The following is a 72089-nucleotide window of genomic DNA, read 5'->3' as shown; positions in this document are numbered from 1 at the left end:
ACAAAATAAAATTTACAACAACTAAATTTACCTATAATTAACAAAATAGAATTTACAACATAAAAATTTAACTAAACTAAATTAAACAAAATAAAATTTACAACAACTAAATTTACTTATAATTAACAAAATAAAATTTACAACATATAATTTACAACATAAAAATTAACAAAACTAAATTAAACAAAATAAAATTTACAACAACTAAATTTAACTATAATTAACAAAATAAAATTTACAACATAAAAATTAACAAAAGTAAAAATTATAATCAAATTAATAAAATAAAAATAACAATAATTAACAATAATAAAAATTATAACAAAATTAAATTTACTTAAAAAATATAATTAAATTCTGAAATAGCCACACGGGCGTGAGGCTAGGCGTGAGACCATCATTCCCCCAAAATCCAAATCTGATTCAAAAATCAACCAAAAATCAACAAAATCAAACATAACTTCGTACCATTAGTGCTTTTCCTTTTCCGCCCATCCCTCGATCCATGTTTTCGTTGATAAATTAGTCTGGATTTGATCCAAGAGAGGTTAGGGTGTTTGAGAGGTTTTGAAAATTTTCAAATTTGTCCAAAGGGTATTTCGGTCTATTCTCGAGGCTAAGTGTGGGAATCAAAGGCTAGGTATAGTAATTCACAACCTAATTTCACTATTATACAGTTGGAACCTCTTATTACTACTAATTTACAGTTGAATACTCTAATTAAGTACTGATTTTTTTGTTAAAACAAGTCCATTAATTATGTTTAGCGTTTAAAAACCCTTATATAACTTCATTAGATTGAGGATATAATTTTTTTTAATTATATAACAATTTAATTTTATTATCTCTTTTCTATAGATAAGGCTATTCACATCCCGTCCTAAAAGTTAGAATTAGATGACTAAAATTATTGAAACCTTTGGTACTCCTACAGATCCATAAGCCATGCTAAGAAGATATAAAGCTCTAGGTGTAGATGACAAACCTTGGTATCATGTTACCATAAACATATATCTGAAGTGCGATTTTTCCACTAGATTCTGAGCTCAAGGATCAGAGCATTACAAAGAGGTCCGCTTCACAATTTATATTATACGATGACTTGATTTATAAGAGGCAATTCGATGGTTTTCAATTGAGGTGCATCGATGAAGAAGAAGCTAGAGAAGCGACAAAGTTAGTTCATCGGACATTTGTGGGGCCCATAGGGGCGCAACATCGTTAGTGCGAAAATTTTGCGGCAGTGGATATATTGGCTCAATATGAATAGAAACTATAACAAATTAATACATGAGGATTTTAGCCATTTACCTCCATGAGAACTCCACGTGCTAACATCGATATGACCCTTCACAGCTTGAGGCTTGGATATCATTGCCATGGCCATAGACTACTTTACTAACTAGGTTGAGACTGAATCATTCAACGGATTAGGAGCAATGAAAACGAGGAAGTTTGTTGAAGAATCCATCATTTTTTGATTTATGGTACCCCATCATATCGTCGCTGATAATTAGACTCAATTTTAGGGATAAGTGAGGAGTCTGTTTCAAGAGTATAGTACCGAGTACTGACGATCATCTTTGTATCGACCACAAGCTAATGGAGCGGCCGAAGCAGCAAATAAAAACCTCAAGGTAATTCTTAGCAAAATGACTAATTCTAATGGAGGATGGCATGAACAATTACATGTTCTCTTATGGGCCTACCTCATCACTATTAGAACTTAAACTAGTGCCACACCTTTCTCATTAGTCTATAGGGCGGAGGCCATACTACCAATAGAATTGGAGAAAACATTCACGAGGATTGCTATAGAAGCTGAGTGAGTATAAACAAAGTGGATCAGGAACATATATGATCAGATGGATTTAATTGATGAAAAGAGGATGACACCACTTTACAATATATAATTATGCCAAAGAAGAATTGTCTTAGCTTTTAATAAGAAAGTGAAGGTCATCCCAATCAAAGAAGGAGATTTGGTTCTAAAATCGATTCAGATAACACACACAAACCAATGGGGGAAGTTCAGCCTAGTTGGGAAGACCTTTCGTCGTAAAAAAGATACTAAGAAAAAGGACCGTAAGATTAACCACTACTGATGGAAATGAATTTCTAGAACCAACAAATCTAGATCAGATCAAAAAATACTTCTCATAATTCAAAAAAAGAAAAAGAAAAGAGGGCCCACTAGATTGAAAACCCGCAAAGGCAGTCTAGACTTTGAGAAAATATAACATGCATAGGCGCAGTAGAAAATTAAAGGTTTTCTATTTCCAAATCTCATATGATCCATTAATCGTTATTTCATATCATAAATAGGTTAAACGTAAATATCTTATTGAAAAACTATTTACTGTTGCAAATGAAGTGTCGTCCAAGATCTTCTAACCTTTTCAACAAACTAGATGGACTTTGTTTAGCGATCACAAATAGAATGCCTCTAATGGTATCCATACGAATTAAGAAATGAATAGACGAACGAGAGAAATAATTTTGTGTCAAAAATTAGAGAGAGACTAGCCAAAAACCATTATAGCCGAAATACTCTATAGGATATTTATTCTTTTAATTGCACTCCCAATCCTATTAGGTTTAATTAATTAATGAGTTTATTTCAAATAAATATTATGTGTTGTAGTTTTTTTTTTTTTTGTTACAACCTGAACCTTGTGGTCTACAAAATTTTTATTTTTTATTAATTTTTCCGAATTGGCCTATAACGGCGTCAAAATAAAAAAATTCAAGAATTAAATGATATTTCAAGCAAGTTTAATTCTTCAACTTTTTAGGTTTGAGGCATTTAAGTATTTTTTATAAGAGAGAAAATTAATGTTTGGAGAGAAAAAAACTCTAAAAATGATGATTTTGAAAAATAAAAAATGTAGTTTCATAGTAAATATGATGATACTAAACAATTTAATTCTTATAAGAGTTTATTTTTGAGATTGTTATCGACCAAATTTGACAAAAGTCAGTAAGAATGAAAATTTTGCATTAAACTGAGAATATGTTTGGAAATAATTTGAAATAATTTCAATTTTTTGAATTGTATTTCTCCTTCCTTATGCATTTGTGCTTCCCTTTTAAGCCCAAGAAAAGTGTTCCTTTCAACTCCTTTCCAAGGTCTTGTGGGCCAATCCTGTGAATATTAAAAGGCCCGGCCCTGAAATAGATTTTATTTTATTAATTAAGCCAAAATTCTCTTTTTCTTTTAGTTATTTTTATTTTCAAGTAGACTATTTATAGGTTAGGCTATACTTAGCCATGTTTTTTTGACTGAAATTAAATTAAATTAAATTAACTTAACTTAATTTAACTTAACTTAACTGAATGCTACTGAACTGAACTGAATGATGTTGAACTGAACTTAACTGAACTGAACTTACTTATGCTGAAATTAAGTCAAAAAGAACAGGGCCTTACTTTGTTTTTGACAAAGTAAACTTTACTTTATAAAAAACAAAGTAAGTATAGAAGAGACACACTATTTATATCAGTTTTTATTTTTTAACATATAAATAGATATCAAGTGTAATAAATTACCGTAACCTAACTGCTTTAAAAGTGATTTGAAAACGCTTCAATCTCAGTTAAATACTTCTAAAGATTTAGTTCATCTTGTAACCATTTTTTCTATATACCCACACCATGTATGAGTTAAATATATTATTGTATTTAATATTTTATTTTTAAGGTGAAAAAACATTATATATATACTTTTTTTTTTCTTTGGTTATGGAACAAAATCTTGTTGCGATAGTGATCAAAATGAATCTTTTTATGTAATTAAAATGTTTGTATACTACTGGTCAGACATTTTTTAAGTCCCAATTAAAGCTTTTTTTTTTTTTTTTGTATACTAGAATTCGAATTTGAGATCTAATTTAAATGAATTGAAACCTTTAACCACTCAAATCAATCTTAATTATTTCAATTTTAACATGCAATACTAATATTGCAAAAAGTGATTGAAAAAGAAACATGGAATGCAATACTATCATATATTTTTTTAGAAAAAGTAAAAACAAAAAAGAATTAATCTATGAAGATGGCCAAATCTTAATATTGCTCTTTTGAACTCTATTAGCATTGGTGAAATTGTTGTTCCTAATAATTTTAACGACAGTGGTGACCTTAATGCTTTCCTAAGGTTATGAAGATTATCATTTAATTATATCACTTAATGATTCAATGTTTTTAATTAAGAATGTAGAGAGAAAGACAAAAGAAAAAATAGGATATGTCACAATTTGCAAAATTTATGCATTTTCTCATAAATCACAACATGTCTAATAGTCTGACTGAAAAATTGTAAAAAAAAAAAAGCAGAGGTACCAATAGCTACTTTTAATTGTTTGAAAAATTTACATACAAATTCATTTTAAAAAACTATCACCATCAAACTAATAAAATCATTATCATTAATATATTTTAAAAATTAGAGTTTATAAATTAGTGATTTAAAATATATTATCTAGAGTTGATAAAATATGAATTGAAGTTTATAACTTTTAAATTAGAGTGTAAACATATATTCATTTATTATATATAGAAAATAATAATATATTTTGAAGAATTTGATAATCCCACTTAGTTACAATTTTATAGTTAATTATCGATGTTAAGTCCAAAATTAGTACAATTTTTATTTATAGGCTTACAGAGGTCATCTAACACAACTCTGTCCTAATCCAAGCTACCTATGGCGCTCAGAACCATCCGTGAGAAATAGAGCAGGTTGACCAAAAATGACAGGGGAAGCAGAGTTTAGGTGAGCAGTAGCACGCCCCACTAACCAAAGCTAGTAGAACTCGAAAGCATAAAGAATGTGGAGCAAGAACGTTGGCAGGTGGAGTTCGTGGGCAGTCCACAAAGAAACAGAGCCCGTCGCACAAAGGGAACCAACTGAAAGAACGTGGGTTAGTGGAACAGGAATGTGGGCACGGAAGTTACCAGCACTAACAAGCCACAGTATTTAGAGAAGAGAAAAAGCAAGAAAAGGGATCCAACTCAAACCAATTCAACAAAATGAAATCAAATCAAACCAAATCCTAATGGAATTCAAACAATTCTTACATTATGGACTCTAGCTATTCTGCAGCCTTAGTTTATTCATTTTGATTTAACTTTCAAGTTGTAAGTTCTAGCTCTAGTCTCTCAGTTTCTATCAACAAAGGCATTCGAATACAATACAATCAATACTATTCCCTTTGAAATCTCCCTTTTGCAACATCTTAGTGTAGCCATAATCAGTCTTCTAGATTCCACTACGAACTCTAAGCACTTTTATGTCCTTTTAGCTTTTTACACTTTCGTTTGATTAGAAGTTAGATCCAGCTCTTAGCTCTTTTTGTAGTTTTTTACAAAGCTACTGGCACGCTCGCAATCCGATCCAATCCACACAAGAAAGGCACCAAACAACTGGGATTATAGTTGTTGAAAGAAATAGCTTCGAAATGGATCATGATATATAGTGATTCACAGCTAGTGGATAACCAAATCACAAAAAAATGAGATGTTAAAGATGGAATCCTACATCTATATGTTGATGAGGTTCGTGGTCTTATTCGTGCTATTGAAGAAAAAGAGGTGAAATGGGAAATGGTGCATGTACGATGAGGATCAATCACAGAAGCGAATCATGTGGCTAAATCCACCTCCAGCCTTGATCATTGGAAAAATCTCACATGCCTATTCGAAGTAAAAACTAAACCAGCATTCACCAAAGAAGTTGTAGCAATGGTAGCTCCAACAATAGAGGATTGGAGAGGATCCTTCTCTTCCAATACCTAAATTTGGGGGTCCTACCAGAAGACAAACAATAAGCTAAAAGGCTAATGAAAAAAGAAGCCCATTATGCAGTTATGAGTGAACAATTGTATCGAAAATCTTTTGGCTAGCCTTGGTTAAAATGCAAAACAAAGGAGGAAGGTCATTACATACTACAAGAATTGAATGACGAAATATGTGGAGCATATGAAGCGTCTGCCATGATCTTTAGAAAAGCCTGACTAATGGGATATTTTTGGCCAAGTACAGATCAAGACGCCCGAAAGATAGTCGAATCTTGTCATAATTGTCAAATTCACGCCAATGACAGTCATAAGTCTAAAGCTTTCCAATGACCCATTCTGGAAGGATGGTCATTAGCAACCTGCGGGATTGATATAGTGGGACCATTCCCAGCAACAACCAAACACCATAAGTTCGTGATTGTCGCAATAGATCATTTTACAAAATGGGTTGAAGTAGAAGCCATATCAACCATCACCACTTATCGAATCATTGACTTTATGATGGTGGGTATCATATCTCAATTTGGGATCCCACATACTAGCAACACTGATAATGGTACGCAGTTCAACTAGCTGAATTCAAAGGCTTTTATGAAAGATTGGGCATCAAGAACATATTTGCATCCGTCTACTGCCCCCAATTAGTGGAATGACGGAGGTCACTAATCGAACCATTGTCAAAGGAATAAAAAAATAGGTTGGGAGAACAAAAAAAAGAATTGGGCAAATGAATTAGTCAATATCCTATGGGCTTATCGGACCTCCCGAAGAACTGCAATAGGAGAAACTCCATTCGCCCTTACTTATGAAGTTGAAGATGTTATCGCAGTAGAAATAGAATCTCCCAGTGATCTAATCCTATACTACTATAGAGGACAAAATAAAATGAACCTACGATATGGACTGGACAACTTAGAAGAAAGGCGAGACAAAGCCTACATTCGCATAGAATCTTACAAACAGCGAATAACTGCATATCATGACAAGCATACCAAGCAAGTTGATCTAGATGAAGGAGACCAAGTACTATGAAAAGCTGATAAAACACAGTTAGCCAAAGGAGAAGGCAAATTTAGAGTAACATGGATGGGTCCTTATCGTATCCACTTGAAGATATGACCCATCACTTTTAAACTATGTGATTTGGAGGGAAATAAGTGGAAAAAGACTAATAAGTGTTTGAAAGTGCAATTAGCTAACAACTAATGTAATTAGCTATCATCTATTTACCAAACAAGACCATAAGCTAACAGCTAAAGGCTATTTGACAAGTAGAGAAGTTTTCTCCTTCAGAGAAGTTTTCTCCTTCTTTCAGGACGGGTATTCTGATTTGGCAGAGACAAATACGCCTCTATCAAAGGAGATTCATCGATAACCCATGCCTTAAGGATTTCAGGTTCCAACCTTCACACAGTATAAAGGATTGGGAGATCATGTCACCCACGTCAAGAATTTTCAACGTATAATGGAAGCAACTACGGCTACTGATGCAGTATTATACCGTATTTTCCCCACCACTCTAAAAGAATCAGCAGCCTTTTGGAACGAGCAGCTCTTACCCGAGTCGATCCACAACTTCAACCAAATGGCGGATTCATTCTTTGACAACTTCATCAGTTCCAGAAGGAAAGACCATGTTGGACCTCAACCGAATGGTCCAGAATAAAAGGGAGACTTTGGGCCAGTTCATTGAATTTAATGTGGGAGGAGCCATAGATGCTCTAGCCAGCAATTGCCGAAGTCGTGCACTTCAGCAAAGCATCATCACCTCTCGGTCGAAAGACTTTTAAGAGCTAATAAAGAGAGCCCGAGATTACACACATTGGGACGAGCATAAGCCGAACCTGTTGCTTCAGAGAGATTACGCCCCCGATAGGATAAACCCTATAGGAAAAGAGAGAACGATGACCAAAGCACTAGAGAGCTTTAGGAGTAGAGGGATAAACAACGACACCTCTTTAACGCTCCCCAGAAGAAGATGCTCTTTTGGGTGGAAGACAACAAGGTGCTAATGGACGAAGCAACGGAAAATACTGCCACTTTCACAAGAGTGAGGGTCATGGAACGGAAGACTGCAGGCAGTTAGTTATAGAATTAGAAAAAATGGCCGAAAGTGGCAACTTCCTCAAAAACTATGGAGAGGAAAGAAAGAAGGAGAGGGAGAAGAAGTAGGATGGCCGAATCCTCAAGGGTGTAATAAACGTAATTGTCGGAGTTTCCCGAACCAAAAGGAAGAGTGAGGAGACTATCACCATCGAAAAAGTAAAGGAACATCATTCAGACTTTTACTTCGACAACCTCAAAAATAAACCCGAAGAATGATATGATAAAACCTTGGTAATTAAGATGTTGATTGCCGATTACAAGGTTCATAGAGTCCTTGTAGATACCGAGAGTTCCATTAACATCATTACCCGAAAGGTCTTCGAGGGCCTCAACATTGGGGAAGAGAAGCTAAATAAGAGCATGACCTCATTGCAGGGATTAGTGGCCACATGGTTCCCTTACTTGGAAGAATAAGGCTAGAGGTGGAAGTCGGAGATTCGGGACCTAAGTGGCAAAACAACGTAGAGTTCTTAGTAGTCGACACCACACTTCCGTACAACACCATTGTGGGGCGGCCACTATTATCTAGCTCCGCATGAGCCTTGTCTATCAGACAATTGGCTTGGCAAATACCCATGGACGAAGGAATGGCTATCGCCTAAAGGAACCAACTAGTAGCACATCAGACCTATATGGCCTCCTTGAACATGAAGCTAGGGATTGAGAACAAACAAGAAGAGGAAAGGGAACGAGCTAAGCCTATTGGATCATTAAAGGCAGTCTGGCTGGCAGAGGGTAAGCTTGTGCAGATGGCTGAAGGATTGGCAAATCCAATTAAGGAAGATACCATGAGGTGCCCTCGTGACAACATCGACGCCTTCGCTTGGTGTCCTTCGGATGTCACGGGTATCTTGCCAGATGTGATGCACTCCATCAACATTGATAAAACTATGGAAGGGGTTTGTCAAAACAAGAGGAATTATGGCCCGGAACGGCATAAGCTAATTAGTGCGAAGATCAAAAAGCTCTTAGACCGCGAACACATTGAAAAAATCCAATATCCGAAGTGGAGAGCAAATGTGGTGCTCATCAGGAAGACGAATGGGAAGTGGCAACTTTCCGTGGATTTTACAAACCTCAACAAAGCCACCTTGGAGGATACAACCTCTACCATGTATTGATACCCTCATCAATTTTACGATGGGATATGAAGAATTATTCCTTATGCGATGTGGCGCAAGGGTACGACCAGATCCCCGTGAACCGCCGAGGACAAAGAAAACATAAGTTTCATAACTCACGAAGGTACGTACTGTTATAATGTCATGTCTTTGAGCTTAAAAAAATACAGGTGTAACGTACCTGCGACTTATGAATAAAATTTTCAGGGATCTAATGGGAGATAAGCTGGAAGTATATATCGATAAATTATTCCTTGCTATTTTCATATTGTACCTACTTTTTATTTAATGAAAAGATATAAGTATTTAAAAAAAAATCATGGATTCAATTAAAATAAAAATTCAAGTAAAAGAGACTGAATATGTTGCGAATGAAATTCAGTAACCAAAGTTACAAAATATGCTAACACATTCAAATTGTACTCTGATTATTAGAACTAAAATTTAAAATCAAACCGTAAGAAGTTGCTACTACTTTCTGTATTGGGAACAAAACTAACTTTGCACAGTAAAAGAAAGGGAGAATTACAAAACTAACACTTTTCAAGGGGGTAGTTTACACTTCTAGCTCATTTTAAAAAACTAATCAAAACTAACACATTTCAACAAGTAACTTCCAAGTTTGCCCTCATCTTCTTCCTTAACATAACTGTGTGTCTTTGTCTTTTCCTCTCTCTCTCTCTTTCTCGCGCTCTCTCTCTCTAAAGAATAGAACAATCTACAGAACGACTACGAATACTACAACAATCAATCCAACTCACAGTTCATACAACAAAATTTCTACAATCATATAAGTTTTTCATTGGTTTTTAGTTTCATTGAAAAGATTTAAAGCTTATTCCATTCATCGTTAAGATCTAGCAGGTTGTTTCCCTACAACCGAATGTATTTTGTTTCTCTTCATTTTTCATGTTTTTACTGATCGTGCGAACCCAAAAAACAGTGGCATTGTTGTTTGAAAATACATTTTGGTTGGAATATCAGTTTCAGATATTTTTCCCGTACAAAATCGATATTTGTCGATTTCTATCGATATCTGACAGATATCGACACTGTAGATATATGTTGTCAATATTTGTAGATATCTACAATATTTATCGATATCGACAAATATCTACAGATATCGACAACACATATCTACAGATATCTGCAATATTTGTCGATATCGACAAATATCTACAGATATCTACAAATATCTACAATATCTACAGATATCTACAAATATCTCTAATATCTACAAATATCTACAAATATCGACAAATATCTACAGATATCGACACTGTCGGGAAAAAATATGAAACTGATATTCCAACCAAAATGTATTTTCAGATAACAATGCCACTATTTTATAGAGTAAATTACACCAATAGTACCTGAACTTTACCCTAATTCACACTTTGGTACCTAGATTACATTTTGTCTCAAAAATATACCTGAACTAACAATGACCAGACAATTTAGTATATTTTACCGGTCAATAATCGGTCAATTTGGGTTTGATGAGTAAATTACACTAATGGTACCTAAACTTTACCTTAATTTACACTTTGGTACTTAAATTTTATTTTATCCAAAAAATACACTTCAAGTAAAGATGAATCAATAATTTAATATATTTAACCAGTCAACGTGAGTTTGACCATTTTAAATAAGAAATTTAGACCTATCATGCACTCAATTAACATATACAATACTACCCTTTAGCTCTACATATATATTAAAGGATAGTATTATAATTTTATGTTAATTGAGTGTGTTGTAGATCCTAATTTTTAATTCAAAATGATCAAACTCTCGTTGATTGGTCACTAACTGATCAGTTGTACTAAATTATCCAGTCACTTTCACTTGAGTTATATTTTTAGGACAAAAAAAATTAAGGTACCAAAGTGTGAATTAGGAAAAGTTCAGGTACCATTGATGTAATTTACTCAGACAAACTTGCATTGACCGGTCATTTACCAGTAAAATTTACTAAATTGTCCGGTCATCGTTACTTCGGGTATATTTTTAAGACAAAATGTAATCTAGGTACCAAAGTGTGAAATAGGTAAAGTTCAGGTACTATTGGTGTAATTTACCCCTATTTTATATATATATATATACATCGTATGTAATAATATGACATACAATAAACTTTCATAGCTCACATTTACATAAACCAATACAACAACAACAAAGCCTTAGTCCCGAAATGATTCGGGGTCGGCTAACATGAACCATCATATAAAACCGTGAAATCAAGTCGTGTTAGCGACACAAATTTGCTCCCTCCACTCCGTCATATCCACTACCATATTTTCCTCAATTCCCAGTAAACTCGTATCACTCTCGATCACCCTCCTCCAAGTTTGCTTAGGTCTTCCCCTACCCCTCACCACTACATCCTTTTGCCACTCTTCGGTCCTCCTAACCGGCGCATCAAGCGCTCTACGTCTGACATGGCCAAACCACCTTAGTCGGTTTTCTCTCATTTTATTCTCAATAGATGTAACCCCTACTTTTGTCCTAATTATTTCATTACTCACCCGATCCTTTCTCTTATGACCACACATCCATCTCAACATACGCATCTCCGCCACCGACATCTTATGGATGTGACAGTGTTTCACTACCTAACACTCCGTACCATATAACAATACTGGTTTAATTGACGTACAGTAGAATTTTTCCTTTAATCTATTAGGCACGTCGGGGTCACAAAAGAAACCCGTAGCACTCTTCCACTTCGACCAACCAGATTTAATCCTATGGGCAACATCTCCATCTACTTCTCCATCCGTTTGGATAATAGATCCTAAATACCGGAAGCAATCCGAGGCCTGAACAACTCTCCCATCTAGGGTGATTGTCCCTGCCTCCCTACTCCTATGGCCGCTAAACTTACACTCCAAATATTCTATCTTACTTTGGCTCAACTTAAAGCCTCTAGATTTTACAGTTTGTCTCCATAGTTCCAACTTCCTCTCCACTCCGTCTTTTGTCTCATCAACCAACACAATATCATCTGCAAACAACATGCACCATGGTATATCATCTTGAAGTGAACTTGTTAGTTCATCCATAACGATGGCAAAAAGAAATGGGCTTAGTGCGGAACCTTGATGCACTCCAATCGAAATAGGGAACTCTTCAGTCTTCCCAACACTAGTACGTATACTCGTGCATGCTTCCTCATACATGTCCTTTATGATGTCAATATATTTCCATGAAATGCTTTTACTTATCAAGGCCCACCAAAGTACTTCCCTTGGTACCTTATCATATGCTTTCTCCAAGTCAATGAAAACCATATGCAAGTCTTTCTTCTTATTTCGATAGTGCTCCATTAATTGTCTCATTAGATGGATGGCTTCCATGGCTGATCTTCCCGGTATAAAGCCAAACTGGTTTTTCGAAATCTTCACCGTCCTCCTTAGCCTTTGTTCGATCACTCGCTCCCACAGTTTCATAATGTGACTCATTAATTTGATTCCTCAATAGTTGGCACAATCTTGGACTTCGCCTTTATTCTTATACAAAGGGATTAATATACTTTTCCTCCATTCTGATGGCATCTAATTGTTTCTCCAAATTTTGTTGAAGAACGTCGTCAACCATTCGATTCCTCTCTCTCCCAAACATCTCCAAATCTCAATAGGGATGCCATCAGGTCCTACTGCTTTCTTCAACCCCATCTTATTTAAAGCCATTTTGACTTCACCCTTTTGAATTCTCCGCAGGCATTCATGATTTATCATATCGTGAGGGATACTTATATCTCTAACATCTTGTCTGCGATCTCCATTAAATAAGTCATCAAAATAGGACCTCCATCGTTTCTTGATATCCTTATCTCCAACTAGGACTTTCTAGTCCACATCATTCACACATTTAACTTTTTCGAGATCTCACGTCTTCCTATCTCTCATCCGAGCAATTCTATATATGTCTCTTTCCCCTTCTTTCGTATCCAATCTTGTATACAGATCCCGATTCACCTTTGCTCTAGCATCTCGTATGACCTTCTTTACTTCCCTTTTAGCCTCTTTGTATTTTTTGTAGTTCTCATCACTCCTGCATTTCCTCAATATTTTATAGGATTCTTGCTTACTCTTTACTGCTTGTCGTACTTCTTCTGTCCACCAACATGTGTCCTTACTCGGTGGCATGCTACCTTTAGATTCCCCTAGAACTTCCTTCGCTACTTCCCTTATACTATGCTCCATCTTAGTCCATATCGAATCTATATCTAAATCCATATTACAAGTCCAAATATCTTTTTTGGTCATCTCATCCACAAATTTTTGTTGATTCTCCCCTTGCAATTTCCACCACTTAATCTTAGTCTCCACTTGTGGTGTTCGTTTTCTTATACATTTCCTACTTCAAAAATCAAGCACCACTACTTTATGTTGGGTTGTCGTACTCTCACCAGGGACTGATGCGCCTTCGGTAAAGAAGACTCACTAAGGGATAAATGTACCCCGTCGTTATCAAGTAATAAAATCCTGGAAAGTCCAGGTATCGTCCACAGGATTTATTTCTGCAAGTATCGAGTTACTTGGTTTCAGGTGTTATCTAGGCTTAGGGGGTTTTGAGTTGGTTTTTCTTAAGTTAATCTACTCCTAGGTTGGATTATACTACTCCTAGCTAAGTTATCTGATTCTAACTAAGTTATTCTACGCCTAATTAAGTTACTCTACCCCTAATTAAGTTAAACTACTCCTAAGTGATCTTTTACCAATGCAATTATCCGAAGGAACATGAAGGGATACGATGATAATGAAAATAGATTGTTAAAGCAATTGAATTAAAACCTAAGTCACTTGTGTCCGAGGCGATTAACCCGACCTATCCTCCTAATGTCCCTAGTTCGTGATTCCCTTGTAAGGCCGAAACTAGCTCTAAGGCTCAGCAATTTGGGCTTAATCTTCTATAGGGTCGTCAATCCTATAGGCACTGACTAGGTCAGATTCAGCTCGCAATATGTGCCAACTTAATTTTGGGATTATCGAATGAGTTAAACCAATCAGACAAAGCGTAAGACAAAGATTGAAGCAATAAAATAATTGAAGAAACAAAACTATAATATATATCAAAGATGAAAAGTATTGTCACGAAGTTACAATGAGCCTAGGATTCATAACATGTATCAGAGGCTAGACAGAATGTAAAAGAAGAAAAATCCCTTTCAGGGAACCTGTCTACCAATGCAGGCGTCTTCCTAGGACTTAAGGATGGAGCTTGAGCAATCCTTGTTGAACGGAGCTTCGGAGGTGTCTTCAATGGAGGTTTGAAGGATATGGAGGAGGTGGAGAGGATTTCTCAAGATGAAAAGCTAAGAAAATTACAAAAGATAAAAGATGCCTAATTACATTGGAAAAATCCTATTTATAGGCGTGGCTCGGGCCCTTTTCTTGACCTATTTTGTGTCCTTATGCAGGTAGGAAGTCATGGGGTCCATCGTGGCGTCGTGGGGGCGGAATTGGTCTTTTTGACCAATTCCCGCAGGTCTGCTCGCCGAGCAGGGCGAGCTGCTCGGCGAGCAGGCACTGCTCGTCGCGAACAGGCACTGCCTGCTCGGCGAGCTCGCCTACGAAGGCCAGTTCGTCGAGCAGTCTAGCCCGATGCGCCCCTGCGCGGTTGCCGAATGCTAATAACGTGTTTTTCGCCCGAACTTATCCCCGTGCATGCACAAAAACTCCAGATAACATTAGTCCAAAGGCTAAATTGACCCGCCAATCACTTATTTGAGCAAACGCTTCGTTTGGTGCGACTTTTGACGGATCAATTAGCTTTAAAAGGTAACGGAATTATAATATGCATGCCATTTTGGCCGTATTTGCCTAAATTGATCATAAAACGAGCCTAAACAATGAAAAGTAAATAAAACATTTCCAATTTCTAACTAACTCACACAAAAGCATTTAAATGCGAGAATTGCTCGCTTTATTAACTAAATAACGCTAAAACCCGTCCTAAAACCGTACCCAAAGATAGGGGTTTTTGACCCCTATCAGGGACCACCTTACAATCAATATAACTCTTCCTCCAAGCACTCCTTACTAAGAAAAAGTCAATTTGGCTCGCATTACCGCCACTCCTATAGGTCACTAAGTGGGATGTTCTCTTCATAAACCATGTGTTCATGATACTCAAGTCATAGGCTGATGTGAATTCCAAAATATCATTTCCTGCTTCATTCTTATCTCCAAAACCATACCCTCCATGAACAATCTCAAACCCATCTCGCCTAGAACCCACGTGTCCATTGAGATCACCCCCCAGTACCATCTTTTCATCCCTAGGAACCTATTGCACCACTTCCTCTAAGTCCTCCCAAAAAGCTTGTCTTATAGAGACATCTAATCCTATTTGTGGCGCATATGCACTAATGACATTCACAACCTCATCCCCTATCACTAGCTTAACACTCATAATTCTATCGCTCTTCCTAGACACCGCTACTACATCATCAATATACTCCCGATCAATAAGAATACCTACTCCATTTCTACCCTTATCCTTTCCTGAGTACCAAAGCTTATAACCCCAATGAGCTATCTCTCTAGCATTGGCTCCAACCCACTTGGTTTCTTATAGGCACATTATATTGATTCTCCTCCTCTTCATAACATCTACAATTTCAATTAATCTTCCTATCAAAGAACCTATGTTCCATGTCCCAAAGCGTAACTTACTACCCTTACCCCTACCCCTACCATTACCATGGACTAGCTTATTTACCCACAACCCTTGCATATTTGACACCACCCCCGGGTCCTGGGGTGGCGCTCCGCTTCGGGGCGACGACCTAGCAACCCTTGCACATTTATCACTACACCCAGGTCTAGAAAGTGCAGCGCGTCGCTGAGTAGGGAACGCCCCCACGATATTTATATTGTGGTTCATGTCATAAGATGTGACTAAGTTTTACGCTGGCCGCCACAAACCTACCACAACCATAAAATAATAAAATTCAAATTTTACATATAACCCTTTGATGGGGATTGTTTAACTATGGCCATTTGATTAAAATCAATCAATCCTTATCCCTATTTATTTGAGCCTAATGTTAACCCAAAATATACCTAAAATATCATCAATAATTACATCAATATTGCTACGAATTTATGCTATTTATAACTGTTTAGGAAGCTTTTAGTCTCGAATATGTTTCTTTCTTGTAAGGTACATAAATATTTGGTAAAATCCAAATAGGAACGAAAAGAGCTCGAAAACAGAAGAAAAACCCTACAAAAGGAGTCGAAGACGACAGAAATTAATAACGCCAAATCGAGGATGCGAACGAAAGCAGAAGAACCGAAAAACGTTCCGTGCCGCGACCGCGGCCCCTAAATTCACGGTCACGACACGCGTTCCTGATAGGGGCATTTCGTCCCTATCTTTTAGCGTGATTTACGGTTTAATTTTAGAAGAAATAAATAAGTTTAATTACAAAAATAGAGTGTTTTAATAAAATAACAAAATAAAAATAAATTCCTTACTTTCGGTTAATTTTCCTTATTTTTGATTAATATTAGAAAATAAAACGTCAAGCTAACTCGGCTCTCAAAGATTTGTATTTCAGGTACGGGGAAGGAGTGAAAATCTACTCAAATACGCGGGGCGTATCATTATTTACGCGGGGCGTATCGTCATTTACGCGGGGCGTAAAACATGGTGTCAGAAATAATTGCCTTATCCGCAGGCACCATGTGGAAATGACTCAGCATACGCGGGGCATATGACACTTTACGCGGGGCGTATGACACATGTCGGAAATGATTGGCCTAATCCTGAAAGTCAGACTGCATTGTCTCCCAGAGTCAACTCTCCTTACGCGGGGCGTACCACCATATACGCGGGGCGTAAAAGGCAGTTCTTCAACGTAAAGAGATCAGAGACTCTTTTACGCGGGGCGTACTTCAGCTACGCACGGCGTAAAAGCTCCAATTCAAGCAATAAAACTCCAGAGACTCAAACACGCGGGGCGTACAATCCTTTACGCAAGGCGTTCTTGAGACAACAAGACAACGAATTGGTCCACATGCAGGAGATTTCTGACGGAATGAGCATTTACGCGGGGCGTAGACCAATGTACGCGGGGCGTATCATGGGATTTCTGCACCAAATAATGTTTCTCCATACTTGTGCTTTGTGAAATTACAAACTTGCCCTTGCTTGATGTCTATAAATAAGAAGCTCTTGAACTTCATTAGACACCAATTACATACTAGAGAGCTACACTATACTCTTTTCTTTCCTTGTAATTTAGATTCAAATTTTGTAAGTTAAACTCTCCCCCTCGAGAGCTTGTTCGTTGTTCCGGCGTTCCATTGACGCTCCGTTCCACCATTCATCACCAAGCTCGAGAGTTCCACCTCCATGACCTAAGAGACGGCTTTGAGTCCGGTTAGCTAGTTCCAAGGGCAGATTCTCCCTTTTTACTTGCTAATTAGCTTGTACTCTTCATATGTACTAGGCTTGGTTGTATTTCATCTAATCACTTTCCATATTTATAATTTATGATTTATAATCTTTATTTCCCTTTATGTGTTAATGTTTATTGCTTGTTTTGATATTGATAATTGATTATTGTGTAGGAGAACGCGATTACCGCCGCCATTCGGGCTATCTTTAGGGAGTTATATAGGTGTTGCCTTACGGGAAGTGACAAACCGGAAACCGTAGGAATTGACAAGCCACGGAACTTACGGGCCTTAGTTTCTAATTCCCCCGCGTTAGACACGCCTTGACTAGGAATCACGTAGTCTAAGTGCTTCACGGGTCGGTTCTACTACACTTGTCGTCTTTGCAAGAGTAAACTATTATCCGTATACATTTAGAGTCATCATTTATCATGGTTATAACTTATCATACTCATCTCACTTCATAGAGTTTTAGCTACATAAATCTGTGTCGCCAATAATGAGGAATAGTGTGTAGTTGTGTCTTACTTAACCCAAAGTAATTACCGCTTAAATAACATACGAAACCAAGTCGTCTAATACTTATAACTATAAATCCCGTGGATTCGATACCCGGTCTTAACCGGATTATTACTTGATACGACGGGGTACACTTGCCCCTAAGTAGTCGTGACGTCTAGTAGATATAAAGCACTTAGAAAGACCACATCCATATTCATAGCGCAAACATCGTAATATACATTTTGTCGTAGAAAAGCACTACTAGCGTCGCGCTATCAGTTCCCCAGCTTTTCCTTCCTTCGTTTGAAGACCAATTGATGCTCCCCCATTCTCGGTAGAGAATTTAATATTCTCGGTACAAGCAGGAGTTTTTAGAAGCCTAGTTACACACTTTCGTTTTCGACGAAACGCGATCGTTCGGGTGGATAAAGACGTCCTTTCGCAACGGACACGATCCTTCACAACGGACACGACACTTCAATCAAGACTCTCCAACATCTATAAATAAAGAGTTGATGGAGAGTTGAAGATATGTAGAAAAAGAGATTAGTATAGAATTTATGTAGAAATTCTGAGTCAAGTGATTCAGAAGTTAGATTTCGATTCTGTAAAAAGCAATATACTGTACACACATTGTTTATTCAATAATAACAAGGTTAGTAGCGTTTAGACATTGTTCCAGTTTAGTTTTCGTTTTGGTAGTAGACCGACCCAGTCTCTATTACGAAGATTCAGCGAGAAGATTGAGTAGAGGATCCGCCCCTGAGCCTGACAAACTCTAACGAAACCCAAAGAAAGGATTGACAACCCATTCACTTGCAAGTCGTCGAATGTTTCCATGCTCCATGTTCTCTGTAAACTTGTATCAATTTATATTTCATCTAATAAAGTCCGTTCTATTCAATAGATTTTTATGCAGCACTTATAGTAACCAATCCACTAAAGTGACTGCTGGTGTTTTCATTAAAACGTATTTAATCCAAAATCTTTACAAGAAAACTTTGTTGAACACTTAGGCAAATTATTATCTCGAAAGAGTTTTAATTTGATTAAGGGCAACTATCCCGAAAGGGTTTTGTCATGTTCAAAGCCAATTAATTAGAGGTTCCGTCATTTATTTCATCTTTATAATTCGTACAAAGTTTAAAGTTGTTTTCTTTGCTTAATGCAAACAAATACATCTATTTACTTTTCTAAAAAGTACTAAACGTTCCTATCTTGCAAATTCATTCTTAAATCAGAATATTTTCTAACGTTTTCATAATCTAATCTAATTCTCATTCTAGCAAATTTCAAAACCAAAACCGATTAAACGATTTTTCCATATTATAAACCTAAAAGTAAATTTAACCGATTGTAAATAAGTTTTGTTTAAAAAATGTTCCCTGTGGGATCGATATCTTTTATTACTACAAGCGTATACCGTGCACTTGCGGAAATCGCTCAACAAGTTTTTGGCGCCGTTGCCGGGGAACGCCAAAATTTTTGACAAAATTTTAAATTTTTCGTATTTTATTACGAACCTAGGTTTATTCATACTTATTCAAACTTTTATATTTTATTTATTTTCAATTACTAACATATTTATTTTTCAAATTCTGTTTTGTAGGTAGTTTCGGTTCGTGCGAAATTTTAAGTTCATGCGCAGTTCTCGAAGTTCAGGCACGTCACCAAATCCTATTGACCTAGAAATTGAAAGAACTCTTAAAAAGAACAAGAAAGAAAAGAAAAAGAAAAACAAAACCCCAATAAAAACTAGAATTACTGAGCCAGAAGTTATGGCCACACTTATGGATTACGCTAGGCCAGGAGTGGCCGGTGTAACAAACAGTATAGTTAGGCCCCAAATTAATGCAAACCAATTTGAAATTAAGCATGCGTTGCTTAATATGTTGCAAAATAACGTAACATTTTACGGGTTACCTAACGAAAATCCTAATACCCATTTGACAAATTTCTTAGAAATTTGTGACACTTTTAAAATACCGAATGTGACTGCAGAAGCAATCAATCTTCGCCTTTTTCCTTTTACTTTGAAGGATCGAACCAAAGAATGGCTAACTTCTATGCCAGCCGCATCAATTGAGACTTGGGAGCAATTAGCCCAAGCATTTTTATCAAAAAAATTTCCTTTAGCAAAAACCGCAAGAGTCATTAAAGAGTTAACATCTTTTTCTCAAAATGATAATGAAACTCTTTATGAGGCTTGGGAACGTTTTAAAGAACTTCAACGTTTATGCCCACACCACCAATTGCCCGCTGAACTTTTAATGCAAACATTTTATAATGGACTAAATCCTACAACTAGAGGTTCATTGGACGCTATGTCTGGAGGGTTATTCATGAAGAAAACATCTGCCCAAGCAAGAGAGCTTTTGGAGGAAATGGCAATCAACAGCAGTATGTGACCCGCGGAACGTGGACACGTACCATTAGCGAAACCATCATCCTCAACTACTTCATCAGTTAAAGGTATAGTGAATCTTGATCCAGTAGCGATGCTGCAAGCCCAATTTTCTGCCTTATCGCACAAAATTGATAGGTTTATGGCACCGTGTGATTCTAATGGTAAGCCAATCCAAACGGATGTGGACTACGAAGGTATGAGCGAAATTGAACAGGTAAACTTTGTCCAAGGGCAAAACCAAAATAATAACCCTTATTCCAATACATATAATCCTAGATGGAGAAATCATCCTAACTTTAACTGGAGAGATAATAATAATAATGCTAATGCCAATCAAAATCGTACTACTAATTATCAAAATCAATCAAGAGATACGATTAGCACTTTATCTTCTAAAATCGACAAATTTATTGATGCTATGAGCGGAAAAATAAGTAATCACGACGATGGTGTTAAACGGATCGAGAATAAATTCGATCAGCTTATTAAAAACCAATCATCTAGCATCCATAATTTGGAGATTCAAATTGGACAACTCGCTAAATCAATTCCATCCCGCAAAGAGGGAAGTCTTCCAAGCCATACGGAAGAAAATCCGAAAGAGCATGTTAAGGTTATTACTCTTCGTTCAGGGAAAAATTACTTAGGCCCGGAAATGCCCGGAAATTCGACCTTACCTGGAACTGATTTACTGAAGCCCAAAGAAGATACATTAAAATAAAAAGATACACCAATTGACTCTAGTACAAAAACTTTTGTACCCAAACCACCTTTTCCACACAAAGTCCGCAATAAGGACTATGACAAACAACTTTTAACATTTTTACAAACTTAAGAATTTGCATATTAATTTAACGTTTATGGATGCGATTACGCAAATTCCCAATTATGGTAAATTCCTCAAAGATTTAATTTCAAAGAAAATCAGTTGGGAAGGAATTTCATCCATTTCACTAACTGAAGATTGTAGTTCAATTGTGTCAAGTAATTTGCCCACAAAACTCAAGGATCCCGGATGTTTTACCATTCCGTGTAAATTGGGAGATATTGAATTTCCCAGTTGTCTCTGTGATTTAGGAGCAAGCATTAACTTGATGCCTTTATCTATTTTTAATAAGTTAGGCTTAGAAGAATACATCAAATGTACCAATATGGTTTTGCAATTAGCGGATCAAACCACTAAAAGACCATACAGTATAATTGAGGATGTTTTAGTTAAAGTTGACAAATTTATTTTTCCTACCGATTTCGTTATTTTAGATTTTGCTTATGACGTAAATTGTCCGCTAATCTTTGGTAGACCGTTCATGAACACGGGACGTGCTCTAGTTGATGTGTCGGAAGGGAAGGTAGTTTTAAGAATAGGAGATGATAAGATCGAGTTTGATATGAATCAAGCGATGAGATATCCTATGGAGGATTTCGCTTGTATGAAACTTGATTTAATTGAAGAATGTGTAAATGACATTGTTCAAAAAGAAGAAATAATAGAACCTATAATGAGTGAGGAACTAAAAGATAAGGACCCAGAACCTTTGATTCGAGAAGATGGACCAGTTCCGCCTTCAATTATAGTTCCACCTAAATTAGAACTTAAAGAATTACCAAGTCATTTGAGGTACGCTTTCTTAGGCGAAGGCGATTCTCTACCTATAATTATCTCTAACAAATTAACACAAGTCCAAGAAGAGAAATTGAAAGAAGTTGTTAGAAATAGGATAGGAAGTATGGGTTGGCAAATTTCAGACTTAAAAGGTATTAATCCGAGCATTGTAATGCACAGAATTCACTTAGAAGAAGATAAGCCACCTAAAGCGGATAGGCAAAGACGCCTAAATCCGAATATGAAAGAAGTAGTAAAAAATGAGATTACTAAACTTCTGGACAATGGAATCATCTACCCTATTTCGGATAGTGAATGGGTTAGTCCAATCCATTGCGTACCTAAAAAGGGAGGCATAACAGTTGTAAGGAATGAAGAAGGTGAATTAATACCTACGCGAACCACCACTGGTTGGAGGGTTTGTATAGATTATAGAAATTTAAATAAAGCAACTAGGAAAGATCATTTTCCTCTTCATTTCATTGATCAAATGATCGAAAGGATAGCTGGTCACGCTTTCTACTGTTTTCTAGATGGTTACTACGGATTCTTTCAAATATACATTTACCCGGATGACCAAGATAAAACAACCTTCACATGTCCTTACGGAACATTTGCATATAGAAGAATGCCCTTTGGTCTATGTAACGCACCTGCAACATTTCAACGTTGTATGACTGTGATTTTTAATGATTTCATTGAAGATATCATGGAAGTTTTTATGGACGATTTTTCAGTTTATGGAGATTCTTTTGATTCGTGCCTAGAAAACTTGGATAAAGTTTTGTCTAGGTGTGAAGAAACAAATTTGGTATTAAACTGGGAAAAATGTCATTTCATGGTTGACGAATGAATTGTTTTAGGTCACAAAATATCTGAAAAAGGATTAGAAGTAGATAGAGCAAAAACCTCAGTAATAGAGAAATTACCCCCTCCAACTACTGTTAAGGGAGTAAGATCATTTTTAGGACATGCCGATTTTTACAGAAGATTTATTAAGAATTTTTCTGTAATTTCCAAACCACTCACTAATCTACTCATGAAAGATTCTACCTTTGATTTTAATGAAGATTGCGTTAAAGCTTTCGAAACATTAAAAACAGCTTTAGTCAGTGCACCTATTATTGCTAAACCCGATTGGGATTTACCATTTGAAATTATGTGTGATGCAAGTGACTTAGCTGTCAGATGTGTTTTAGGACAAAGGAAGGATAAGAAACTTCATGTCATTTATTATGCAAGTCACACACTTTCCGGTGTACAATTAAACTACACCACAACTGAGAAAGAAATGTTAGCTGTAGTTTTTGTGTGTGATAAGTTTAGGTCATACTTGTTAGGTTCGAAAGTTATTATTTACACTGATCATACATCATTAAGATATTTATTTGCTAAAAAGGATGCAAAACCACGTCTAATTAGATGGGTTTTATTGTTACAAGAATTTGATATAGAAATAAAAGACAAAAAGGGACTAGAAAACCTTGTCGCCGATCATCTATCGAGACTTGAAGATGAGAACGGTCCCATAGGTGAAACTAACGATATACGAGATGATTTCCCTGATGAACATCTCTATCAAATGAAAAGCGTCATGTCACCATGGTATGCAGATATTGCTAATTATCTTGCAGCCAATATTGTTCCGGAAGGATTAAATTTCCAACAAAAGAAGAAATTTTTCTTCGACATTAAACAGTACTTTTGGGAAGATCCTTTTTTGTTCAAGACCTGTGGTGACGGGATAATTAGGAGATGCGTTGGTGAAAATGAATATGAATCCATAATGTCGGAATGCCATTCTAGCTCTTATGGAGGACATAATGAAGCTAACAAGACAGCAGTTAGAATATTTGAATGTGGTTTCTTTTGGCCTACGATGTTTAAAGACGTCCGTTCATTTATTACTCGTTGTGATAAGTGTCAAAGAATAGGAAATCTAGGAAGAAAAGATGAGATGCCCCTCACAACCATATTAGAAGTTGAAATCTTCGATATGTGGGGAATAGATTTCATGGGACCTTTTCCCCCTTCTTTTGGTAAAACTTACATATTAGTTGCCGTTGATTATGTTTCAAAGTGGGTTGAAGCAATTACAACCCCGACGAGCGATTCTAAAGTTGTCATCAATTTTCTTGACGATATATTTTGTAGATTTGGTTGTCCAAGAGTCATCATAAGTGATGGTGGTACTCATTTTCTAAACCGAAGTTTTGAAACACTTATGAAAAAATATGGAGTACGCCACCGCGTATCAATGCCATACCATCCTCAGTCAAATGGTCAGGCGGAGATATCAAATAGAGAACTCAAATGGATTCTAGAGAAAACAGTTTCATCCTCAAGAAAAGATTGGTCTTGTAAACTAAATAATGCGTTATGGGCATACCGTACTGCATTGAAAACACCAATAGAAATAACTCCATACCGTTTAGTGTATGGGAAGGCATGTCATTTGCCAGTCGAATTAGAACATAAAGCCTATTGGGCTATTAGAGAACTTAACTTTGATTTACGACAAGCAGGTAAGAAACGTTTGCTCGACTTAAATGAGTTAGATGAGTTACGCCATCTATCTTACGAAAATGCAAAGATTTATAAAGAAAAAGTGAAAAAATGGCACGATGCCAAAATTAAAGTCAAACTCTTTATTGTTGGGGATCAAGTGCTGTTATTTAATTCACGACTTCGTTTATTTCGAGAAAAACTTAAGTCCAGATGGATAGGACCATATTTAGTCGTCAAAACATTCGATTATGGTTCTTTGGAACTGGAAGGTCCTAACGGAATTCGTTTCAAAGTTAATGGTAATCGATGTAAAAGCTATTACGAAAATATTTCACAAATAGAAATTCCGTTCGTAACAAGATTTTCTGACGTATAAATCACTCAGTTTTTCGATCACAGTTTATTTTTTTTTATTTCTTTTTATATTTTTGTTCATTTTATTTTATTTTTATTTAATTTTATTTTTTTTCAAATGCCAATTTTTGGGATTAGATAACTTTATGTTATGATTTATATGCATAAAATATGTTTATTTCATGATTTTAGATTTAATTTAAGGAAATTAGAATGAAATTGAAGTTTCAGACAATTCTCTGCCGAGAATTCTATTTTTCAGACTTGTCCAAATAGGTCAGATTTTCTCTAAACTTACCGAGAATCATAAATTCTCTACCGTGAATCAAGACATAGCTTACGACGCCTGATTTCCGTAAGGAAATCAGCGGGTCGCGACCGCGAATTCAGAATTCTCGGTCGCAACACGCGTAATTCCTGCACCTTTAAAGTCTGAAACATCCTAAACCTTTCGACAAACCTCTTGACAACTGAAACCTTAAGTTTCTTCGTTCCCGAAAGGTGTCATTTTATACCTTTTCATGATTAAAACAACACCTCCTTTCATCTAAAACTCTTATAAATTAGTCCTAGAGGATTCAAGTTCTGTTACAATTCTTTTCATCTTTATCAGACCTCTGATTTCTTCAAAACACTATTTTTTTTATTTAGTAACAGAAACCTTGTTTCCTTCAAACCAACACCATGCCTACCAAATACAAACCTTCAAGGCACAATGCTGTCTCAAGCAATAAACGCCCAGACTTATCCAAGCGATATGGGGCGCCTTTTCCTATCTTCAATCACGATGAAGGTAGGCGTTATTGGAATCTCCGTTACAAATTCTTCATCGGAATGTTGTATATGGATGAATTTCTTAACAGCCAATTAGGCATTACTGATGACATGAGCCGCTATATGGAACGCCTAGGGTGGACAAAATTCGCCCAAATGCGATTTCCAATAATAGGCGACTGGATACTCGAATTCTTCTGCACCGTGCGTTTCACTAATAAACGATGAGTACGTCTCAATTTTCATCGAGAAGGCGAAATCTTTACTTTCGGCTATCCCGAGTTGCATGCTTGGTTTGGTTTTCCCCCGAGGGATACAATCAAACGTCATCCTGGACGAGACATGACATCCTCGGACATTTGGAGAATGCTCACTGGTTTCTGGCGATTCAATTCAAAACTCGCCTATAATCACTCTTTTCGCTCCAACTCCATGCTGTATTTGCACAAATTCCTGTGTCACAGTTTATTCGGGCGCACATTCAGTAGTGTGGTCCGCGACACAGAACTTTATGTCCTTGGAGATATATTCCAGGGAAATGCAGTAGATTCTTCAAAGATTCTGATGGAGGGTCTTGTCGCCGCTTCTCGATCCAAGGATAAGAAGATTGGGTTCAGCAATATAATCTGTGGAATAATTCTTGGTACAAAGGGTGCCATTGATGTTCCCTGGAGTGATGATGAATTCTTCCCGACAATTGACTATGAATTTCTCGAGCCCGAAGGACTTGTAAAACGTGTCTTTCGAGCAGGGCCTCACTTTCTGTCTGCACCGGAACGTGAAACTTTCGTGTAGTATCAAATTGATCGTATTAAGGCCAGAAATATCCCGCTTGATAGGGATGAGTATATAGAATAGTTTAGGTTTATAGTTATTTTTCTTTTTGTAAATATTTGTGTGTTTTTGTATTATTTGGTTTTATTCTTTGTTTTTATAATTTTATTTTATTCAATAAAGTTCTATTTCATTTTAGTTCATTTATTAATTTTACAAAAGTTAGATTAGGTTTTCCATTTCCTATATAATCATGGTTAAATCTATATAAAATCTATAATATTGAACAATCATGGGTTTCTTAATTAAAACATATATCCACACTAAATCCAATTTTCACAATCTTCATTCATTTAGTTTAAAACATTAATTCATTCAATTGATTAAATTCATATTATTAATATATATTTATATGCACTTATTATGCACTTAATATGATTCTCTTAACTTATATGCATCAATGACAATTTAAGTTTCATTAATTATTCATAAACCAATTTATTACACTTTAATTCAATTTCTTAAGGGTAAACCTCTGGTTTTCCTTGCAATTAATGTCATTTATTTTAGGTTTTAAGTGCAGGGACACTTTATATTAAGTTCAGGAACTAAATCATCAACAAAATTGCACAAACCATGTCAATAGGCACCCAAATAGGCCATTTTGACCACTTCTCTACCAAGAATTAATAATTCTCGGTATGAGCAGCAACAATGGACGAATTTCAGGGGCAAAATTCCCTGAAAATCGCGTGCCGCGGCCGCGGCTTTGCTATTCGCGGTCGCAACACGCGTGATATATGCCCTTTTGATTCCGATTTTGCCAATATTTTTGCCTATTCCTATTCCTAGTCTACCTATACATTCACCTAATCACCCTATATAACCCTACCTCTTACACAAACCTCACATCACCTCTATTTTTACCCAATCCCTTACTCCAAACTCTTCCCCAAAAACCTACTTTTACTCTTCCCAATTTATTCACTCCAATTTCTATCCTCTTTTCTATTTCAATCACTTCCAATTCAAACCCCCAAACTCATCTTCAAGCTTTAATCTTTCTCTCAATTCCTTTTTCTTCTTCTTCTTCTTCTCAAACCCTAAAACACACTAAACACCATTACCATGGTTAGGACTAAGCGTGTTGGTAACAAGCCCACTGTTACGGAAGCTAATCGCCTTCGGGTTCAATGTGGAGCTTATTTCGACATCGCTTCGGAGGAGGAAGCCATTCGTTTCAAACATTTTTCACAAGCCGACCGCCAATTTGTGGATATGCACTTCTTAGACTTCCATTCGGTACGAACCTTGAATTTCTCTAGTCGAATTGATGCTTTTATTGAGGCATTAGGTTGGCAAGAATTCGTTAATATGCGTTTTCCGCGTATTAATGAATATGTGGTGGAATTTTTGGTCACTTTGACCATGAACAAGAAGAAAACCTCAATCTCTTTTAGGAATAATGGTATCACATACACCATTGATTATGAAGCAATGGGAAACATGTTTGGTTTCCCTACTTCTAATTTTTATGATAAGCCTAAAGATTTTGATAATGATGCTGTTTGGCAAACTCTTTCGGACCAAGACTATTTTAATTCCGAAAACACTTCAAGCAAGCTGATTAAGGACAATTGTGTGTTCTTCTTTCACAAATTTTTGAGTTTCTCCTTGTTTGGTCGTGTGGAGAGTTCAAAGGTTCAGGTTCGGGATTTATATGTTTTGGATAGCTTATTTAAAGGTTTGAGGATTGATAGCATTGGCATGATGTTCGATAATTTGTTCCGTGCTTCGAGGGCGACTACCATTCAAATCCCGCTTTGTAATTTTATCACCGCTATTGTGTTGGGAGCTCGGGGTGAATTGGCTGATTTTGACATGTCCACCTACCGTGGGTATGTTCCACTTTTGGACATCTCGGCTCTTGAGCGGGCTCATTTATTGCTACCACAAGGTCCCCCCGTCTTTATTTTGTATGCCTCCCGTATTGCCCACCTTCGTGGCACTATGGGTGGTGGCGCTTCCAGTTCTCAATTTGCAGGTACCGAAGGCGGCGGAGAGGCGGTAGGCGCGTAAGATGAACCAGGCTCAACCACAACCCCAAGCACCTCAAGCGGATGTTCCGGTGGATTTGCGGAGGATTTTGGATCAAATCAATTCCAACAATCGTCAAATGAACTTACGAATTGATGATTTGGTAGAAAATAACATGGTGATGAATGACAACCTCAACCTTTTGAGGCGTGAGCATGGATCGACTCGGCATCGGATGCTTTCCTTTTTCCGACGCCGAAATATGGAGACTTCACCTACACCTCCGGATTCCCCGCCTCGAGCATAAGTTGTTTCATTTCCTTTTATTTTTATCTTGTTATATTTGATACAATTTTAATTTTTCATATGTTTGGTACATTTTCTCTTTTTAATTTTATGTTGAATGTTTCATTTGCTACAATTTCAATCTTTGTTTCGTATGCCTTATTTCGTATTTATTTTTTTATGTTTTCTCCATTATTTTTGCACCAATGAGGATATGGTCCAATTTAAGTGTGGGAGGGGATATACATATATCAATTTCTATACGTATACGAGTAAATGCAACACATTTTATTTTTCATCACTAATATATTGCAACACATTTTTTTTAAGTTAATATGATTATTTGTTTAGGTTATCATTATTGTTAGAAATAATATTTCTATACGGGTAATATTTTTTAAATTTTTCACAAATCTCTGATACGATTTTAAGTAAAATTGTCTCGAGTGAATGTATTTTAGTTTCAAAAATTCTTTATATTCAATCTCTATTTTATATCATGCAATTCATGATACAATAAATCTTATTTTAAGTTTTCAATTAGGTTTATAGGCATTAAATTGAACTAAAAATTTTAGCTCGGTTTGATTTCGTCTTACATTAACACCAATTGAAGTTTTTAAGGAAACTTTAGCCATAATACATGTTGAATTTTAAGTCAATATAGGATGAATGTGCTATCTTTCTTTTTCCCAATTTACAATTCAATTTTATAATTCATATTAATTAATCAATTAGTTGAATTCTTAACTTTTGGCCACGATTGAAACCAACCTTATCACAATCGAGGTATGAAAGGGAAGAATAATTAAGTACCATTTACTTTTGGCCACGGTTGCGACCACCCTTATCACAATCGAGGTATGAAAGGAACGTTTAAAAATAATAAGCGTGTATAAGTTTAAAGTAACGACTGCGTCCACCCATGGCATAGTCGGTACCTCTTAAGCAAACACTAAGCAATAAAATACGTATAAAGTTACGATCAAGACCACCCTTATCTCGGGCATAACTAAGCAAATAATTAACCCAAGTACTTATTTAAAATAATATATCTCATATATTAGTTTAGGTTTGGGAAAGAAATTTTGTGCTTTGAAATGCCTTGAGACGAAAGACTCAATAACATGCGTGCTTATATCGTCCCGAATGCTTCAATTCAAAATTGGAAATACAAGACGAATGATATATCGTATTTATACTAAGTTAGTTTGATATTTTGCATATAAATTTGCCATGAGAAGTAAGTCTTTTCGGCTTAACTAATTTAAAAGGTAATACAGAGATATATGTTTTATTTTCATAAAGAGATTAGTTAGAGAATAAATTTAGTGAAATTTTGCTCGGGACTAGCAAAAGATTAAGTGTGGAGATTTGTTAAGCCCAAAATATACCTAAAATATCATCAATAATTACATCAATATTGTTACGAATTTATGCTATTTATAACTGTTTAGGAAGCTTTTACTCTCGAATATGTTTCTTTCTTGTAAGGTACATAAATATTTGGTAAAATCCAAATAGGAACGAAAAGAGCTCGAAAACAGAAGAAAAACCCTACAAAAGGAGTCGAAGACGACAGAAATTAATAACGCCAAATCGAGGACGCGAACGAAAGCAGAAGAACCGAAAAACGTTCCGTGCCGCGACCGCGGCCCCCAAATTCACGATCGCGACACGCGTTCCCCAGCTTTTCCTTCCTTCGTTTGAAGACCAATTGATGCTCCCCCATTCTCGGTAGAGAATTTAATATTCTCGGTACGAGCAGGAGTTTTTAGAAGCCTAGTTACACACTTTCGTTTTCGACGAAACGCGATCGTTCGGGTGGATAAAGACGTCCTTTCGCAACGGACACGATCCTTCACAACGGACACGACACTTCAATCAAGACTCTTCAACATCTATAAATAAAGAGTTGATGGAGAGTTGAAGATATGTAGAAAAAGAGATTAGTATAGAATTTATGCAGAAATTCTGAGTCAAGTGATTCAGAAGTTAGATTTCGATTCTGTAAAAAGCAATATGATGTACACACATTGTTTATTCAATAATAACAAGTTTAGTAGCGTTTAGACATTGTTCCAGTTTAGTTTTCGTTTTGGTAGTAGACCGACCCAGTCTCTATTACGAAGATTCAGAGAGAAGATTGAGTAGAGGATCCGCCCTGAGCCTGACAAACTCTAACGAAATCCAAGGAAAGGATTGACAACCCATTCACTTGCAAGTCGTCGAATGTTTCCATGCTCCACGTTCTCTGTAAACTTGTATCAATTTATATTTCATCTAATAAAGTCCATTCTATTCGATAGATTTTTATGCAGCACTTATGGTAACCAATCCACTAAAGTGACTGCTGGTGTTTTCATTAAAACGTATTTAATCCAAAATCTTTACAAAGAAACTTTGTTGAACACTTAGGCAAATTATTATCTCGAAAGAGTTTTAATTTGATTAAGGGCAACTATCCCGAAAGGGTTTTGTCATGTTCAAAGCCAATTAATTAGAGGTTCCGTCATTTATTTCATCTTTATAATTCGTACAAAGTTTAAAGTTGTTTTCTTTGCTTAATGCAAACAAATACATCTGTTTACTTTTCTAAAAAGTACTAAACGTTCATATCTTGCAAATTCATTCTTAAATCAGAATATTTTCTAACGTTTTCATAATCTAATCTAATTCTCATTCTAGCAAATTTCAAAACCAAAACCGATTAAACGATTTTTTCATATTATAAACCTAAAAGTAAATTTAACCGATTGTAAATAAGTTTTGTTTAAAAAACGTTCCCTGTGGGATCAATATCTTTTATTACTACAAGCATATACCGTGCACTTGCGGAAATCGCTCAACACCTAATCTACCTAACTAAAGAGCCCCTGGATATTTATTTTATTTTGGGGAAGAATTAGATCACTTGATCTACTCTTCCTACATTTTCGAGAATCTTCTGGCTCATCTTCCTCACTCTTTTCTCTCTCTCGGTTCCGAAGTAGTAAGGATCCCATGGGTTTACTTATTTCATCTCGAACCTTGGTCACCGGAGAGACGAGCTCGATGTCCCTGTTTTCGGAATATTGAGTTTCTACTCACGGCAGCCTCCTCCCAATTTTGGGTAATTTCAGGTCTCTCTTTTTAGTCAGATCTCGACATGCAGGTAAGGAGGTGAGTATTTCTCACTTTGTTTGGGTTTACTGAGATTATTGAGATTTTCCTGCAGATTAGAGATAATTGTGAATTTTGGGATTTTTCCGTAGAATACATATAGTTGTGAGTTCAGTTAGTAAAAAAAATGATTCTTTTAGTGAAAATATATATAAAAAAAAGTTGTGAGTCGTTTAGTCAAAATTATCCGTTTAGTAACAATACTCGCGTTAGACAATTGAATAGGATTCGTTTGGTAAGAATCGTGTTAGAAGTGTTAGTTGGATTAGTTGGGTAAAAATCGTATTAAGCTTTAGTTATCCTGTTTAATCAAATTATTCCGTTTGATAGAATTCGTATTATATTTTAAGTTATTCCTTTAATAAAAATCATATGAGACTTAAGTGATTCGTTTAGTAAAAACGATTCGTTTGGCAAGAAGAGTTGTATTAGAGTTGAGTCAAATTCGGTGTGGAAAAATGATCAGATTAGTAAAAGATAGTCATGTTAGACGTTTTATAGTTTGATTCGTATGAATCAGACGTTTAAATTGGATTCTTTTATAAAAGGTTCGCATTAGACCTTGAGTCGAATTAGTTCGGTAAAAAGAGTCCTTTATAATAGAAGTTCGGTTAATTGTTTGAAAACAAAACCTTCCGTACCCGATTATGATTATACATATAAATTATTTGATAAATGTATAGTTAAAATTTAAAACAAACCATCTATATTGTGCAATTAATAAGCGATAAGGAGAAATGAGAATATGTATGTAAAACTACGTGGCTTTGATTCTCGATTTAAAGATTTAAAGATTCAAAGATATTCAGGATACGTAGGAAGCTTGATAGAATTATCAAGTCCAAGCCAAATAATTAATAAAACTTTAGGTAGTTCAAATAAATTTTTATCTATTAGAAAACAGATTCGTGTTTCAGACCGATTAGCGTTTGTTATCTTGTTTTCCGTTCATACCCGATGTCGTTTAGGGTTGGGTGTGACATTTGGGGTTCGCACAACCAGGAAAAACATGAAAAAGAAAGAGAAACAATATATATTGGGACGAGATTGCCGGAAAAAGGGTCGCCTTCTTCCTCCTCTTCCATTCGTCGTTCGTCTTCTTCTCCTCCTCTTCATATCGCCGCCATTCGCTTCTCCTTCTTTCTCATCGCCGTTCGCTTCTCCTCCTCTTTCTATCGCCGCCTTTCGCTTCTCCACCTCTTTGAGTGTACCGCCGTCGCTTCTCGTTCTACCTCCTCTTCCTATCTCAGCGTTTGATACGTTAGAGAGATGAAGTTCTGTTTAGGAATAATGAGGGCAAACTTGGAAATTACTTGTTGAAATGTGTTAGTTTTAGTTAGTTTTTTAAAAGGAGCTAGAAATGTAAACTACCCATTGAAAAGTGTTAGTTTTGTAATCCTCCCGTAAAAGAAATACAAAAAACGATGATTAGGATGCTAAACCATTATTTGACAAAAAGGAGAAATTAATTTATTATAAGGCGCCATGAGATTTGAAGTCTTTAGATTTAATTTTATTTTCTTTATAAAGTTTTCATATGGCATGGTACTAATCATATCCATGAATTGCATGCTACAAAGGCTACATGCACTTTGGCTAAACCAAGGCTTAATTCCATTTATCAACACTTAACTTTGAAGTTAATTTTGTAAAAATCGTTTAACTTATTTTGTTTTAATAAAATTACATTTTTATTTAGGGTTAGACTATACTTACTTTGTTTTTACCACTATTGAATGAACTTATTTAGTTAAAATCCATCATCATCTAATAGTAAAAAAAATACAAAATAAACTTTATTTTGTAAAAAACAAAGTAACTATTGAAACACCTTTTATGGAGTAGGCTATAAATATAAATAATCACCTATATAAAATGAAACTCACAATACAAATAGTTGACTTTTATATAAACACACAGTTACGTATTTGTCATTTATTTCATTTAACTACTTGAAATTGAAATTGTTACTACTACTTTACAATAAAAAAAAATAAAAAAATTATTTTTAATGCGGTTGTATTTCACTGTTGGAATGCTGAAATTGTTGAATAATTTTATTTGAAAGGCCTAATGTATAAATAATTCCTGAATTGTCCAAATGTTACAATTGTTCTTTTGAATTTTTAATTATAACAACTTATTTCTTAAATTTGTTCAATTGTAAAACATAACCTCAAATTGTTGATATGGACTGCAATTAAAGAAACACGTGAAATACAAAAGTTGCAACGCTCGTAGAGTGTGATAATCAGATTTTTGGTGTAATACGAATCTAAGGAAACGTTTTTACGGTTGCTTTAAGTTCGGGGTGAAAAAATTCATAATTTGGAATTATGTTTTACAATTAAACAAATTTAAGAGTAAGTTGTTACAATTGAAAGTTGGAGAGGGCCGTTGCAATATTTATCAAAATTCAGGGGTTATTTATGTGTTAGGCCTATTTAAGTAAACTTAATGAGCATAGCAATTTACCCCTAGGCCAAGTGGCACTATATTATGTGACAATTACAAGTTCTTATATTAAATACCGGGTCTTCCATGTCACTCGGAGGACCTCCAATACACATTTGGACATTTGTATTGTGACCCCATGTAATAATTAAAAGGTAAATTTAAAAAAAAAAACCACTGTGGTTTCACTTTTTTGCCAAAAAAGGATTGTGGTTTTTTTCGTTTCAAATACAGGACTGTGGTTTATTCCGTTACACTATTTACGGATTTGGTGAAGATGCCGTTAATTTGCTGACGTGGCTGAAGGGCAATTATGGGTTTTTAAAAAAATTGGGATAAATTTTTTTAAAAACAACCCTGTGGTTTCACTTTTTTGCAGAAAAAGGATTGTGGTTTTTTTTTCTTTTCAAATACAGGACTGTGATTTATTCCATTACACTATTTACGGATTTGGTGAAGATGTCGTTTATTTGCAGACGTGGCTGAAGGGCAAATATGAGTTTTTAAAAAAAATTGACTATAAAAGGCTTTGAACAACCATGTGAGATTGCGCTCATGTGAGATTTTATAGTCAATATTGTAGCCACAAAATAGTTATAAAAAATTCATCGGTAAATATTGTAGACCCAAAATAATTATAAAAAATTTATTGATCAATTTTTTTAAAAATCCATATTTACTCTTCAGCCACGTTAGCAAATAAACGACATCTTCACCAAATCCGTAAATAGTGTAAAGAATAAATTACAGTCCTGTATTTGAAAAGAAAAAAAAACCATAGTCCTTTTTCTGCAAAAAAGTGAAACCACAGGGTTTTTTTTTTTAAATTTACCCTAATTTTTTAAAAAACCCATAATTGCCCTTCAGCCACGTCAGCAAATTAACGGCATCTTCACCAAATCCGTAAATAGTGTAACGGAATAAACCACAGTCCTGTATTTGAAACGAAAAAAACCACAGTCCTTTTTTGACAAAAAAGTGAAACCACATGGGTTTTTTTTTTAAATTTACCCTAATTAAAATAGTAGAATCTCTTATAATATATGTGGATTTATATTATACGTGTCAAAATATATATAAAAGGTCAATTTTAACATAAAAAAACTGAATGTTTCTAATAATTTACCGATAATATTAATAACACACGCTCCCCCATTTGTGAGCAAAAGCTACAGCTGCCACGCTGCTTTACACAGTCGCATCTCATTGCGTGTGTATCTCTCACCAAACCAAACCATATAATTTCTCCCCGAATTCAATATAACAAAAAATAACGACTTCGGCTACTGCCACGTCGACAGATAGTGGGCCCAGTAACACATTCATAAAATTCCACAGAAGAAGAATTGGAAGGAAACAGCAGAAAAAACTAAATACACAAAACAAGAGAAAAGAAAAGAAAGAAAGGGGTTACATATATACATAAAGCCACCCCTGCTGCGTACAAACATTTTCCCTTTTTTCTCTCTCTATCTTCTTTCATTTCAAGGTATGGATGAAGATGACTGGATTGATGCGGCCATGACCGATGACACTCTCGTTGCTAAGCTCCTTTTGAAGCTCAGCCAAGTGCCGCGGCCATCTTTCAATAACGTTTCTCCTCCACCTGCTTTGCGATTAGATTGGACTGTCAAACAGCGGCGCTCTAACCATGTGTCGTCGAGGAATGCTACTCGTGCTAGTCCTACCACACCGCTTTCATGGAGCGGTGGCACCTCCGTTAGCTATTGTGCGATCGACGGGTTTGAAGAGTCTAAGCCGATTGACACCGCTAGATCTAAGGTTTGTTGCCTTTCTAGTTGTTGTTTTCGAATTTTGATGCGGTGACTTGCGCTTGTGTTTCTCTGTCCTTTTTTCTCAAGTACCAGAACTAACCCTTTGGAAGCTCCGTATTTACTTCTACTTTATGACAACCGTCCATATTACTTGTTCTTCTATGAGGAAATTGTATATTTCTGGGCCGACAATTCTTCCCTTATTGCATGGGGTGGGGATATCTCTCGAATCTACTAGCATAACTGGCTATTTTGCAAACGGTTCGGGAATTTTTTCGGTCGCCGGACATGCTGCTTCTTTTGGATTTGTTTTTCCTTTGACGAAAATGCTCGTGGTTTTCAACTCATGACTTTCCCCTTTTTATTTTCTTAATTAAAAAAAAAATCCTCATTAGCATTAATTTGAAGTTATTTTCTTCCTAACTAATTGAACAAAATATTGCTGGTTTTATTTTATGTTCAACGAATGGGGATGGGTCAGAAGGTTCAACTAGGCATGGCATTTTTAACCTTTGAAAGACCAAAATACCCTTACCTTAAGGGCGTCCAACGGAGCAGTTCCAGAGTCCAAGTTCTGATCGCGACGAATCTGTACTGTCCTTACCTGGAGTCAATCCCTTCAAACTCCGATCAGAAATTTCGCCATACTGTAGAATCAAAATAAAAGTGGATTTTCTCTAAAATAAATAAATAAATGTTGTTTTAGTAGAAAATAAAACAAAAAAGAAAAAAGAATACTTTCAGTTGTATTATATTTAATTTAAAGGGCATTTTTGTCTTAAATATTTTTGTTAACATAAAGTGTGTATTTATATAAAGACAGTTGTTGAACCGGTGGCGTGTCTTCGTGGCAAAATAGGTGTGCTTGACTTGTTGTTTGGTTTGGTGTAGTGTAGTTAGTGGTTGTGCAGTTCACTTTATTGGGGGAAATGATTTGGTGTGGTGGCCGCAGTTCTCAAATTACTGCGGGTGTACCACAGCATTGTCTTGTTTTCACGTATAGATGATCTGAACCCTTCCTTTTTTTTTATTCCGAAATTCTGAAAAAACGTGTAACCAGCTGGTTGGACTGTGAGTTTATTTTTTATTTGAAGAATAATTGACAGGCTGTTCCTGTAGCCTTTTGGGGTGGGGTCAGAGAGTTTGAATTTATTGGGTCAAATAAATGTTGCACATACATATGAAGTTGAAAGTAGGGAATTGAAATGCTTCGCTTTGGTCGCAATGGAAGAAAAGAAAAAGTGAAACTCTTTTTTAGGTGCGAATTGGTTTTGGAAAGAAACAAGGGTCTCTCATATTTTAGTGTGGGGACCACCTTTTCACCAAATTTGTGGTATAAGCTGACTCCTTTCCTTTGAGTTTCTTTAACAATTCAATCAAACATCGTCTAACTAACATTATTCTTTATTATGATTATTATTATTATTTTCTTTCAAAAGCATAAATAGACATTGATTTATCATTTTATCTTGCTAATAAACGAAAGGGACGAAGGATCATGGATTCTTAGCTCCTAACTTAAAATTAGGGTGATGAAGTGTGAATCACGTGCGAAGTAGGCAGGGTCACGAGCTTACCATCTGATCCTTTCTTGTCTCATGTCGGCGACGTGCTTCAAAGTTATCCGTTGACTCGGTCTGCGTGGACTTCCTTGTCTTGTTTGATAGTTCTGAATTATTTTCTTGGAAATTCTGTAACTTGCTTTGGAGGAGGTTACAAAATGAAAGCAATGGAGATTTCTTTTTCTTAGAATAAATGAAGGTAATATGATAGGAGTTAACATTTGACTTTCGGTTACTCTAAACTTTAACCTTCAAATTTGGAGTAATCAGAGCTAATCTTTTAACTGACAAACAATTTTAACTTTTATTTCTATGACTTCCTAACTCTCGCCTTCATTAATAATGAGTTAAGAATATTCCTTTAGTTGACTTTGCCACTTGAAATTTTCATTAATTATTTTTCAAGGGCTTGAAATGGTTGTAAGAAATAAATGAGTGCAATGAGGAAGCGCATTTTGGAGTGTTATATTTATTTGTATGTATGCATACTTGTCACTTTAATTGGTTATATTTTCTAAGAGATATTATATTATATTTTTCTGGCAAAATTGTCTTTGTGAATTAATGTAAGCTATCTAATTTTGGATTGTGTTGCAGGTTGATGTTGTTAGTGATAGGCCGCCAAAGAGCAAGAGGTCAAGAAAGAAGAAGGTAAGGATGATTTTAAGACTTGTATTGATTAAATTAATGGAATCAGCAACAGCAACCCCTATTGATGTCTAATGTTGATATCTGGCAGACAATAGCTGAACTTAAAGAGGCGGAATGTTTACTCTTGGAGGAAAGAAGGAAGTTAAAAAATGTATGTGTAGTTCAGCATTGTGCTTGTATAGATATGTGCCTATTTACTAATTACTCTTTATTAATCTTATGTTGTGAGCAGCAGGTGGCAACCTTGCAATTTACCTTAGAAAAACAGAGACATGAAAATGAAAGATTGAAGAGATTCAAGGTGAACATGTTATGTCCATTCTCTAATTCCTTTGAGAATTTATTGTCAACAGTATCTTTCACTTAGCATGAACTTCTTACTACTTGAAGATATGAGTTTGTTCCCAAATGATTATGCACATAAATTGATTATTCTGTAAATAACCTCAGATATTCCATATTATAGGTTTGTGCCCGGAAATCTGCACCGAAACAGCATATCTAAGATATAAATAAACTGAATTTCACATGTACATTTATAATTTAACTAATAATAATACAATTTCATGGCAAGTCTTTTTAGACTTCCCTAGTTAAGTTACTTATATTGTTTGATTTATCTGTACAGGTGGATTCGTTATCAAGGCAGACAGCTGAAACTGGTGATAAAAGTGAGGAAATTGATTCAATAAAGAAAATAAAAGTAACCATGAGCATGAGCAGTTGTTGTTTGCATAAGCATAAAAAAGAGGTGTTGCCTGACCTAAATCTGCCTGTTGATGAAAATTCAGACTCAAATATGTTATGTGGAATTAGCTGAGCATATTGCCCTAACAGTAACCACAAATTGAAATTGAATTGATGTAAGTACTAAGACCACTCAGGCTAGTGTAGAGATCCTAATCATTAGTTACACAGTTTAGATTCTTTCTTACATTCATCCAAATTCTTTTTTAGAATATATTAACACAAAAACTGTAATTATTTTTATAGATAGTTCAACAACATTATCTTTTGAAAATATATAATATCTCTAGTCACAAGCTAGTATAAAACAAGTCTATACAGTGTGAACTAACACAATATTATGTAATTAATCATTTCTGTTTATTTGATGTCTGAGGTTTGGTTGAAACATATTGATTGGTATCAAGTTAAGTTGAGAGGTTAACAATCTTTTTCCCCTGTAAGCCAGCAACATGGAAATTGCAGTCATCAGAGGTATCACTGCCTATCCCTCTATCAACAATTTAAATAGGGCTAATTAGTCGCCTTATTATATAGTTTTACATTTCAATTTGTCAACTTTTACTGTTTTACATGTTTACAACTTAATCATCGAAACAGAGGATTTCACAAAGTGGATTGCTATTCATCGCCTCTAAATTATTTATCACCCTCCCTGTAAAGATGTTTTTGCCCTTTTCATTCTTTTCAACCAAAACTTCTTATTCTCTCTCTAATCTCTCCAAAAGTCACAAACCCCTATACGAGAATTATAGTGGGAAATTACGGTAAAGGAAAAGGAAAAGGATGGGTTACTGAAAAGGTGCGCTTTTTTTTGGTTAAATTTTCATCGAAAATGCAAGTTCTGTCTCCGGATTTGGAGACGGAATTCGTCGTCCACCGAGGCCAAATGCGAGTGAAATTGATTTTTTTTTCTTTCTAAATCGTCCATTTTCAGAGTTCTCAGGTCTATTTTTTATATCGTCTTCGAAACCGTCCATTTTCTGAGTTCCCAGGTCTTTTTTTTAGAATTTCAATTTTGTTCCGGAGAGAATTAATTTTCAATTTTTGATCAAAATAAAATAAAAAGGGCAAAATTATTAAATAGAGATGGTGATAAATAAAAAAGGAACGGTGAATAGCAATACCCTTCCCAAATTCAAAGTCTAACAGTCTCATTTCAAATATCAATCCCTAATTACAAAAATCCCCAAAATTGTCGAGAGACTTGAAACGCATCATTTAAGCAAGTCGGTTGTTATTCTACTTTGCACTCGTGATCATTAGCTAAGGACAGATGGACGATGGACATGGCTCATCTATCATACACTTGCAACACAAGATCACCTTCCTACATCACCGCCTTTCTGTTATTTCTCGTTATTGTGTGAGCGTTTTTTTTTATTCCCTAAAAGCTGGCAGAATTTCTCTTCTTGCTATGCTTATTTAAGCTTTGTAATCCGTCCTTTCTATTTCAATGAGAATTATTTGCTTTTGCAATCAATTCCATTCTTCATCATTTTTATCATGGTATCTGCTGAAGCTTACTCTGATCCTTTTTCTTCTAAGGTGTCAATGGCGCAAAATATAAATACCCCTAGAAGTCCTTATTAGCTACCTGGTAATATAACACCAACTGTCTCCCTTGTTTCACAGATCCTTACCGGTCCTAATTAACACCAATAGTCGAGATCGGTGAATATTGCTTTAATGTTAAAGAATAAATTTTCATTTCTAGATGGAACCATCGAAGCACCAGATCCAACAAATTTAACTTTATATTTGTGGGAAATGGCTTTAGCCTTTAGAACATGTGTATATGTAAAAAGACCATTTCTCTTAAAAGAGAGCTTTTCTTCTCACATGAAACTTATAAGAGCATCTCCATGACTCATACTTACAACCACTCAATATACATGTCACGCCATCCATTTAATAAACATCATTTTATTAAACTATCTAACTTCAATGGTTAAACTCTATAACCATTTAATCATAATGGATCCACCAACTAATTAAACCAATCATATTATTTTAAATATATATATATAATCAAAAACTCAATAAACAATGAGTGATTGATAAGTATTCAATATATTAAACTCACTCTAATGTGAGAGAGTTTAACAAAGGAGTATAATGAGTGGTTCGTTATACTCCATCAGAGATGCTCTAAGGGTTTAAAAGTGTTGGTTTGGGCCTTATGAGCCTTTAAATTCTGTTTAGTGAGTTTTGACAAATATACCACACGTGCTCGCTCGTTTGCGTGACGCCTGCGCGTCCCAACTAGACTGAGCCCGAATTTTATTTTTAATCACAATTTATTTTACTCTTTTGACTATTTCCTCAACTACTCAGTTTTATTCAAAATCGGTTCCTGATTTTTCTCCACGTATTAGAGATTTATTCTCCTATTCCTTCTCCTCAACTGCACATTCCAACATTCGGTTTTTACACTGAGATTATAAAGGTCGTTTTTTTATCTTTTGGAAGATGCAGCTATTCTTTCTCTTCTTCACAAACTTTTTTCGGTAGCTAAACTATTTTGTTGTTCCACTGCTTTCCAACTTTAAGTGCACAAGTTTGGAAACCTTCTGTGTTAATCTTGGGAAGTGAACAGATCTCAGATTGCACTTCTGTGTGCCGAAATCGCTTTCAAGACAGTGGCACTTACCACGACACAGTTCGATTTCTGATAAGTTTTTTCTCTAACCTAATTATCTTTCTTACAAATTGAAAGCGATTCTCTGTTCGTAATTATGTCTGCTTTAATTGCTAAATCCCTTCCCGGTCTCTCCAAACTTGAGCCATTAGACGGTCTTAATTATAAAAGATGGTCACAGAAAATCCTAATCTTTTTTTAACAACTCGAACTTGATTATGTTATCATTCAAGATCCCTCTTCTGACCCAAATAGACTTGCCATGTCTCTCATTGTTCAACAATATGACACCTAATCTGCAAAATATGAAAAGGATAACAAAACTGTTAGGGGTCATCTCCTTAATCACATGTCCAACCCTTTTTTTCGCATTTTCTTGAACAAAAAATTTGCCAAAGAAATTTGGGATGTCTGGAAAGAAAAATATGGGTCTGATGATGCTGGTAAACAAAAGTATGTTGTTGGCAGATGGCTTAGTTACCGAATGGTTAATGAAAAACCCATCATTGACCCAATTCATGAATATGAAAATCTTGTCGCTGAAGTTCTCAGTGAAGGCATGGCCATGTTTGATCTACTGTAAGCCAATGTCCTTATGGAGAAATTCCCTCCTACTTGGAGTGATTTTAAAAACCATCTGAAGTGTAAGAAGAAAGATTTCAGTCTCCAGGAGCTTGTCAGTCACATGAGAACTAAAGAAGCAAAGGAAATGAAAGATAAGCAACTTTGCTCTAAATCTGTTTCCATTAATGCTAACATTATTGAATCTTTTGTGGTGCCAAAAGACAGGTCAAAATGATGATCGAACAAGTTCCAAAAAGGCTCAATCAAAATAAGTCTTTCAAGAAGAATGGAAGGATTCAGAAGAAGAAGGCTGAGTGCTTTGTGTGTGGAAAACCTGACCACAAGGCATTTCAGTGCTACCAAAGGAAGAACCAACAGAACACCGATCAACATTCAAATAACAAAGCTGCTCCACAATCCAATCTGGTGAGAATGAAGAGATTATCGTTGATGTTGTGGTCGAGTCAAATCTGGTGGAAAACAAAACTGACTGGGTGTTGGACATTGTAGCTACTAGACATTTATGTTCAAACAAGGAGTTATTTTATCACTTTGAGGATTCTATCGATGGAGAATGTGTCTACATGGGAAACACCACAAAGGAACAGTTTTAATTAAATTAACTTCTAGAAAAAGTATATATTTGAACAATGTGTTGTATGTATCCGCACTGAGTCACTTCCTCAAGGATTGACTAAAGGTAAAAACGAAACCGAAATCATTTTCACTGACCAATCTACAACTGCAGACCTTGTTGAAACACAAGACACTGTAGATATTACACTGCCGAGAGAGATCAGAATCCCAAGAGAACATTGTGAAAGCAACATTCTCGATGCTGTTGAGAATCAACTCAGGAGGTACCTCATCAACGTAGCTTTTGTCTCAGTTCTGGAACCAAAGAACTTTTTAGAAGCTGAGAACGATGAATTCTGGATGGGTGCAATGCAAGAAGAGCTTGACCAATTCAGAAGGAATGAAGTTTGGGATTTAGTACCACATCCGCAAAGTTAGAAGACAATAGGAACAAGATGGGTCTTCCGCAATAAACTTGATGAGCAAGGAAATGTTGTGAGGAACAAAGCAAGAGTCGTTGCTCAAGGCTACAGTCAACAGGAAGGTATTGATTACGATGAGACCTTTGCCCCAGTGGCAAGGCTAGAAGCTATTAGAATACCGTGTGCCTATGCAAGCTTTATGAATTTTAAACTATTTCAATGTCAAAAGTGCGTTTTTAAGCGGAGTTATAAATGAGGAGGTGTATGTTAATCAACCTCCAGGGTTTGAGGATCCAAAATTCCCAAACCACGTTTATAAGCTCAAGAAGGCTCTGTATGATTTAAAGCAAACACCACGTGCTAGGTATGAATGTTTAACAAGCTTTCTGCTGACTAGAAATTATGTCAGGGAAAAAGTTGATACAACCTTATTTATAAAGAAAAAGGGTAAGGATACCCTACTGGCACAAATTTACGTTGATGACATTATATTTGGTGCTACTAACGAGTCTCTTTGCAAGGAATTTAGTAAGCAGATGCAAACTGAGTTTGAAATGTCTATGATAGGAGAACTCAATTTCTTCCTTGGACTTTAAATCAAGCAAGGCAAGAATGGTATCTTTATCAGCCAAACTAAATATGCAAAGGAAATATTGAAGAAGTATGAAATGGACAATTGTAAGTCAATATCCACCCCCATGGACACTGACACTGTCCTATCTGCCGATGAAAATGGTAAGTCAGTAGACAGTAAGTTATACCGAGGTATGATTGGCTCTCTACTCTATCTTATGGCAAGTAGGCCAGATATTCAGTTCTTAGTGTGTTACTGTGCTAGATATCAAGCTAACCCTAAGGAATCTCATTATATAGCTATAAAAAGAATCCTTAGATATTTGCAAGGCTCAGTAAATGCAGGTCTATGGTATCCCTATGCTGTCGAGTTCACACTCCTTGGATACACTGATGCTGACTATGGACGAGACAAGCTGGAACGAAAAAGTACCTCAGGAGGACGTCACTTTCTCGGAAACAGTCTTGTATCTTAGTTCAATAAAAAGCAATCATCAGTAGCCCTATCGACCGCTGAGGCCGAGTACATGGCTGCAGGAAGTTGTGTTGCCCAAGTCCTTTAGATCAAGCAACAACTTGATGATTATGGAGTAAAAACAAAAACAATTGAGGTAAGATGCGACAACAAGTGTTCCATTGACCTATCCACGAATCCAATCCAGCACAACAGGATGAAGCATGTCAGTATAAGGCATCACTTCATCAGAGACCATGTACTCAAGGGTGAGATCAAGTTGACCTATGTCCCAATGGATGAGCAGCTTGCTGATATATTCAGGAAGCCACTAGCTCGTGAGCAGTTTTGTATACTGAGAGAAGCCATCGGTATGTTTAATCCTCTTCAATAAATTCTATGTGTAAACTATGCTGAGTGATAAAACCGTTTTGCATGCTTTGTGATAATGCTGAATAGACGTTCTAGGGTTTGCATGCGTACTACAGTAGTGACTAGGATGACATAGGCAATCATCATTAGGGAACCATGCGCGGTAATTAGCATTAAACGTCAGGTTAATTACCCTGAGTGGTTCAAATTCGCACCGTTTCCATTGACATATCCCATCACATCTTACCGACTATAAATAGTGGAGCGTTTTACCCCATTTTCTTTTACGCTTGAAATTCACACTATTCACACTCTCTCTCGAATCCCATTCTCTTTCTGGAAATCCTCAAGAACTCGAAGAACACCATGTCTTCTAAACAATCTTCTTCCAACAGAACAGAATCATATGAGGATAGATCCTCTGAAATTGATCCCTCATCACCGGAGGATGTACAACAACTGGACTACGATGACTCCCCTGAGCATCCGTCCATTCATGGCCAATATGATCAGGTCATGACTGAGGCAAGTATTCTAGAACAACCAGCAACTCAACACAACGAGCAACTTGCTGAGTCTTCTGGACCAAGGAAGAAGAAGAATAAAGCACCTAAAGAACGAACATTCTACACAGCACATGAAATGCAGGAAAATCCCAAGGTTAATATCTCACGGTTCTTCTCACCTGAATTCGTTAAGACCGCTGAGCCATTTTGCAAGTGGATTGCTGACAATGGTTGGGAAACCTTGTTTGGACTACCTGGAATCACCTATCCAAAGCTGGTCATTGAGTTCTACCCCATCCTTCAGATCGATGAAGATGACATTGACTACATGGTGAGCTCAATAAAGGGCACTAAAATTATCATAACCCCAACCTACTTGGCTGGGTTATTGAATCTGAAAGCTAAAGGAACTAAGCTTCGAAGAGTGGGAGATGAACAAGACCTTAAGTATGACAAGGAATACTGTAAGCCGAAAGCCTTTGTTGGTGAAGTCACAGCAACTTCTCTCTCCCAGCCTCAGCGTCAGGCTCACTACATCCTGACCAGTTTTCTTTTTCCCAAAGTCAATTCCACAACATTTGCCTCAAACTTTGAGCAGTGTTTCATTTGGCACATGTTGGAAAAAAAACCCTTGAACATGCATGTCTTCTTGATCGGCACGTTTTAGCGGAGCACTGAACAACTCAGGATGGGCTCACTGATCACGACCATCCTTGCTGACACAGGGTAAGCCTTGAAAAGGAAGCTAGTGAAGTTGGCATTGAGATCATTGCTAAGATTCTCAACAGTCTCAAACACAGTATACCGCAAGTGGCGAAGAATAAGAAAGGTGAGTCTGCTCAATGTACTGAGGATGACCAACCTAGTAAGGGGAAGAAAAGAAAAGATGAAATGTCTCAGGCACCTTTGGTTAAATCTCCCAAGCCAGCAACTAAAAAGGTCAGAGTTTCATCAAGTAACTCTGAGCCAACATCTGCTGAGCAACCTCAGAAAAGAGCTGCCACTGATGATCTCTTTAAGGATGATCAACCTCTGAAGAAGAAGACTACCTTCAGGGTTAAGGGCTTAACTCCACCACCGCTGGATTTTGCTGTTTCTGAGGATTCTCATTTCCTAAAATCACAAGGAGTAGCTGCTGAGGAAACTCCAGTTACAACCGGAATAACCAGTCCCTATTGTCTCCTATATACCTTCCTCCACTGAGCCAATAACTGAACCAATCCACACCGAGGAGCGGACTCCAGGTGAAGGAATACGAACTACTGAGGAGGAAACCTTAGCTGCTAGAGACCCCAACAACATTGACTCACTTCCTCACCAAGACGCTGTTGACCCCAACAACATTGACTTCATTTTCTTCACACCCAACACTCCTCTTCTTGAGCAACAAGCTCAACAAAAACAAGCCTCTTTTTCTGCAATTCAGGAACAAACCGTAACTGAACCCAACTTGGGCCCTCAATCATCCAACGCTGCTGCTCCCACCATCTCCTTAAACGAGCCAGTGCTTGATGCCTCTACTGCTCAACTCAACTCTTCTGCCGAGCAAGTAAATGAAGAAACACCTGCTCTGAATCAATCTACTACTGAGTAAGTGATTAACTTAGTTGCTGCTTAATCCACTCCCAATCCTGAGCAGACAGTACCCGAGTCCTCTGTTGCTGCTGCGACCGCTTCCAACACTGAGTAAGCATGCACTGACTCTCCAACTCCTGTTCAACAACCTTCCAATCTAAATCAATCATCTGGAACGGACAAGGAACATGCCCCTGAGACTTCTATGGGCAATGAAGATGCTGGCTAAGAACCACTATCCTTCCTCAATGCCACTAAGACTGGGCAAAAGATTATATACTCTGTCTTTGCCTTAGTCAATGACATGAATGTCTCAAGCCACCACTTCTGCCATATCTTCTGTTGAGCCTACTCCACTGAGCGAAATCATACAACTCCTGAATGAACTCAAGAGTCTTAAAGATCTCATACATGCACTAACTGCTCTCGTCTCTCAGTAGAACAACAAAACGTTCACTGATAGAATGGTTGAACTACAACTGTTGATGTCCAACACATGGACTCCCTTCAAGGAAAAATTATGACCACCTCACCTGCAAGTTCCACTGTTGCCGCATCCGCTGAAGTAACTCAACACTTTCAGCAGATGACTACTGAGCTCACTAAGGCTCAGAATTCTATCACGTCTTCATCCGAATGCACCATTGAGCAAGTTACTGAAGCCATCCGGCTACTCAGCATCAATCGTGAAGCGATGGAGACTGAACAAAAGAAGACCTCTCCCATATTCAATTTTGCAAGAGATACATTTGGGCATATCAAACATCAAACCCAGCAACATCATAACTATGACAATCAAATGCTGAGACTACACCAGCAGTCCTTTACCAAGCTCACCAACACTCTATCCTGGCAAGCAAAGGCAATCCAATTTATGCTCAGTAACTTGAGTGCAACGAATAGTGTACCCACATCGAATATGGACGCTGGAGTGTTAGTCTTCAATGGACTCAAGGACAGTACGAGTGCTTTACTATTGTATTCACAACAACTCTCTCGTGTTGTTGCAGCTGGTCAACTTCTCCCTTCCTCTTCTGGACCTAGTTCTGATGCTGGCAAAAAGGAGGAGAAAGAAAAGGGAAAGGCTAAGGAAGATCAAAGGAGTCGTTCTACTGAATAAGGAACTCAACAGCAACAAACTCACTCCACTTCCACTATCCCAAAACCACCTCAACAACAAGGAACCACACAACACTCACAAAAATCTAAACAAGTTCAATACAACACAAAGTAGATAGACCTTTTAGTCTAACGACTTAGATCTTCTTGCTTTTATGCTGAAACATATTATTCTTGTGCTTACTTGCTTGCTGTGTTATATATATGAGAACTCATCTTTCACATACCATGTGTTGATTTATTACTCTGTCTATATTTCAATGCTTAAGTCTTTAACTGCCATGTTGAACTTATCTTGATCATTCTCATAATGTCTATCACTTTAAAAATCATTGAACAAATAAAGAACATAAAATTTATACAAGTATAAAGTACTGAGGGGTAAATTACATACGTGGTGTACAACCTTTACCTGTTTTCACACTTTGGTGTACAACCTTTAATTTTGCACACTAAAGTGTACAAACTTCAGATGACCTCCCACTAAAGTGTACAGTCGGTAATTATGACCGGTCAACCCAAAGTCAACGTGCCACATCATCATTTTCATCCTACCCATTATAAAAAGTGGGGCCCACTCCTTATGAAATTATAAAAATACCTTTTACCCTTATATAATTACCAAAATACCATTGTCTTCTTCCTTCCTCCAATTTTTCTTCATCTTTCTCTTTCTCTTTCTCTCTCTAAATCTTCTCTCTCCTCTCTCTCTCCTGTCTTCTCTCTCTTTCCTTCCTCCAATCTTCTCTCTCCCGTCTTCCATCAATTTTTCTCCATCATACTAATAATTATGGACCTGTGTATGTTTTTGGCCTTTTTTATTATACGTTTCAAAGTCTAAAATTCTACTATTAACAGCTTTGCTTTACTTGTCCCCATTTTTATAATTATAATTTATAGCCTCTCTCTCTCTTCTCAATCGACATTTGTTTCTTTACTCATAATCTTCAGTTCCCCAGATACGAATACAATCTTCCCTTAATTTCGCAATTGCAGTTTTTGGGTATCTTGTTTACTCCAATTTCTTCTTGTAGGAGTTGAAAAATCTTTGTTTTTGTTGATGATTAGGAAGATGGGTGTTTTTGTTGATAAATTAAGAGGTTGAAATTTTGGGGAAAATGAAGGATTTTGCTGGGACTCCAGGTACTTTTACTTCTCTTGCGTTGAGGGTATCACAGTGTATCTTTGCAGCAGGCTCTATTACTGCCATGGCTACCACCTCCAAATTTTCAATTTCACTACTTTTTAGTACTATTTTCTTTAGCTTTTTCCCTTTTCTCAATTGATTATTTACAAATAGAGACTCTTTGGTTTGTTGATATTATGTTTGGAATGGGTTCTTTAACTCTTGCTTTTTTGATGTGCTATTATGCTTTTGTTGAAGAAAATGGAAGTGGAAATGGGGATTTTGATTTTAGAACAGGAGGAGAGGAATTCAATTAATTAATTATTTTGGAATGGGGATATTTTGCTGTGGTATTTTGATTAGAACAGGAGGATTTTGATTCCGTTTGGAATGAGGATTTTTTGCTGTGGTATTTTGCTATATGTAGTGTTCCTGATTAATTATTTTTCTGAATGTGAATTCTTGTATTTACTTGACTACTTCATAATAATTTATTAAACTGCAAATTAAAGATTGAAAACGACATAAATAATACCTTATTTGTAGAGAGAGAAAGAGAAAGTAAGAGTTAGAGAGAGAAAGTGAAAGTTAGAGAGAGATAATGGATTCAATTCTTCTATGCTGAAAGAAGGATATGAATGTTGTATGATAATGCATTACCAAAGACGGGAGAGAGAGAAGATTGGAGGAAGAAAAGAGAGAGAAGCCGGGAGAGAGAGAGACTTAGAGAGAGGAGTTAGAGAGAGAAGATTTAGAGAGAGAAAGGGAAAGAGAAAGATGAAGAAAAATTGGAGGAAGGAAGAAGACAATGGCATTTTGGTAATTATATAAGGGTAAAAGGTATTTTTATAATTTCATAAGGAGTGGGCCCCACTTTTTATAATGGGTAGGATGAAAATGATGATGTGACACGTTGACTTTGGGTTGACCGGTCATAATTACCGGCTGTACACTTTAGTGGGAGGTCATCTGAAGTTTGTACACTTTAGTGTGCAAAATTAAAGGTTGTATACCAAAGTGTGAAAACAGGTAAAGATTGTACACCACGTATGTAATTTACCCAAGTACTGAGTAACTACACTCGGCAACCTTTAACTAACTCAGTACATCTTCAACTCTGATAATTGAACTCTTTTGAAAGAATCCATTCAACAAGTATCAAAACTGAGTAAAGTAAATATGTTCTCAATACTGACCTACTTCTGACCCTGAAAGGAGCCTTACTTGATTAAACCTTAAAATGTTTAAAGTAAAGCTAAGTTAGTAGTCCAACCCTTATGGGGGAGAATTCAGAAGTTAAGGAAAGGTCAACAATCATGGAGGAGCTCAACATTGAGTTCTTAATTTAATATTTTTGCCAACATCAAAATGGGGGAGTTTGTTAAAACACATTTCCACAATGATTTTGATTTGACAAAATTACTTAAATTGGATTTAAATCCATATGATAAAATATTCCAACATATTAAATTTAAATGCTTTGATTTATTAATTACTAATGTGTTTGTTCAATGTTGAGTGTTTAATTAATAAGAATCAAAAGACATTAAAGACCAAGGCCCAAAAGCCCACAAAAGAATGTCAAAGCCCAAGTCAACAGGTCCAAGCCACTTGAAGAACACGTCCCAACAAGAAGAAGGATCCAGAAGCCTTCCTAACAACTTCACGTCGAAGCTGCTGAGTCGAACGGATAGAAGACATGTCAGTAGTTGACCTAAACAACTTTGAGACAAAGCTATTCCACTTTGGGAAAGATTCAGACGTTGCAGAAAGCTATCTAGAAGACTTTACCATAAGTAGAGAGACAATCTGACGCTTACCGACCAGACGTACCTGATACCTTAAACAGACAGAAAAGGCAACGTTCTCATTGGTCGAAGACACTAAGTACTGACGAGTGAAAGCGACAGCAAGCCGTTTCCCTCCAACGGTTATTTCAAAATTCGAAATAACTGGAGCCTCAAATGTCACTATAAATAGGCTTCTCATTTGCTTCATTCGACGCAGATCTTCACCAAGTCGAAATGCTGAGCAAATTGCTACTTGAAGTTCTGTGTCAAAGCAAAGCAAAGAAATCTTACACTCACTCTCATCTTGTGTAAAAGTCTAGATTGTAAAATCATCTAAAGTGTTCTTTTGTATTTAGAACAAATCTTTATCATTTCTAAAGATTAGAAGGAGATACTGAGTTGCTCGGTTATAGCACTCAGTGGTAGAAATAGTATTGGGTATAGGATATAGAGGAAGGTACTCTATATACTTACTGACTATTGTAAGCGGTTTGTGCTCTACCTGAAAGAGCTCAGTAGTGGATTAAAGCTCGGAAGGAGTCTGGGGACTGGATGTAGGCAGGAGGCCGAACCAAGATAAATCTATTGAGTAACATTTTCTAACTCTTAACTCCTTATATGCTTGCTTTGAACTGTGCCTAGTAAAACGCTAAAATATATATACACTGAGTTGTGTGGCTTGAGTACTGAGTTCAGGAATAGACTTCAGTGCAATCTCTTGACTCAACGTTTAGAAGCAGTCTTAGTTACCAATTAACTAACGCTGCCTCTGACTTTACTCAGCACCACTGTGATAAACGACTAAGTGAAAAACCTTAGGTTGTAAAAGAAAGTCAGCTTAAAGAGAGAAATTTTAAATAGTTCCTTAACCCCCCTTGGAACTAATTCTCACATTACACGGGACCAACATATTCTTCTTTGCTCTCAAAAGTTTTCAAAATCAGGAAAATTTGTTATGAGATGCGTTTTCCCCATTTTATAATAACGGACGAACATGCGAAGGGTCACGCCCAAAGCTCACACACATCGATCAATCACCACGGGTCACTCTGGCCTTTGACAATCCCGCCACTTCCAGCCAAAATAATAAAGCCCAACTTACTCAAAGAACGCTTCATTAAAAAGCCTTAGACAAATGGTAGAGTTACAAACGCCACGTCTCATTATAATCAATGCTTATCTAGTCCAACACAACATAAGGCACAATACATTTTCAAACGTTATCTCGGTCACCCAGCACCTTGTTCACCTCACATCCAATGGTTCGGTCTCCAACCTCTCCAAGGGGGAGGGGGGGGGGGGGGACTAATTGATGAGGAGGATGAGCCGACAGACTTGAGAAGCCTAGCAGACCCATCTTAGCCTCGATTCAAAGGAATGGGCCAACTAAAGACAAGTCTACCATGTCATGCGTACAAGGACACTTTAGTCTTCAAGCCCATGCCCAAATACCTATAAATAGGTGAGCCACACCATTTGATAAGGATCCAAAATCTCTTTCTCTCTCAAGAACTCTTTGCTTACTATTTGCTTTACCCCTTTTTCGTCTACTGACTTGACCGTCAGAGTGTCCACAGAAACCATTCCTAACGCAAAGGCAAATCATTAAAAGACGGTACCCGGAAATCTCATAACCTTATTATCAATAAAACATATTGAATTAAATAAAGCTGAATATATAGATTACTTATTTTTTAACGATATAAGAAAGAAAATTATATATTAAAAATGTTAATTAAAATTTAGTTATATTGTTAAAAAAAGATACAGATTTTTTTAGTTATTCTACACCAGAATTGAAAAAGAAAAAAACTTCAAAATCTTGTAAGTTGATTTAATAAAAAAAAAAATAGTTACAAATACGAGTATGCAAAACGGACCCAACTATTTCATTCTCTAACCAGGTCCAATGCAATAATCCGGTCTTTTGGGTTTACAATGTAAAAAGCCCGGTCTAAATCCATTTCTCCATATCCCTCCTTAAACCCCTACTTCCATCTGGGCCATTGACACCTTCTTTCTTTCTTCTTCTTCTTCTTCTTCTTCTTCACTCTCTAACCCTAAACCATTCTCTGCAAATTCACCTTTCATGGCTCTCTCCATCGCCAAACCTAAACACAGGTCCCTTACTAATCCTTCTCTCATTCATCTCTTCTCTTCTTCTCCTTACCAAGATGCCCCCAATTCTCCCTCCCAATCGCCGTCGGAAGAACAGCAACAGCAAACCTCATACTCCTCTTATTTCAGTCACCTTAAAGCTAGCCTCAAGGAAAAGCAAGAGAACCAGCAAAGCGATCCCCATCTAACAACACCCGGTAACGTTAATCCTTCCATCTCAAAATCCGCGGGCGATTCGGCTCCTTTTGATGGAATAAAAAAGAATCTCCAGGAGTTTCCTCGCAGATCCAATACTGCTGGACAACCCAACTCTGACCAGCAAAATCAGCCATTTGTTTTGTTCCAAGACTTGTATAAACGACACGCGAATGTAAAATCACAGGAGGGTACTGTTACTACTCAATCTAGCCCCAATTACGCAAACAGTTCCATTTCGTCTTTTGCAGCTATTCGAGATACTTTGGGTCAATTGAGGATAAATACGTCCCCGAAACCAGGTAGTAAGAGTGGAGATCCAGTATCATTTTCTGATTTGTCAGGCAGGTTTAAATTGAAACCTGAAAGTGAAAAAGGACCATTGGAGTCTACTGTGATTGGTGGGACCCAGGAGCTTCCATTATCGATGTCTACGAAGGAGCAAATGACTGGGAAAGATAACAGGAGTATAGAATTTGTCAAAATGTATAACATGAATGAGTTGGGTGATAAGTTGAGGAATTTGCGGCCAGAATTGAAGGAGAAGGGGTGGTTTTCTTTGGAGGAGTTGAGAGAGAGGTTGAGGAAATTGAGGACAATGGAGGTGGAGGAGATGGTAAAATCAAGGCCTGGAATACCAATTCAGGCATTGAGGGATAGCTTGGAAAAAATTAAGGAACAAGATAGCTTAAAAAAGGATTCAAGTGAGTAACGCATAAGAAAGAAAAACAAAAGCTAATTTTGTTTGCTAGTTGTTGAGGTGCTGTCTATTAAACTTTTCTAAATTGAACAACATCTTGATGCCAGAGTGGTTTTGATTTTGTTTTTCCTGCAGGAGAAGAAATTCTATCTGAATATGTTTTATAATTAGCATTGAAGATTATTTTTAGTGGGCTCTTGATGATTGCTTGTTTCTTTATTTGCTTACTAGCCTTTGGCTAATGGCTGTTCATCGTTTACTTGTTAATTTCATATCGTGTGAAATATGATTGACATGCTAAACTTGCTGGATCTGGTTTCACTTACATTTTAATGAAATTATTGATATTATTCACTACGATCCTTGATTTGATTATATTATTTCAGTCCCAAGACTTAACATCCTGGGTCAGTTGGGTGGACCGGATTTTATGGCGTATCCTCCACAGGAGCACTTGGTCGAAAAGGCAAGTATGAGTTTGCCTCTTTGATTTACGTAGTTATTTTCCCTGGTGTAGTGAAATTCCTAAAATACTTGTTCTTCCTATAATGATTTGTTGTTTGTATGTGGCCTCAGTATATGGTAATCATTTACATTCACTTCATAGTGTAACATGCTAGGGTAGTGACATTATATTACATGCTTTTATTTGGTAACCTTTGTAGATGTGATATTTTTCTTAATATATTAGGTATAAATGAATATGATGTACTAGGTTTATCAAATGATGATTTGTTTTTTTATTTGGTACCTGAAATCATGACAGGAAGAGCGTTAATTAATAATTTTTCTAGGATGAAAATGGATATATTTCAGTCATTTAATTGTTTATTTCAGGTTTTTGTTAATTTTGTTTGGCTCCTGCTGCTCCAAAATCTGTGATTCCTGACTTGAAGAATTGAGGAGAATTTATGAGGAATTAAGCACTTGTTAAAACACTTGAAATATGTCTTTTTTTTCTTGCTTTGAAATGTGTGATTCCTGACTTGAGGAATTGGGAAGAATTCTGAAGAATTAAAAGATTATTATAGCACTTGAAATACTTGTTTCTTTTTTTCTTTAGGGGAGAATTTGCTGAGTAAATGCTTATTATACTCTCGAAATAAGTTCGTTTTCCCCTTTTTCTTATTATGACACATGTTTTTTGCAGTATTTCCATCCAGACAACATGTCTTCTGCTGAGAAATTGAAACTCGAGCTTTCCAATGTTAGAGAAGAATTCAAAATGTCAGAGTCAGATTGTGGATCAGCACGTGTTCAAGGTAAATGATGTACCGTTCTGCATGGAACCGTTTTAACCAACGGCTCAAGCTGATAGTTTAAAGGTCCACTTCATATTAATATCTGACACACCCCACACGCGAATGCTCACTAGACTTGAAGCATGCAAACACAGGCCCATATTACCATGTCCTGCAATTAACTCAACAAATGGGGCTGTCAGGAATCGAACCATAGACCACTTGATCAAACCGGCTTTGATACATGTCATGGAACCGTTTTAACCAACAGCTCAAGCTAATAGTTAAAGGTCCAGTTCATATTAATGTCTGACACACCCCCACACGCGAATACCGACGGGGCTTGAAGCGTGCACAACACAGGCCCATATTACCATGTCCTGCAATCAAATCAACAAATGGGGCTGCCAGGAATCGAACCCTAGACCACTTGGTCAAACTGACTCTGATACCATGTCTTGGAACCAATTGAACTCAGCTTGAGCTGTTGGTTAAAACGGTTCATTGACATGGTATTATAGCTGGTTTGACCAAGTGGTCTAGGGTTGATTCTGGGGTGTGTTAGATATTAATATGAAGTGGATGTTTAACTATTAGCTCGAGCTTTTAGTTCAATTGGTTCCATGACATTGAGAACGTAGTTATTTTTGGTTCTATAATATGCTCTGTATTTATTATTAAAATCAGGAGCTAAGCTATGATTATTAAAATCATAGTTAGACATAGATGTATGGGGTGTATTGAGAAAACATAATTAAATTCGCTTCTCCCTTGTTAATTTTCTTAACGCAACAATAAAATAAGACTTATCTTTTGGGGATCTAGGGAAGTATTAAAAGGAACAAAAATTTACAGATTAAATATAGGAAAACATGACAAGTAGATAATCTTGTTTTTGTAGTAGTTATAGCTTGTTTTGGCTTGGAACTGTATCCAAACTTTTATTGAAGAATGAATTAAAATTTCAGTAGACTCTGTTAGCAGTAGCTTGTTTTTTGCTGTTTTTATATTCTGATAAGTAACAGTTCAACTATTTCTGAGTTTTGTTAAGTGAAATTCTAATGTACAGTATGGATTTGTCTTCCTTAACCTCCTTTTCCTTTTCTTTCCCTGGTTATTTGTTCAATTTCAAATTGGCCTTATTCATTCTGTTTCTGTCTTTCTGATTGTTCTCATTTTTCTGGAAGGAACACATTCATGTTTACTTGTGTTCGCATATCCATGCTTACTGCTCATAGAATACTAATTGACATTTGTGAGTTTTTTGATGTCCTAAATCTTTGCAGTGGCACAACTCACTACGAAGATCAAGCATCTTTCCTCAGTTTTGCACAAGAAGGTGAAACTCAGAGTAACTTGGTTTCTTATTTATTATTTAGTGTGGATGCTCTACTATGATTTTAAGTACCTATTCACGTCCTAAGCAAGGATACGAATTAGCAAAATCTGCTGATATGCCATTGTAATAAATGTAATGCTTGAACATGCAGTTCCTGCGCATTTTTGAATGTAATGAGTATGTGTTTAGATCCTATAAAAGAACACGGTTCTGAACTAAATGTAGTCTGCAAATAGGCTGTACGGATCGATATGGAGAGTGGTGGTGTTGGTTTATTTAATTATGATTGTGAAAATGATGCAGGATAAGCACTCTCGAAAGGGTCTTCAAGAGATGGTGCAAAGGAGAAAGAAGTTGTTGAAGTATCTCCGAAGAACTGACTGGGATTCTTACTGTTTTGTTCTATCCAAACTTGGTCTCCGGGACAATGCAGAGATGAAGCATTAGAATACTACCTCTTTTCTGTGTTGGTTTATTTACTAATTCCTATGGAAGAGTAAAAAATGCTGTGCTCATTGCCCCCCATATTTGATCATGTAGTTCTGTTTGCTGAAAAAGAAAAGGTAATCTCTTGCTAATGGTCTTCGACAGACTAATAAATGCTTCAGGCTACTAATACAAAAGTAACCTAAATTTGGTTAGTTCTTTTTAACTGTCCTTTAAACCTGATTTAGTTGACTTTATTCATTTGTTTCGGATATCTTATTGGTTGTCATAAAGTTCTTCATTTTTCTTCTCTTTATTTTTTTTTGGATGAATTTGACCCAGATTATCGCACCTTTTGTGATGATAGTCAAAAGTTTGGTGGTAAATGTTGCCTCAATTGCGTGGTTGGATTGGAGCTTAACATATTAGATGCTTAGGTCCTGTTCTTTATCACTTAATTTCAGTTCAATTCAGTTCAATTCCAGCATTCAGTTTCAGTATTCAGTAATTTATCATTATTTATTATATTATAATTATTTATATATAATTTATTATAATAATTATTATTATTTATCTATAATTTATCATTATTTATTATTATTATTATTTATAGTTTATTATTATCTATAAATTACATAAAAGTCAAGAAATGATAGTTTATTAAAGTATATATGGTTTAATAAAAAAAAAAAACTAAACTATGCATCCATATTTAAAAATTAGGAATTGCATCCATATTATGAATTATTTCTCAAATTTATCCAATTTATCAATATTAGGGATAAAATTTCACAATTTTAGACGTTAGAGGTAAAATTACTTCTGACACAAAACGTTATTTTTGCACTTTAACCCTTAATTAAGATAAAAAGTTAAGAGTTTGTATTCATATGAAGATTTATATTTAATTTCATAGGCTTTAAAATTATATATAAATTTGTGTTTGTATGTAATTTGTATTTTTAATTTAAATTAGACTTATTTTTATTTAATTTCATAGGTTTTTATCGAGCCAAGATTTTATCATCCTGGGCTTTTATTTGATATTCGATTTAGTTTTATCTTTAATAATATATTTATTTATTATTGATATTATTAAATTTATTAGAACCATTGTTATTATTGTAAGTTCATTAATGTCCAATATTATCATGAAAATTATTTTAAAGTCTAATATCATCATTATTGTTAAGTTCGGTTAAGTTCGGTAGCATTCAGTTAAGTTCAGTAGCATTCAGTTAAGTTCAGTATTTAGTAGTATTCAGTTAAATTCAGTTCAGTATTCAGCAGTATTCAGTTCAGTTCAGTTTTTTTCAGCGATAAAGAACAGAGCCTTAGTATGCTTTTATTGATTGAATAAGGTTGACCTGCATATTTATGTCAATGTTGTGCCACAAGTAATTTGTATCCCTTAATCTTTTCATAAGGGATAAGGTCCAATTATGATTTATTAAATTTATATTTTGTTAAATTTGTAATATTTTTTGTTTTATGTATCGATTCTTAATGGGTAAGAGTACTGCGGATTAAATGGGACAGATATGAAATGTAAAAAGTATATTCGTTAGGGTAATGAGACAGGTATGGATAAGGGTTTGAGATTGATACTATCCGTAGATATTTTATCCGCGGGTATCTTCACTCACAGGTAAGAGTTGTGATACTGATTTTACTCAACGGACAACAGTTGTGTATTTTTCTTTAAAGTTCAGGCTAAAATGCTATTGTATTTATCCTGACCCTCTTGCTCCTCAGCATTATCATCATTTCCATAATCTTCATCATCTTGATCATTTTTCTCATAATCTCCTTGATCTTTAGGCTCATCCTTAGCATCAATAAACTCCTTAAAAGAGTTGTCATAATCAACCTCACGATCCTTGATGTGATCAACAAGAAACGTATATTAAGTTGTATTTGTCTCGACAGCTTGAACAACAAGTTCAGGTTGTGGAGGAGTAATATTCCTACAAATTGATAAATGATCAAATGATAAACTTCAACAAGTTCAAGAACAAATCAATAGATGATTAAATGATAAACTATATGATATAAAATTGATTATGACATGAAATTCTAAAATTAGTAAACAATAGTTGAAAATGTGTATTGTTGTTTATCAAGAAAATACGTGTATATACAGTAAGGTTCACATACTTGATGACTAAATGAAATTTGGTCATTCATCCTTAGATTTAGGCTGATTGAAATTATAGGGTGGAGATTCCAAGCATTTTAAGGCTTATATTCAATCAAATTCATTTGGTCATTAGGATCCATGTGAATACACCTGTGTGTGTATATATATGTATATATATATTTCTTTTTTTATAAAATATCATATATTATTTCATTAAATGAAACAGTACAAAAAGAAAATTAAGAGGAATAAAACATCGCACACATACAATAAGTAGGAAAACCTATAAAAGGTACAAATAAAACAACAAAATTTAAATCATATTCTTTTTAAAAGTTGAATCCTGTTGAAGAACCGATGCAATCCATTTTTTATCGTGTAGGATTTTTCGGACATTCGGATTTGAATCATTTCTTTGTTTGTACCCACGCAAATCTATAGATCTATAGACAAGATGAATCTTTTCTGCTTTTGTTAAGACCAAAAAAGGTATAAACAAATGAACTATGTCTAACAAATGTAGGTTTGACGGAAAAAAACACTAATAAGGAATATATATTTCAAACCAACAAGATTAATGTAAATAAGAAAAAACATTAAAACTAAGGCCCCGTTTGTTTGGGGGAAAATATTCTGCAGGAAAATATTTTCCCAATTTTCCAGTGTTTGTTTGGCCAGAAAAATAAGTCAGAGGAAAATAAGTGGCAAGTCAATGGAAAATGAAGGAAGAAATAAGGGAAAATGTTTTACCCTATTTTCCCCAAAACATACGCCTTCAGAGAAAAATGGGAAAAATGTTAAAAAATGAAAAAATACGAAAAATATGAAACACGAAAAACATAAATAATGTGAAAAAATTACAAAACACAAGAATATGACAAAAAAAACCCGGAAAAAATGAAAATATGAACAAATGCGAAAAACACAAAAACGCAAAAAAAAAGCAAAAACTTGAAAAGGCACAAAACATGAACACAAAAAAGTGACAAAACACAAACTATACAAAAACGTGAAAAATACAAAAAACACAAAAACGTGAAAAATACGAAAAACATGAAAACGCGAAAAATGCTCAAACACAAAAACGTGACAATACGTGAAAAATACGATAAACATGAAAGACGAAAAATGCAAACAAAACACGAAAACGTAAAAAACGCGAAAACATGAAAAATACAAAAAAAAACATGAAATAAACGTGAATAACACGAAAAAGTAACAAAATGCGAAAAATAAAAAACGCGAAAAAAAGAAAACGTGAAAAAGGGAAAAACCAAAAAACTAAACATGCAAACACGAAAAAATACAATAACGTTAATAACACGAGAAAACATACAAAAAATGCCGAAAATGTGAAAAAATGTTTTTTTTTTGTGTTTTTAACATTAATTTTTTTTCCACAGTTTCGTGTTTTTCAACTTTTTTCCATGTTTTCAATATTTTTTTTATTTTCGTAATTTTTGCATTTTTCCACTTTTTGTGTTTTTAATAAATTTTTACGTTTTTTTGTGTTTTTTCACGTTTTTCTGTTTTCCATATTTTTTCAGGTTTTCATGTTTTTAACATTTTCATGTTTTCTATATCTTTTAACATTTTTTGTATTTTCGTGCTTTTTTACATATTTTCCTATTTTTACGTTTTCACAGTTCTCCACGTCTCTACATATTTTTTGTTTTGTTTTATATATATAATTGAAAATAAATAAAATACAGAAAATAGTGGTTGGAAAATATTTTCCAGTGTTGTAGCTAAATACCGGAAAATATTTTCCAGTGTTGTTGCCAAACACATAAAAATATTTTATTTTCCTGCACAATATTTTCTCTGCATAAAATTTTTCAGAATACAATATTTCCCCCCAAACAAACAGGACCTAGAACATAGATGTAAGGGTGAAGAAGGGACAAACCTTCGTCTTTCTTCTGGAAAGAAACCCAATTAGGAGGAAATTAAAAAAATAGAAATCGAAAGAAAAAGATGAAGAAAACCGTTGTAGAAGTTGAGATAGGAAGAACAGAGAGATGAGATGAGTTTTAGTTTTGTATTTTCACCGGTTATACATATAATATTATTTCATTAATATTACTATTGGTAATTTAAAATATTAACCTAAATGGTGCCTTCTATAGTTTTTTTTTTTTGAAAAAATGCTTGTAATTTCATTAGATAAAAAATAAAGAAGTACAACAATCAAAATGTAAGGAATAAAACCTCACATGATTACAGACTAAAACAAATAAAATATCCATAAAAGGATGAAAATGACTACAAAGAGCAAAAAGAATCCATAAAAGGCACAAAAAACACAAAACTACAATATATTTCTCGTTAATCCAAATCGGTAGAAAGACATCTGCAATCCAAACTTCATCCTTTAAACCATTCTGAATATTCGGATCTGAGTCCTTTTTTTGTTGCAACCACGTAGATTTATTGATCTACGGATAAGATAAATCATTTCTGCTCTTGCTAAATCCGAAAAAAAGCATAAATGACAGAATAATAGAGAGCAGATACAATCAGACGTATAAGGAGTTCTGATGAAATATATGAACACTGACTAAAAAAACAATAAAAAAAATTACAGAAATCTAACCCGGTGTGAGGAGGAAGAAGGAAGATCTTTCTTCCTCCTCAAAGTAGATCAACAAAATAGGAAGATTGATAGGAAAAAATGAAAAGAGAAAGGAGGAAGAAAGGAGTTTTTTTTCAGTTTCCTGGAGAGGATTTGGACAGTTCATATTTGAAGTTATTAATGGTGTCTTCTATAGTTACTTTGTTTTTTTACAAATTAACCATTACTTTATTTATTTTCTCCATTGGAAATATTTATATTATTACTCTATGTAACATTAATAATGGTAATTGAGAATTATACTATATATGCAATATAAAAAAATGAAATTATAAAAACATAATTAGATCACCTGTCCTCCAAACTGACCCGAATGAACTAATCCGAATAATTCAACATGATTAGTAGAAAATAAAATTATGGTGAAACAATTATATTATTTGTTTTGCTATTTTATTTTATTCATTTTCTTTATGGATTGATATTGTTAATGTAGGATTAAATGGAGTAAATGGGCTTGGTTCATTTATCTATTCATTTAAGGTCCGTTCGTAAATTAATTAATTAGCGTTAGAGTTAAACTTTAAGTTTAGCCTAGCTTAAATAGATAGCTATTGAAACTAAAACCTAACACCATAATAATATAATATACATAGACTATATAATCAGAGACCGCAAAAGGCAATTCTTCTCTCCCTGCTCTCCTTAGCCGACGTCCCCCTCTATGTCTTCGATGTGCATTCTTAGTTCGTGGAACAATAGTGATTACTCATCTGGTGTAGCATTCTCATAGATTGGTGATATGAAGCCAATGTCAATTTCTTCTGCTACTATACAACAGAAATGCGCTACAGGAGGTAACTCTAAATCTGTCATTTGTTAATTGATAGATCCGAGTTCATTACCCATCCTTTTCAGGTTAGAGATAAATCTATAACTGCTATTAGAGCCTTCATTGGTATCAGAGCCCTTTAAGCTTCGTGTTTCATCTATTAGAACCCTTTTTGCATGTTTTGAGATTTTTTTGATCGGGTTGAATGAATAAATGCATGCCTGGTCGAGTTGTGTCTTAGATCTACATATTTTGCGTGTCACACGATGATTTTAGTCCATTCAAATTCGTCTCGTGGCTGCTAGAAAATTCTGACGCGTTTTAGTGATTTAACGAGCGTGATTAAGGTTTTGTTTGTAGTATTTCCCTAATTTCTAGCCGTCAAATCCCAAAACCGAACACACCATCGAACTCCCAGACCCCGAAACCTCCCCACCAGCAAGAACCCCAAGACCAAACGCTGGGAGGCGACGCGCCGTCCACACGCGCGATGCATGTGGCGTCTCATGATGTCCATTCGACGTCTTTTTTTCATAGTCTGTTCGTTTTTATATTTGTGAATTTTCTGTGATTTTTAATTTATTTTGTGGTAATATTGATTTAATTAGTTTTCTGTAATTGTTTTTAATGTGTATTTTTTTCTAAATACCCAGAATTTTATATAAATTAAAATTAAATTACAGAAAAATAAAACATTTTTCAGATTCTAAAAATTAATTTTTCCATAGACACGTTTCTAATTAGAAGTAAAATTAATAAACGATTGATTATACTTTTTAATTTTTAGATATTCAATATGTTTTAATATATTTTGAATATACGTGTGATTAAAAATAATTATTAGAAATATTTTTTCTAATTAATTGATTATTAGTTTATGATTAATAATTAAAGATTATTTTTAATTATATATTGTTTGTTGTATATAAATGTATGAACGTAATCCGTTTGCATATTGCGTAACCAATAATGTCATACACATACGTAATCTGGAAAATTATTTTTGTCGTTAGTCGCATGTTCCTCAAAGAAATGGATCAAAGTTGGTTTTTGATCCCCGAAAGATTTAGTTCATAACCTACTATTTCTTTTTCTTCCGTGCCTTGACACCTATGGTTGGCATTATGAGATTCCCACTTCTTGCTCGTTTAGCCAAGCAACGGATTAGAGTGAGGCAAATGGAGAGGAATATGAGGAGGTGCCATTTAGATAAACGTATCATCTCGAATGACATTGAGGCTATCACGAGCCACATGGAGATGTTGCACACTTAAATACAGCAATGCATTTGGACAGGTGGTTTGTCTAAAGGGTACAATGAGTGGGCCCTATACGAGTGTCTATGCGAATTGTTTCAAAATAGGAAGCTTCAGAGAATCCTATATACAATGCGAGAGAACAATGGTTGTGCGATTGTTCATGAATAGATTGGGAAATAGGAGTGTTAGAGTTTCCCGTAACAGTTCGAGCATAACTCTGAGATCGGGAAAGACAATCCTTACCCGTGTATACTCTAACACCTTGATCCGAAATATTGATGGGTTAACGGAACTTGTCATGACATTTGTTCGTTAGAAAAGCGTACTTTGGCTAGGTTAAGGATGTGTCCAGGTTTGTAGGTTAGGACCTATTATTGTGTTTTCATATAAGTTTAATGTTCTGGTTTTAAGTATATGGTTTGAACATGTGGTTTTTTGGATTTTTCTTTTTGCTAGAACTTCCATTTTCAAGAGATAATTGGTTCATTGATTGATTTAAATATGAGAAATTATTTTTCTTATTATGGTTTGATGTATTATGTTACTGTTTCACCTACAATTAGTATTGGGCTGATTGGGTTATTAAACCACCTAATTTGGCCCAAATTAGAGAAGATAGAAAAGAAAGGGGCGCAAGAGCTGAGGAAGAACTTAATAAGGGACCAATGGCGTGATTTTGAGAACCTACTAGCCTAATTAGTTAAAATCTAAAAAACTAGGGGCTGACATGGTAAATCCAACATAGATTAAAGGCGAAAAGTATTATTTGTTTTTAAAAGAGAAAATATGCCGCCAAAAGAAGAAAGTGGAAAGAAGGTGGTGTAGTGGACAGTTATGAATTTTATTGGCTGGCAACTACAGCTACTTAGAGCGGTTATAGAATTTCTTAGACTAACTGGAACTTACCAAGAACGTGAGTAGTTACTGCATGAAGGAAGTGGGAACAGACGATTGTTGGCTCAAGAGAAAGAGATAGTATAAAAAAAGAAAGAAATCGAGAGAGAAAGTACAACTAATCAATCAATCAAACACACAAACTAAACATAATTCAAACAATTCTCCAAAATGGACTTTAGCTAAATCTACAACCTTTGTTAATTTACTTCTATCAACTTTCCATGGTAAGTTCTAGCTCTAGTCTCCCCATTTATCATTTTTCAATCTTATTCAATTCAATTCAAGTTGATTTTTTTTTTATCTTTCTTGGCGTTATTTTCAATGTAGTTATAATCAGTCTTCTAGATTTAACTTAGAATTTTAGGCTTTTTTTTTATATCTTTTAAGTCTTTTACGCAATCTTTTGATTAGAAGTTACGTCCAATGTTATTAGAACCGGACCGGACATCGAACCGGATTGATGACTGGGTCACGGGTCACTTGGTCGGACCGGATGGCTCGGATTGGTCGAACCGGATGACGTAATAAATAAATAAATAAATAATATATTAATTATATATATATATATATATTAAAATTTACAACAAACACAACAAACATAAACCTCAAGAATTTACAAACATAAACCTCCAGAAATTTACAACAAACACAACAAAAATAAACCTCAAGAATTTATAATAGTCTAATATCCACAACAAACACAAAGCAAAGCACACAATACAGATTTTAATTTACAGAACTAATATGATAATATCCAGAACTTAATATTACAGAACTTAATATCCAGAACTTAATTTACACAACTTAATATCCAGAACTTAATTTACACAATAAAGAATTTAATTTAAAGAACTAATATGATAATATGAAGTAAGAACTAGTAATATGAAATGAAACACAAACCTACAGAGGCAGAACAAATCGGAGGCAGCGGGAGGAATCGAGGCGGAACAGACGGAAAGACAGCCGATGGGGTGGAAGAGAGGCGGAGTCGCGGCGGAAGAGAGGAGGAATCGAGGTGGAACGCGCGGAACAGAGGCGGAGTCGAGTTGAGGCGGAAAGCGCGGAACACAGGTCGTGGAACGAAGGAAGAAATCGATTTGATTTTCTTAGGGTTTTGTTTCTTTTCTGTTCTTCTCTAATCTAACACGTTTTCTATTTTATTTTTAGTTTAATTAAATTTGTAAATCATAATTTTAAATTTTTTTTAAAAAAAAATAAAAAAAAATGAAAAACCGGGGTCACACCGGTTCCCGGGCTGACCGCCGGGTCAACCCCGGTTCTCTCCGGTTATTTGATTGTTCAAATAACCGGAGTGGCTCGGACCGGTTTTCTGGCCGGTTCCCGGTCCGGCCGGTCCGGTCCGAGCCTGCTAACATTGGTTACGTCTAATTTACGTTTTGTAGTTTTTTCACAAAATTACTGGCACGCTTGTAAACCAATCACCAAAGGCGTTAAACAGTTACATGTTAGATTTCTTTTGTAACTGTTTATGATAGAAATGAAAGCACTACATAAACCATTAATCTTTCAATAATTAGCTTAACACGCGTTAAGCTAATTACAAGCCAATAATAGGTGTTATCTATGCATGTTATCTAGTTAATCAAACCGGAACATTAGAATTAAAGGGTGATTAGAGCCTACTTGGGTCTCTTTTTCGAATTGAACTCTAGTGTGAAGCTGAGATTAATTAGATATAGGGTGTATAAAGAACTTGAAATTGTATTATAAGAGCTCCTTAATAAGTCGTGCAACTCTTACTTGATTGTATATTTGAATCACAATGATTTTAGCTACCAAATCCATAGTGACTGAACTGAATAAAAACCTTTCATAACATTCAAATATTATCCAAAAACAAATCCATAAAATTTCAAGCAATTAAAGGACCAAAAAAAATTTAGCCATTATCTACGACTAGAACTCGAATGATCGATTTTTTTTTTCTTCTCAATTATTTCCTGTCAAGGTATCAATCGACATTTTTCACAAATTTTAAGAATAGAAGCTTTTATTTTCATATTTGCTTTTACGTGGATTTGGTGTTTAACTAAAAAAATTGCATACCATGGATTTGGTGTTTAACTAAATTTTTTTTGCATACCATGGATATAGTGGTTTTCATCTTGTCAGTGACCAGGTAAATTTGGTCAATGACCATTAGATTTAGGATGAGCGAATCCAAGCCTTACGATGATTTTAATCTCCACCACATGATTTTAATAAGCTTAAATCTAATGGTGATTGAATACTTGGTCAGTCACTGACCAGGTGAAAATTACTAACAATGGATATCATTAAGAAATAGGAATCGGTGGTATTAAAAGATGGGAAAAGTACAAAAATAATGCTTATGGTTTGTCCAATTTTCAAACAGAGGCATGTGATTTAAAAGTTTGCAAATAGATGTATATGGTATGATTTAATTTACAAAATAAGACATTTCAGATTATACAGTTAAGTTCTGATTACAACCAATGACATTTTTATCTTGAAAAAAATTGTTCTTACATATCGACAAAACACGGTCCTTGCCCAAAACACAGCTCCCTAAAGTGAAACCATAAATCATACGGTGGAAATTTTACGTTTTTTTACTAATTTCACAGTTTATAAATTAAAATTGATATTAAAGTTCATTTTACACAACTGCAGTTTAATTTTTTGGGTATGTGTTTTGTCAACATGTAAATGTAATTTAAAAAATAAAATAAAAATATTCTTGATTGCATCGGAATATAACAATGTAATCTGAAATACCTTATTTTGTAAATTAAATTACGCCACAGATATCTATTTATAAACTTCCACGAGTATTATTTTTGCACTTGCCCTTTAAAGAATATAGTAAGCCAAGTAATATTACCTAGGAATAGGGGAGAACTTCCACAGAAAGAAAAAAAAAGGACAAGGATAGTATTAGAGCATCCTAATGGATGTTATTTAGGTTGTTATTTTGAAGATAGTTTGTTACCAAACCATTAGACACATTGTTAGTACAAATGGTAAGTTACCTCTGTTGGTAACAAAGGTTTGCAGCCACTTTCTCTTTATTCGAGAATTCAAGGCTTTTTTAATCTATATGGACAATAAAAATAGAATAAAATATTGTTAGGTTTTTGAAATTCATTTTTTTTAAATTAAAACTTTTGAAGAATTATAAGTGGTAACATTATATTTTTTTATATTAAAATGATAAAAACGGTAACATCTAAATCTGTTTTCAAAATTTATAATTATTTTAAATTTATTATATTAAAAAATTAAATTACATTAAAAATACACTAATCAATTAAGATTGGATTGAATGGTTAAGGATCTCAAGTCGCTTAAACTAGATTGCGAGTTTGAGTTCTACCGTACGTAGAAAACTTTAATTGGGAGAGGATCCACCTAAGAATGTCTGACCAATATCAAACCGATAAATCGGACAAACTATAAAAAAAATACACTATATTAAAACTTCGAATAAAATTAAAAATAAAATAGAAAATATATAATCACATATTGAATTAATTATTTTGTTTAATAAATATTTTTTTATGAAGTATATAATAAGTATTGAATAAATTATTTTATTAGGTAAAAATTATTAATTGTATATTAATTAAGTAGATGTATAGTGTTTTATGACAGGTGGGTTCCATAAAATTGAAAGTAAGAAAGTAGTATAGTGGTATGTAATTTATATATGTTATTATTATGTATGTGTCAAAGTGGAAGTAACAAAGTTTGTTACTTCCATTAGAGTTGCTCTTAAGAAAGATAGCGAGATTAATTAAAAATAAAATAAGACAAAACAAAACTAACAAGACAAAACATTTTGTCATTCCCCTGCCATTTTTATCCTCTTTTTTTTTCTTGAAACCTGGCCGTACATTTGTACAGTGGCGGATCCAGGAATCGACGTTTGGAGGGCTAATTTTAGTCCGATTTTTAATTTTTCGAAGTTCAGTCTGTTAGGGCTGGATAAAATTTTTTAACCTTCTTCTAGCACACTTAAACTTTATGGTTTTTGTATGTTAGCTAAAAATTGTAACATTTTCACTTTTTATTTTATTTTTAGCTATAATTTTTTTATAATTTTCATAAAATTTAATTTAGAAATTAAGTTAATTGAATCTCAAAAGTAAGAAATTGATTTTTTTTTTATAGAAAATTGATTTGTTTTATAGAAAAGAGATAATAAATTCTTAAAAAAAGAGATATAATAAAAATAACTTCATATAAAACAAAAAATGAGTTTGGTGTGGTTTGAACCCATAAACTTCTCACCTTAAAACAAAACTCTTAACCAACTCAACTACTTTAAACTTTTAAGATAATATTACATAGGTTAAATATATACTAATATTTGGGGGGCTACACGGGACAAAACTAACGGTACTCAAGGGCGGAGCCGATGGCCGGGAGGGCTTCGCCCCCCGGACTCTAGGCTGGATCTGCCTCAGCATTTGTATAGATAGGGAATATTATCAATGTTTTAAAAATTGCAATCTTATAAATCCGGAACGAATTGGCCAATTAGACGGATTGAATTGGGAGAACTTGTCAAGTTTTCCGTCTGAGTTGAACTGATTTTCTAAATCTCCAAAAAACTGGACAGAACTAGAGTAAGATTGGGAACCAGTATAACCTTGATTTTATAATTTTTTTTTGAGAATTGAACTAAAATAGTTGAAGGACAAAAATTGAAGAATAAAAAAACAACTAAAAGAAGAGAATAAAAAATAATAGGCGGAAGCAAAAGTGGGTCGGTCTAAGAGTCTCCATTTCAATGCAGCATTCGCATCACACACGTCTGGCGGATACATCCCTATAACCCGATGATACTTCGACTGTACCTCTGTGCGCGAGAAAACATTTGCCCTAGTAATTGGTTAAAGGTTTAAAAAAGTTATTTACTTATAAACAAATTCTCATTTCTTTCTTTCGTGGGATGAAGAAATTTAATTTCATTTTGTTATCTTCAAAATCATTTCAAGTGGTTCATTTTGAGCATCAATTTCCCGTTCATCACTTGTCCATTTTGAAATTATAATATATCATTACAAGGATCTCATGACATAAAATACGTTGATTATTTCAAGTTAGTCTAAACTCCATTTATCCATATATATTTAAGTCTTACGTTGATATAAAATAACAAACCAAAGTTTTTTTATAATTTTTTTTTGTATATATATATAATTTATAAAATAATTCTAAATTAATTATATATATAAATATTATTTATTTATTTATTACATCATCCGGTTTGACCAAGTGACCAATGTCACAACTATAAATCCGATTTGATGTTCGATCTGGTTTTGATAACATTGAAAAATTGTTCCAGACTGGTCAATTCAATTTCAAACCAGTCATATATTCGGTCTGGTTGTATATTATTTAGTTTAATAGAACCGGAGTTAACTGATTGCAGCGAAAGAAGACCAAACTCAGATTACTGCAAATTGCAACGGAAGAAGACCAAATGCGGATTGCGGCATCTTTTGTATGATTCTTTTACTTTGGTAGTGTTATAGTCATAAAGCTTTGATTTTATTCGGGGGAAGAAGACCACTATTCAAAACGCAGTTTTTTTAATTATAAACAAACAACTTGTATTAAGAAGAAAAAACACCAGAATTTGACTAAATACAAGGTAAAATAAAGGAAAAAAAAAAGATCTTCTATAAAGATTTTCAACTATGGACAAATTATGAGCAACTGAATTTACTAAACGTCTTTCATAAACGAATTCAATAGTAGCAAAAGTCATTGCCTCATCTAAAATATCATTAACAACTCTTCCAAGCCAATTAGTAGTTAATTGATGACCATGAAAAGGACGAATAGCAGAAAAAGAATCTGAAACCACCTGAACTGATTGAAATCTAGATTCACGAACAACACAAATTGATGATAGAATCACCTTTAATTCTGCATGCAAAACAGAAATAGACAAACCAAGAGAACCACCATCAGACAACACAACAAATCCATGACAATCCTGAACAACAAGATCGAAAGCAGTTGTGTGAGACCTAATTGAATAGGCAACATCACAATTAACCTTTTACATCAGATTTAATGGAGGTGTGAGCGCTCACGGAACCCATTTATCCTTTTGGTTTCGGCAAAATGGGTTCCACTTGAACATTACACTGCAGTTAACATTTTTAAGGGCGACACTTCGTGTATCCCTTCCGATGTATATTTTACTTATTATTTACTAGCCTATTTATCATGTTTTTAGGCTAATAATCATATGCCAGAGTCGTCACCCGAGATTAATGTCTGGTAAAATATATTTAGATAACATATTGGCTCACACTATGTCATCTTTTCAGAGTTGGGTTCGTGAATTAAACAGGTAAAGGGTTTGATTAATAAACGCGTAGACTTATCTTTTCATTTTCGGTTTATATCAATTTATCACGTGAAAGCAATAAATAAATACGGAAAATAAATTACATCTCAAAAATGGCACAAATAGCCTTATACAACAAATCTAGCCCTAAATAAAACTATTAAACATGTAAAACAGATAAATGTTAGCTGCGGGATATTGTGATCCATCTTTCGGATTTAATTATGACGTCAAACTCGATCAATTAGGATTCATTCAAAATCCTATTGTCTGCACAATATAGCAATTAGATCCACAACCTAGTTTATCAATTCTAACCGGTCTAATCTTTTCATAATGCTGAAAGTACCTTTATAACATGAGGATGATTTTAGCTCACATGCTTAAATATAAAACAACTAACAATATATACCAATATGTAAATTTACGGAAAATAGAAACCTATCTAATCAACTCGATTAAATAAACCTATCACTCTGATTCTCTGTGCTCGATTTCTCTTTTTCACTCAACCCCCCTCTTCCCCCCACCCCCCACACACACACAAAAAAAAAAAAAAAACTTTTCTTTTCTTGCTTTCCTTTCTCACCTTTCTTTTTCTGTCCCAAAAAAATGAGGTCCCCCTTTCAAATGGCAGTTTTCTTGCCTTTTATATATTCTGTTTTCCTATCTCAACTACTCTGGTAGTGGAGAGCTGAGAAAAACACATACAAAATAACCTTCAAACTGTTGGTGTAACCGTACGCCTGTGACCGATCGGCCACATTTATAGCCGATCAGCTGTGGATGTGGAAATGGTGCAAATTTAACCTTTATCATGAAACGATAACATTTTGAAAAAAAGCAAATGGCCAATCAACTAATGGCTGTAGCGGATCAGCTACACTCTTAAAGAAAAGTTGATTTTCATTAACATCGTGGTTGTGGTTTGGGTTCTAACTCGTGATCTCATATGATGTGCCACCTACAATTTACTATGCACAGGTAATATAATCTCATTATAAGAGTCAGAAATGTCTATGCTCACAGGAGGTAATCACACGTTGGAACCAAACTCACGCTGTACTGCAACTGGAGGACCTACCTCCCTGCAAGCCGTCAATTGGCCAAACACAAACCCGTCCAGCACAACCACAATAGTAGTAGGTGGAGTACAATAAATAGCATTATTTAACTCAAACTACCTTAGCATAAATAAAATTAATACAATTTGGAACCTAATTTTAGCAAAATACTCACTTGCACTAATTAATGC

The 72089-nt window shown here is 35.1% G+C and overlaps 2 protein-coding genes and 1 non-coding gene across 4 annotated transcripts; 2 read left to right on the top strand and 1 right to left on the bottom strand.

Moving 5' to 3' along the window:
- Positions 1-20090: 20090 nt before the first annotated feature.
- On the bottom strand, positions 20091-20197 carry LOC136225061 (small nucleolar RNA R71). The gene has a single exon (XR_010686799.1). It is a non-coding gene; the product is annotated as a small nucleolar RNA R71 (small nucleolar RNA).
- A 15360-nt stretch (positions 20198-35557) lies between these two features.
- Positions 35558-39223, top strand: LOC136222961 (uncharacterized). Of its 2 annotated transcripts, none has more exons than XM_066010664.1 (5): positions 35558-36083; positions 38236-38289; positions 38378-38440; positions 38522-38590; positions 38918-39223. In XM_066010664.1, the coding sequence occupies exons 1-5, from the start codon at positions 35793-35795 to the stop codon at positions 39107-39109; spliced, it is 669 nt and encodes a 222-aa protein (XP_065866736.1). In that variant the 5' UTR covers positions 35558-35792; the 3' UTR covers positions 39110-39223. The 2 variants fall into 2 exon arrangements, with proteins under 2 accessions (XP_065866736.1, XP_065866737.1); XM_066010665.1 differs by lacking the exon at positions 35558-36083 and adding an exon at positions 36711-37837.
- A 13525-nt stretch (positions 39224-52748) lies between these two features.
- On the top strand, positions 52749-57087 carry LOC136223122 (uncharacterized). The gene is made up of 5 exons (XM_066010944.1): positions 52749-53771; positions 54154-54233; positions 54918-55029; positions 56295-56347; positions 56651-57087. The coding sequence occupies exons 1-5, from the start codon at positions 52844-52846 to the stop codon at positions 56792-56794; spliced, it is 1317 nt and encodes a 438-aa protein (XP_065867016.1). The 5' UTR covers positions 52749-52843; the 3' UTR covers positions 56795-57087.
- Positions 57088-72089: the final 15002 nt, after the last annotated feature.

This window comes from Euphorbia lathyris, chromosome 3 (assembly GCF_963576675.1).
Source record: "Euphorbia lathyris chromosome 3, ddEupLath1.1, whole genome shotgun sequence".
NCBI classification, from domain to species: Eukaryota; Viridiplantae; Streptophyta; class Magnoliopsida; order Malpighiales; family Euphorbiaceae; genus Euphorbia; species Euphorbia lathyris.
Note: the sequence above shows the minus strand (reverse complement) of the source record. Positions and strands in the feature narration are given on the sequence as shown.

What these genes read in the sequence shown, in the direction of transcription:
- LOC136222961 (XM_066010664.1), top strand. Translation starts at nt 35,793, where the DNA reads ATGGATGAAGATGACTGGATTGATGCGGCCATGACCGATGACACTCTC. An exon ending in AAAGAAGGAAGTTAAAAAAT is followed by an intron (nt 38,441 to 38,521) that starts GTATGTGTAGTT and finishes TGTTGTGAGCAG; the next exon opens with CAGGTGGCAACCTTGCAATT. An exon ending in AAAGATTGAAGAGATTCAAG is followed by an intron (nt 38,591 to 38,917) that starts GTGAACATGTTA and finishes TTATCTGTACAG; the next exon opens with GTGGATTCGTTATCAAGGCA.
- LOC136223122 (XM_066010944.1), top strand. Translation starts at nt 52,844, where the DNA reads ATGGCTCTCTCCATCGCCAAACCTAAACACAGGTCCCTTACTAATCCT. An exon ending in TAGCTTAAAAAAGGATTCAA is followed by an intron (nt 53,772 to 54,153) that starts GTGAGTAACGCA and finishes ATATTATTTCAG; the next exon opens with TCCCAAGACTTAACATCCTG. An exon ending in TGGATCAGCACGTGTTCAAG is followed by an intron (nt 55,030 to 56,294) that starts GTAAATGATGTA and finishes AAATCTTTGCAG; the next exon opens with TGGCACAACTCACTACGAAG.